Source organism: Ascaphus truei, chromosome 5 (genome assembly GCF_040206685.1).
Source record: "Ascaphus truei isolate aAscTru1 chromosome 5, aAscTru1.hap1, whole genome shotgun sequence".
NCBI lineage: Eukaryota > Metazoa > Chordata > Amphibia > Anura > Ascaphidae > Ascaphus > Ascaphus truei.
Window position 1 is genome coordinate 185,521,097 of NC_134487.1, and position 72,089 is coordinate 185,593,185.

Consider the following 72,089-nt stretch of genomic DNA (forward strand, 5'->3'; position numbering starts at 1 on the left):
CTCGGCAGGCAGATCTCGGTAGTTACATTTGGCCCCACAAGTCAGTTGGGAGCAGGACAGAGAGGAAGAAGGTAGTGTCCGCTGGACGTTGCCAGATTCCTCCCCAAGTCCAAGCTAGGCCCCGACTCATTATAGCTTGTGGTTCTACAGGGAAGGCCCCAGATAGGGACTCTTACCCTGAGATCACCCCAGATAGTGCGAGTACGCTGGTGACAGACGCTACTTGGTTTACACGGCCTGCGGTCTGGGACCAGACCACCGGCACTTTACTAAAGACACATTATAGGGACACACTCCTTGCGGGAGATCCCTCCAGTGGCGGATGAAAAGGATACTGTAGATGCGGCATGGGATCATTTTGCGGTCCGACGGATCAACATCTTCAGGTTGTCCTGGACTAAGACCAGGAAAGGTACCACGTGCACCAATGGCCATACACACTGTGGGTAGCGCTACTCCCCACACTTTGGGGTGGGCTTGCCACTGTGGACACCGGGTGGTTAGGTGCCCATGGCACGTCAGTACTTTGGGGACCTCACCAGGTAATTACCTATTGTGTGGGTATTGCATGTGGGGCCTTGTGTGATTATTGTGTTATGTTATCTCTGTCAGTAAATATAGTTGTTATACCAGTGTGTGCCTTATTTACTGCCGGTATTGTTCCTGCGAGGAGTTATCCTACAATGCTAGGATCCCTCCCAGGTGGAAGCGCTGCACCAAAGAGAACGAGAGCTCACCCCAGGCTGCCAGCTGTGGAGGCTGAGGCCTTCTGTGAGCCACAGGTAACGGCAGCACACGTGGTTCCCTTAGTCATGGGAAAAGGGGGCTACATATATATGTCCTCTGGGTATATTTTTAGGAGGTTGTTTAAAGGCTTGAACAGATAGAGGTGACCAGCGCTTCAAAAACAGATAGAATCCTTTTCATAAGATATAAATCTTCGCTTGGACCATTCACTATATAGGATATACATCTTGATAAAGGGCACACGGCCCAAAACGCGTAGATGTGTGTTTTTTGAGCTCTTTAGGGGTTATGTTGTATCCAGATCAAGATTAAAGGATTAATTTTACTGTGAGCCTCCTCCTGTCTTTTTGGCAGTGCAAACATTTCTCCTGTTTAAAGGCTTGGCCTTACTGGAATACCAAGAACAGATACAGACCAGCGCCCAAAAGAAGTCTCATTCGTCTCATGCAGTTAATGGCTTTTTCACATGTACAAGATGCACAGCATGTAAGTATGGTAAATCAGGCACTATGTTCAAGTCCAATGTCACTGAAAATGTATCAAATAAAATCCTTTATTAATTGCCATACAGCTTATGTTATCTATTTGCTAACCTGTCCCTGTGGCTTACAGTATGTGGGACGCACAGGTAGGTCCTTCCAAAGAAGGATATACGAGCATGTGTACAACATTAAAAAGGGACTAATATCCCATAGTGTGTCGAACCATTTTTTGAATTGCCACAACAAGGACCCGACTGGTCTTTGCTGTCAAGCAATTGAAATTGCTGCTACCAATTGGGGGGGGGGGGAGGGGTGATAAACTCAACCAGATTAGCAGACGTGAAGCTTTCTGGATTTATGAGTTTAGAACCCTCTCTCCAAATGGATTAAATTTAGACTTTGATCTAGGGGTCTTTCTTATTAAATAATATAGGGTCTCTTAAAATAGTGTCTAGTGTTGCACTTTTTAATTATATTATATTCCCTTGTTCTTTATTCTTCTTTATGCTTATTATTATCATTTTTATATATAAATTGCTGGAATGATTATAATTATGAGTTGGTTTTCTTTAAAATAATTAGTTTTGGTTTTTATTTTTATTTATTTATATATTTATTATAAAATATAGATTATTATATTAGGATTACTGATTATTATTGTATTAATATTTTGTTACTGCCATCTATGCAGTCTTAGATGTGGAATCATCTTAATTTTTACCATGTTTTTATCCGTTTTTGTGTATGAGGCTGTTTCAGTCTGTGTTTGTGTTGTACTGTTTAGAGCTGAAGTTTTAAACTCAATTGGCATTAGATATTTTTATCCAATCAGTGATAAGTGAGGTGTACATAATGGGACTTCACCTTCACTGAATCATCCCGAGGAAGTGACGTCAGTCACGAAATGCGTAGGGTCAGAGGTCACGGTGCCTTGGAGAAGCACTGGTTGTGAGAAGTGTCAATCAAGTGAAGCAGGAAGCAGCGTCATCAAGATCTCGCGAGAGTTGCTCCTGTGCTTGCAGGCAGGAGAGTGTGGAGTTCCCCTATTCGGCATCCATTTTGGAGAGTGTTCCGAAGCTAGAGGGAAAGAAACTACACATTGGGGAGCCCGTGAGGACCCTCACTGCTGCCGGCAGTCTGCCCAACTTGGGTACACATGCTTGTCATTTCCAGTCCTGCTGTAAGTAGGGTTTTGGGTTTAACCCCTTGATGACCCGCTGCAGCAGGCTCCGTTTGTTTTATTAAATAGTTATTTTACTTTCAGCTTGCTTGTTTTATGTATGTCTCTTGTTAAGTGTTTCATGTTGTTTGTCCCATTTTAATATTACGTATTACACTATTATTTCTTTTTGTTTCTGTCCCTATGTCACGGACCCCCAGATTGGAGATCTTCCAGTGATTGGACCATTTGGATTTTCTTCTCTTCCATCTGTTTGGACTCTATTAGGGACTTTGGACTCTTTTTGGGCGCTGGTCTGTGTATGTTCTTTGTGTTTTCTCTGGTGTTGTTCTGCTAGTATTCCTGGCTGCCCTGTACATATTGTGTTATTATTGTTAGTATTTTATTTAATTGTTTATAGCGCCTAAGCACTTTCTTTTGTGTTTACTGGAATACCCCTCCACAAAGCAACGATAGTAGCCACAGAAGCCGCGGGAAGGAGCGTAACTCCATGACGTTCTCAGGTCGCGGCCAATTCACCACAGCTTCTACTTTGGCCGGATCAGTGGCGATTCCACCGGCAGACACAATGTGTCCCACGTAGGTCACCGAGGTGTGACAGAACCAGCACTTGTCCAGTGAAAGTTTCAGGCCCTCTCACCCCAGACGGTCCAGCACTTTAAGCAGCCGTTCTTCATGTTCTTCCAAGGTTTTACTGAAGACAATAATATCGTCCGGGTAGACCAACCATTCCCGAGGATTCATGTCTCCAATGGATTTCTCCATTAGGCGTTGAAATGTTGCTGGAGCCCCGCAGATGCCTTGGGGCATGCATTTAAATTGGTAGAAGCCCAGGGGACAGACGAAGGCAGTCTTCTCCTGGTCTTCTTCACTCATCGGTACCTGGTAGTACCCAGATCGCAAATCCGGAACACTGAACCACTGGCTCCCAGTTAGCACGTTGAGAATCTCTTCAATGCGGGGAAGAGTGTACAGATCGGGTACGGTACGGTTTGTCAGTGTCCGGTAGTCGACACACAATCTTACCGATCCATTCTTCTTTCTCACCACCACGATGGGCAAGACATAGGGACTCTGGGATTCGATCACAATTCCTGCCGTCTCCATCTCTTGCAAGACGTCCCTTACATCGTCCACATCCCAAAGGGCGATGCTACAAGAACGTTTTCGGAAAGGCGTAGTGTCACTCAGCCTGAAGTTGTGCTGGGCGCTGCGCCTGCAGCCCACGTCCATCTCACTCGTGGAGAATACAGCCTGGCGTTCTTCCAATTTGGCCGTTAGCCGGTCTTTCCATTCGGCTGGTAGGGTTGAGTCTCCGAAGTTGACAGTCAGCTTGGCGGGCTGTTCGGACACCGTAGCGGCATTTACCTGTGGCATTATCTCCCCTGGGGTGACGGGGTATATGCGGCCCAATTTCCGTCCTGGATCGAAAGCCATGGGGTACGGAGAGATATTTTGGACGAACACTTTAATTCAACTAGGAATCTTGGAAGTCCATTCCCGCACTTCTGGTATCAGCTTGTAGCCTCGCTGGGCATCTTCCTCCGGCATGCTTTCTAGGGAAAAGAGGTGATTGGCCGCGTCTCGGTCAGGGTAGCAGCACAATGCGCCCATGCGCTTTACTCCCCCAGGTGGAATCTCTGTAAGTCCTGCTCGCAGGTTGAAGAGATCTTCATGACGATCATGGGCAGATATCCTGCAACACTCCTCCAACAGGAGGGGATGGAGGTTTAAGCTATCCAGAGGCAGTTCACCCGCCTCTTGCAGATAGGCCCTGACTATTGCCCGCACTATATCAGTGTTAGTTCCCAGGATAAATCGGGTAACTGGGCTGCTCTCAGGGCTCGGGGCATAATAGTGCCTCCACATCCATAGGATGCGATTTGCCTGTGTTCAGCTGAACTATCTCCAGTCGCACCTGCACTATGCCGTCAATGGGGTAATCCTCATTACTTAGCCCCCCACTTTCATATGCTCCGCCGAATGCAAGGGGCGGTGTTCAAGGTGTTGGTTATAGAAACCTCTGTACACAATGGTCACTTGGGACCCAGTGTCCAACAAAGCTGATGAATATACACCGTCCATGACGACACATATGATAGTGACTGGTCCTACCCGACTGTAAGCGTCCAATGGTGGGGTTCCAACGTTGGGGCTTTGCTTAGGAGGGTCGTCGGAGGGCGGGGAAGTGATTTCATCTGATGGGGCAGGGATTTCGGCGGTGTGAACCCCGCAGATCATTACATTAGGGTGGAAATTTTTAATTGGGAATTTTTTTCCTTCTCTGGACCGTCCTTTGAAAAGTGGCCCTTCCGACCACAGTTGTAGCAGATGAAGCCACTTGAGACCGTGAGGGCCCTGTATGTAGGGGATCTTCTCTTGGGTGACCTGGACGTGGCGATAGGCACCTTGGGAGCAGGATTGTCCTCTTTGCTTCCGGTCTTCTTGACCTTTGGTGGCAGTGTCCCTTTGGGTTCGTCCTTGCGATACCCCTTGGTGCAGGTAGCAGGCCTTTCCCTTTTTGCGAAGTCCCCAGGCGGTATGGACAAATGCAGCCGTAGGGTACTCTCTTGGGCTTGCACTCATTCCATCAAGTCTTCGAAGCTTAGAGACTGGTCCATTGAGAGGGTGCAACTGACACGTATAGCAACGGGGTGCGTAGGCGATGCGCCCTGCAGGAGTTCCTGGATTCGCAGACCGTCGGCCTGGGACGCTGGGATTATCTTCTTCTTCACCAGAGGCCATAGGACCAACTGGATCCGACAAAGGAATTCCAACACATCTCCCTCGTCTTGCGTGAGGCCGTAAAACCGGGTCAGCAGAGAGATGGCGTCGTCCGGGACACCATAGGTCTTGGTTAACGCATGTATTATTGCTCGTGCCTCAACGTTGGGGTGGTTATCATTGTTGAACTTTACCATATGGGCGGCCGAAGGCCGCAGGCACACGATGATTCGCTGCCGCTTTACAGCGTCAGAGCAGGTCCACTCAGGGAGTACTTATCCCGCATGATCCTTCCACTCTTCAAACTCTGTCTCGCTAAGAGGCGTAGGCCGGGTCCCTGAGAAAGCCTTGAGCTTACGGTATTGGTGGGACTGGGACAACTGAGTAAAGGCGTCCACTAGTTGTGGTAATGTTACCCCCACTGCTGAGTCCCCTGGGGACAGGGGTGGATGAGATTCTGGCCTTGGGCTAGGGGTGAGTCCTAGACTGACCTGGTGCTCTCTGGGAGTGTAGGATGGTCGCAGAGCCTCGGTTCGGAGGAGTGCTTCCAGCGGGGTCCCGGGACTGAAGATCACTCTGGGTAAGAGAGGGTCGGAATAAAGTAGTGAGCACCTCGTGAGTAAAGCATTGTACTTCCCGGGGGTGTGGGAGGAACCACAGAGTTTCCGTTGGGTAGGGCACTGTGTAGGAGCGATTGGGACTGGAACTCGCCACTGGCAGGGACAGTTCAGAAAAGATGATCGGGCAGGGCTCCCGGAAAGTGTAAGGCCCTGGGACTATCGTCCTCACGCATCTTGTGGCGGGTTGCCAGGATGAGGATGTGTCAGCGGAAAGTGGAGTCCCACTTCCGACCTATCTGTTGGACATTGGCAAAACCTGGGAGGGGCCTAAGTCTGTTCATGACTTCTTGAGGGGTGGTGTCATGCGCAACAGCGCACAAGATGGCGGCGCCCTGCTCATGGAGCCACCGGAAACCTCCGATGTGGAGTCAGGCACCCGCAACGCTCAAAAACCTCCCCTGCTGTAGCCGAGGTAAGCGGGACCCTGATATTTATATATATATATATATATATCTATACATATACATACATATACATACTACACATACTGCAAGAGAGAGTAGAGACAGGTCAAATGGTGGTATCACTACCAGTACCAACAGGTAACTGGGTTAAAGAAGCCACAACCAGAACTGATAAGACACAATGTGAGAATAAACAACAGGAGTTACCATGTGAACACTCTACTGCAGGGTTTGGGCATTTAAAAAAAAAAAAAAAAAAACTTTGATCTGCTTTAAAGGGTATTTATTATCCATTTTTCATTTTCAAAACAGGTCATAGGCAGAACTGCAGAACTGCACCTTTAAGACAAAGAACTTGCCCCTGCCAGAAAGAGCGTATAATCTAAATTGGTAAATAAATGTATTTTTCCAACCTCAATAACTATGCTACTTCGTATGAGCTTTCCTCATTACTGACAATACATTGCACATCAGAGGGAATTTATAGGGTGTATTGAGATGTCTGCATTAAGAAACATACAGCTATCAAAGTGTTGTTCATCTGGGTATTAAAATCCCTGCAAACTCTAAAATGACTTCATCTGTGTCACTTCACATTTGCTTAAAGAATGCATGTGGCATAATAATTAGGATCTAAAGGGCCCTTCTCTCCTAGGACCACAGTGAAATAATTAGAGTGATTGATTATGATTATTGTAGTGATTAACGAGTTAAATGTAAGAGATTGACACATTATTATTTTTTTTAAATCAGACAACCGTTTTTAAATGTTCCATGGTAACCACATGCTTTGCAGGTTTGTTTCTACAATCCTCGTCTAATCTATTTTATAAAAAAAAGTTGTACCTTCTTTGTGTTTTGTCAAAGAAATTGTATTTGCGATGGAGATGTTTTTCATTCAATGCAAGAGATTTGAGAGTATAATTTATTTTATTTACTTGAAATACATGATACCGTATAATTGATTTATGATAACTAAAGAAAGATCGATATATTTTGGATTGTAAAGTATCTAAACGCCGTTACTCTCAAAACTCTTTAATTCAATGGAAATCATAACAATCAAAACACAATTTCAGTGACAAAACGCAAAGAAGTTTGACTTAGAACACGCGTGCTTGGCACACACCTCAAGTTTTATTTGTATAATCATTACAGTTCCTATATTATATTAATGTATATACAATTCATTTTTTTATGATAAATGATAGATTTCTAAGATTTTTGCACTTCTATATTTATACTCAATGGGAATTCAATGGGAATGAGAGAGAGAGAGAGAGAGAGAGAGAGAGAGAGAGAGAGAGAGAGAGAGAGGGAGAGGGAGAGGGAGAGGGAGAGGGAGAGGGAGAGGGAGAGGGAGAGGGAGAGGGAGAGGGAGAGGGAGAGGGAGAGGGAGAGAGAGAGAGAGAGAGAGAGAGAGAGAGAGAGAGAGAGAGAGAACTCTTTTCATGCGCCGGCGGTGTTGTCCGCCTCTGCGCATGCGCACACAACGGTTGCCTCTGCGCATGTCCACTCGGCAACGGCTGCTTCTGCGCATGCGCGACCTTCACCAGCTCCCCCCGGGATTAAAACCAGGCTCCTCTGCTTCAAATCATGCATTTGTGATTTTAATCCTTGACGTACAGGGGCATTATCAGTAATGAAAGTGCAATGGTACGAGGGTCTACTAACTACTAGTATCACTACTTTTTCCTTTGCAGTCCCAGATTGCACCACTACTTTTTCAAATTGGATTTATTTGAAGAAGTTTTCTAACCTATTGCCCGCAAATAAAAATACCATGTGTGAGCATGGGCGTCCGCAGGAGGGGGCAAGGGGGGGCGCTTGCCCCCCCCTGGATCCAGGGCTGCAAACAGGGGGGGCACAGGAGGGACAAAGGGTACTGCTTCCCAGGCCCCGTGGGTCAGGCCGGGCCCCCTGCGCGGCCGGGCACCAGTTAATTAAATAAATTTAAAAAAAAAAGTTTAAAAAAATGGCGCCGATTCCCCGCGGTCCCAAAGTGGGACGGAGGGGGAAGTACAAGCCAAGCTCCTCTGCGGCCCGCTCCCCCTCCCACTCCCAACGTGGGATGGAGTGGGAAGTACCAGCTCCTCTGCGGCCTGCTCCCAACGTGGGACGGAGATGGAAGTACCAGCTCCTCCTGCGGCCCGCTTCCCCCCCTTGGCCAGCTTCCCGCGCACCCACCTCCCACGTGCCCCCCGGCCCACCTCCCGTGGCCTTGCCCCCCCCCCCCCCGAGCCCACCTCCCGTGCCCCCCCCCGAGCCCTCCTCCCGCGCCCCCTCCCCAAGCCCACCTCCCGTCCCTGGCAGCTGCCGCGGGGATATCGGGGGCAGAAGGGGATATCGGGGGCAGGAGGGGGAAGCGTCCGGCGACAAGCTGCACCCAACCGGTCAAGGTAAGTCACCCCACCCAGTCACTGTCACCCACTGTCACTGTCACCCACTGTCACCGTCACCCACTGTCACTGTCACCCACCCAGTCACTGACTGTCACTCACCAAGTCACTGTCACCCACCCAGTCACTGTCAAGTCACTGTCCCACCCAGTCACTGTCACTCACTCAGTCACCCAGTCACTGTCTCCCACCCACCCACTGTCTCCCACCCACCCAGTCACTGTCTCCCACCCAGTCACTGTCACCCACCCAGTCACTGTCACCCAGTCACTCTCTCCCACCGTCATTCACCCACCCACATTCAACATTCACCCACTGTCATTCACCCATCCACCCACTCACTCACTGTCATTCACCCACCCACCCACCATCATTCATCCACCCACCTACCGTCATTATCCCACCCACCCACCGTCATTCAACCGTCATTCACCCACCGTCATTCACCCACCCACCCACTGTCATTCACCCACCGACCCACCGTCATTCACCCACCCACTGTCATTCACCCACTCACCCACTGTCATTCTACTGTCATTCACCCACTCACCCACCCAGGCAGGCAGACACATGTCTTTTGTTGAAAATATAAAAATAAACAGGTTGCATTGTAATGTTTTATTCTGTATCACAATAAGAAAACAGTTAAGTAAAAGTTGCGCGCTAAAAGATATTTTTTCATGGTAGGCGCTATGGGTTCGGGGGGGGCGCTATGGGTTCGGGGGGGGCCTGCTCCTTTCATTTGTCCTGGGCCCCATGATTTCTGTTGGCGGCTCTGCCTGGATCACTCGCAGTCCTGGGCTGTTTTTGGCATTTATGGCGCCGTACAGTACGTTAACGGCGCTATAAATGCCAAAAACAGACTCTGGGTGGACCGGGACGGAGGTGGGTGGACCGGGACGGAGGTGGGTGGGTGCCCCTGGCTCCGCGGCAGGCAGCTAGTGGTAGGCTAGCCTATGCTGCTACGCAGGAGGAAGCGCAGCGCACTGTCATTGGTAGCACTCGGGAGTGATGCGGCTCTCATTGGTAACACTACCTACCAATGAAAGCCGTCTCACTTCCAAGTCGGGACCAATCTGTGCCGCAGCCGGGACTGCCATTGCGCTGTGGTTATAAATTATGCCCCCCACTGAAAAAATTTCTGCGGACGCCCATGCGTGTGAGCACATTCACACATCTCAGACAGGTTTGCAACCCTGATTTTCACCATTGTCTCTTAGCATACAATGCACTGCAGCCTGGGATTCTGGGAAATGAGCACGGTCCAAACAGCTTTCCCCCAATATTAATCAAATGTACAAGTTTCTTTTACGACAAGCACAGTGCCCAACTTTTCCTACTCTGCTTCAAGCAGCGTTGTTGATGGATATACAGAGAAAATTGCAAACAGTGATCATTAAAGTGAACAACACAACAGAAAATTCTAAGAAGATAAACAGAATGTATGATACCTTTTATCAGGCAAATCATTTCTAGGTTTCAAATTTTATAGCGAACTAAAATTATATATATTTTCAGGCTGGTACAATATGCAAATAGTGGATATATTGAAAATCATCAATGTTTTGTTGATTCAAAACTTTGTTCCTTTTATTCATGCACAAAATAAACAAGAGCAGTAATAATAATAATAATAATAATAACACATTTAATCTCTTTACTGCAAAGGAGGATTGAAACGCTTTGGATCTCCATACATCATATCCCTCTCTGATGTTGGAGATTGTTTAACCGTGTAAACCGTGAACTTGTAATGATATAAAAGATTAACAGCACCTACCAGGAATATAGAAATGACTCGCAAGTGTCCACCCAGGAAATGTATTTGCGACGTCGACAATTATGCTCAATTTTAAGCACTAGTATTGGGTTATAACAGCAGCCTGAAATAACCAGAATACATTATTATTAGTAGTCATCAGCATTAATATTTATATTATTCCCATCATCATTATTAGTTATCATTATCGTCATTATTATTATGGAGCATTATCACTGTTATTCTCCTTATTATTTATTGATTTGATTATTATTATTATTATTATTATTATTATTATTATTATTATTATTATAGCAATGTATTATGCACATTTTGAATTACCTTGAAGTCAATGTAGCATGTGGCTTTTATTTTTATTTTATTCGTCTACATTTCTAAACAGGAATCTGGCACCACCTGCTGATCACTGATGACATTACACCTCCACTTGTGATTTGTGCTACCGTGCCCTCAACAAAGATGTCTGCTGCCGTGGCTCCATGAGGCTTGCGCATGCAAGTGACGTTGCGGTGGGCGACCCCAGGAAGTAGCTCCTGCAGGTGGGAAAGAAGAGACTGGGATCAAGATCAGGAAAGTCCAAGTGGTTGCTGGGGTTAAGGTGAGACCGCGTCATGCTCACAAGGGCCTAATTAGCCTGGGATCCTAGAATCGGGAGGGCTGCGATAGTCTCTATTCCCAAGTGTGTGTCCGTCCCATATGGTTGGAAACAGTCCTGGTTTTACTGATCCTATTCCATTAGGAAGATCCTATTAGGATTTCTGTTCCCTTATTGGTGGCAGATATTAAAGCATGGATGGGCTCAGCCTAAACCTTTTAATCCTGCAACCAAGTGATACCCTATAGGTTGAAATGATAAAGCAATAAGGGCACTCGGAATGGCGTTAATGTCTAATGAATCTGTACGGTGGTTAGTGAGGATATTGTTTTGGTGAAGGGGTTTGCAGGCCTGTCTGGCACATAATGGGTTATTCTCTGCCTTATATGATGCAGACAGTGAGTGTTGTATGTCAACGTATCAATTTGCCCCAATTATGCAGCTGGGAGACTTGTAGCTCAGGGTAACATTATTTATTCGACAAGTCCTTCATTTAATATCTTATTAATTAGGATGTTAAAGACAGCTGGGGATCAGCCTGTGGTGTGATCATTTCTGCATATCATCACAAATAATAGACCATGGTTTAGAAAGCGCTAAAGGGTTACATGCTGGTAACCGAGATCTGAAGTGCCTTAGTGCTGTTAAAGGTGCTGATTGCTCAGCGCATGGTTTCCGCATCAGCAAGAGAAATGGGTTTGGAAGTAGTTCTATCTATATCAAAACAGACTTTTAATCCTAATATCCCAGTTGTAGTGTATGGGAGTTTTCGTCCACAATTAGTGGCGGATTATATAGAATGACCCCCTAAATTGCTGCATGTCGTGGCAAACGTCAGATGCCATTTGAACCCTTGCTTTGCAATGTGTTGTGGCTTCTCTAGCAGGGACAGGGTTATGCAAGTTAACCACATAAGCTTCAACTAAAAAGAAAAAGAAGCGCTAATTCTAAAGTGATATGTGCACTATTGTGTGTATAATACCTATTACCCTAACAATCAGTAAGAATATAGGGGCAGCCTATGATATGACTCTGACCACCTAGTCAGAGATGTGTGAACAGGTGAAAGAAATGTATATCACTAGCGCCTATGAATGCATAAAAGAATAATAAATAATAAAAAAGTAGTATACAACCCGGACTGTTGGAGATAACTGGAACCTGGATGATGTAATCATACACATGGAAAATAAAAAGAAATACAAAACATAGCGCAATACTGCAAAATACAACAAAATAACATAACATGTAGACACTAGACTATTAGCTGGGAGCTGAGACGCACAACAGGTGTACTGACCTGACGAAGAAAGCGTTGCCTTTCGAAAACGCGTAGGGTGGTCCCGCAGTTTCCACTGTCTGTGCCTAGTATTGCCGGCCCCTCTTCGAGGCGAATCTGCTGTTGCAGTTCTACCATTTCGGCTCCAACTCTGGCGTACACATGGTAGCAGGAGCTTACACGTTTCCCCTGGCTATAGGAGAGAGAGCGAGCTCCGTAATCCCTGGTATCCTGAGTGCCCTACGCGGGGACCTGCACGGTGCAGCCTGCGTCTGCAAAGACATAGCATCACAGCTAAGCTGACCTGATTTGAATACCAGTGCCACAGAAGAGAGGGGACACTCTCAGATCTGTCCACTGCCTGTGACCCACTGCCATCTGGTAAGTGGTCAATTCAGCCGTTCAGTGGAATCATCTGTGGGACATTTCTATAGGGAGAACATTGCATTCTTTTATAATATTAGTGTTGTTGTTTTAATAAATGTGTTTTTACTTTTGAAGTACACCTGTTGTGTGTCTCAGCTCCCAGCTAATAGTCTAGTGTCTACATGTTATGTTATTTTGTTGTATTTTGCAGTGTTACACTATGTTTTGTATTTCTTTCTATTTTCCATGTGTATGATTACATCATCCCAGGTTCACATAAGCTTCAAGTCTGAATGACAGATTTAGCCAGTCTTTGCTTTTAATCCTCTTTTCACAATAGCAGGACTACCCATCCCACAATGCTTTGCAACTAGTTTTGCAGTAATCGAAAACGTCCCTGACACATCTGAAGCCTCTTTATTATGTTCTGTGTGTGGATGGAGGTTTTAACTGGCTAGTGGAAATCTGAGTGGACAGGTAATTCTGGGATTTGTAGTCTTCCTGTCTTTAGTAGAAATAGAAGATGGTACCGTCAGTAGAATAGACCAGGTGTGCGCAAAGTGGGGGAGGGGGGTCTGTTTTAGAGGCCCCACGCTCTTCCCTGAGACATTGAAATTAAATTAAATAGTGGTGGACCACGCAAGGCCTCTGTAACGCACTTACCAGGATTCAGAAGAGTTGCTGTGACGCGTCGCCATGGCAATGCGGGGTCATGTCGCGAGACCCCGCTGCGTCATTTGACGCCGGCAAACAAGGTACGTGGGGAGCGGGCAGGGGGGCGCAGCTCCAAAAGTTTGCGCTCCCCAGGAATAGACAAAGAAAAGTAAGGTAGAAGTGGTCCCTGTAATGGCTAACTCATGATTAAAAGTGTAATACACAGTGGCATTGAAATGCTAAATGGTCAGGGTGTGAGGGCAGATGGTGTCACACTGACATGTATTTTATTTTATTTATTTATAAAATGTTTTACCAGGAAGTAATAAATTGAGAGTTACCTCTCGTTTTCAAGTATGTCCATGTACAAAAGGAAATGGAGATGGGAGGTGTAGAAAGCAGGATGTCTGTAAGTTGGGTTACCTACTGTAAATTACAAAAGTATACTGTATTTATATTTCATAATGAGACATGAATCCTTATCCCCAGTTGAGGTCTGTGTTAAATGTATCAAACGTTTGCATGAGTTTATATCCCCATGTTTTTCTTTCTCTCTGAGTTCTGAATGTCAGTTTTTTTTTTTTTTTTTTAATGGTGAGGTGAAGCATGTCCATTTTCTTATTGTTTGTCCGGTTTCACCTTTATAAAATCCCCCATTAGGACATGGTGTGCATGTTATCAGGTATACTACGTTGAATGAGGCACAGGTGAAGGGTTCCAGAATGTTATACTCCTGATGTGTGCGCAGGTATCCTGTCTGTGGTTACAATGTGTGTGCAGTTCTCACATCTATTGCGGTAATTTGTATCTATACCTCTATATCGTATTTCCTCGATCCTAAGGCGCCATCAATTGTAAGACACAGCATTGATTTAATTACAAGTTTCGGGAGGGGGAGAAAATGCTACAATATTATTAATACACTGGAATACAATGGTGATACTAAAAAATAGCGCTTGATCAAATGAAACAGTGCAGTGCACAAAGGTGAAATGTGAAAATATGTGAATAATATGGATCACTAACCAAAAATAAGCTGCCTGAATACCTAATGTGGAGACTATCTAAAATAATCTCCAAAAAAACAACTGGAATACAAATAAAGGATGTACCTGGTGCATAAAGTGTAAAATATATCAATATCAGTGATTAATTAAGTTCTCAAAGGATGTAACCAATGGTGAAAGAGTCTTAGTGGGTGAATTGGAGATAGTCCTTTCCTCTCAAGAAAGAATTGGGTCCCCAATGAGGTATTAGTTCTTCTTTACTGCAGTAGTTTATCCTATTCAGTGAGACAAAATATGGGGACAAACCCTTGAGCAGCATATACAGCCAGAGTAGCCGTCCTTGTCCAAGTTCCCAAACAATGCCTACTTCCTAGAAATAGGACGGATACGTGCAGGGGATAGAATCTGTATGCTGAGCCCTCTAGATCAACCCTTCTCCCAGGTGGGACGAACCCCACGTAGCGTCCCTGGTTCAGGTGGATTTGGAAATGCTCCGTTGGACAGACTGTACTTTCCGGTTCTGCTCCAAAATTCCTCTCTCCGTCTCACAGGAAACAAGGGAGGCAGAGGGGATTGCGCAATATCGCCTAAACTTTATTTACACAAACTCCACATAGACAGAAACTTACTCACAATGTTTCTGTTTGCTAAACGCAATGAATACAAGGAAGTGCCGCAAGCGGAAGCCTCCGCTCAGTCTCTGACAGTAACTGGCGTATCGTGTGTTCTGCGTGCGTGCCCACGCTACTCCGGCTCACAGCGATGAGCACGCAGAACACACGATACGCCAGTTACTGTCAGAGACTGAGCGGAGGCTTCCGCTTGCGGCACTTCCTTGTATTCATTGCTTTTAGCAAACAGAAACATTGTGAGTACGTTTCTGTCTATGTGGAGTTTGTGTAAATAACGTTTAGGCGATATTGCGCAATCCCCTCTGCCTCCCTTATTTCCTGTGAGACGGAGAGAGGAATTTTGGAGCAGAACCGGAAAGTACAGTCTGTCCAACGGAGCATTTCCAAATCCACCTGAACCAGGGACGCTACGTGGGGTTCGTCCCACCTGGGAGAAGGGTTGATCTAGAGGGCTCAGCATACAGATTCTATCCCCTGCACGTATCCGTCCTATTTCTAGGAAGTAGGCATTGTTTGGGAACTTACACAAGGACGGCTACTCTGGCTGTATATGCTGCGCAATGGTCCCCATATTTTGTCTCACTGAATAGGATAAACTACTGCAGTAAAGAAGAACTAATACATCATTGGGGACCCAATCCTTTCTTGAGAGGAAAGGACTATCTCCAATTCACCCACTAAGACTTTTTCACCATTGGTTATATCCTTTGAGAACTTTATTAATCACTGATATTGATATATTTAACACTTTATGCGCCAGGTACATCCTTTATTTGTATTCCAATGATTAATACACTGATTAAGCACCAGATGTGCTCCTGCAGGGATATCTTTAAAAAATAAATTGATTTTGAAGCGCGCTCATCAGCAGTCAATGCACACACACACACACACACACACACACACACACACACACACACACACACACACACACACTACACACACTACACACACTACACACACTACACACACTACACACACTACACACAGAAATAGCCCCGATTCCTGCCCCCCCTCCCCCCTCGTCCTCCCGCTCGCGCTTGCAAAATTCTGCAGGACAGCCTGCGCTCATGCCTGGAGAGTTGGTGACGTCACCGCTCTCAAGCATGAGCGCGCTCAGCGGCAGCGTGGCCGCAGACCAAGACACATTCCGATTTCAGATATGTTAAAATGTGGGGAAAAAATATATGCATATATACACTCTCCTGGTGACCTTGGACAAGTCCCAGTGCCGTGGGCATTAACATTGGATTGTAAGCTCTTCAGGGCAGGGACTCGGTCTGCCACATTCTATGTGCAGTGCTGCATAAGAAAATATATCCGTGTTCAGAGAGGACGGGGTTAAATAAGTCTTCCGCCACTAAGCCCAGTCTCTTCTCTCCCTCGCATGACCTCTAGGATGTCTCAGGTCGGAGCTCTCGCTGCCCTGGGGTTCGCTTTGGTTGGTGCTGCTCTCTTCTCAGCCGTCCACAAGATAGAAGAGGGGCACATGGGGGTGTATTACAGGTGAGACGCGGGGCATGTCGCAGGCGATCCTACGGACGACTTCCTCTTTACTTTGCAAGGTGTTTAAAGGCCCCCTCCGGCAGGAAAGGGGTTAACACTTTGCGTGCCATTGCCTAACAGGTTTCCCAGCCTCGTTACGTGCACAGGGGTTTCTTTTATTGCAGCACGGATGCAGATCCGGAAACATTTTGGCACCGAGTTCTATCAGTTTTCAGCGGGTGGCTTCTTCAGTGGAAATAAATGGGAACAAGCTGAATAACGGCAAAGTTATTGCTGATAATGGTATCTGTCATATTACCGGAGCGTGGTCGGAATGTGCGTGAGCTCTTGTGTATTTGTTTATTAAAATCTATTTTATATGCAATAAACTGGGACTAAAATCTTCAGCCCGGAGAACGGGGCTTCTTAACTTATTAAAAGTGCTGGCCCTATATACAATATTCTGTAACGAATGTATCACTCCTTAAAGAAATGTAACCGGTTTGAAGCAAAGATTTAGCAGCTTTTGCTTCTTTGGAGATCCTTTGGGGAAGTGTTTGTTTGGGTGTTTTCGTTACCCTTATTCCACCCCTATTCTTATTGGGGAGCTGTCATTGGTACACTTTGGTCCTAGGAGTGACTGATTCCTTATGCCGTCTGTCCCTCTTCCTCCCACAGGGGAGGAGCATTGCTGACCTCCACCAGTGGCCCTGGTTTCCATTTAATGCTTCCGTTCATAACCTCCTTTAAATCTGTGCAGGTAAGAGTATTAATAGCCATCACTGTTCAGAAACGCTGTATCCGTATTGGCGTGCGAGTGCACGCTGTCTCCGTATCGGGGCGACTGTATGTCCGCGCTGTATACATATCGGGGCGTGTCAGTGTTTGTGCGTGCTGTTTTTCATGCGCTGTATCCATATTGGTGTATGCGTGCTGTCTTTGTCTCGGGGCGTCAGTGTGTGCATGCACGCTGTGTCCGTATTGGGGGGGGCGGAGGGGGTGTGCGCGCGCTGTATCTGGCTGTCAGTGTGTGTACGCTGTATCCGTATCACGGCGTGTGTGCGCGCATGCTCTGTATCCCTATCTGCGTGTCAGCATGTGTGGGAAGTATCGGCGTGTGCACTTGCCCTCTAAACCGTATTGGCACGTGCGCGCACATGCACTGTGTCTCCATCGGCGTGCGCCGTGTCCGGCTCGGCGTCCGTCCCGTGGCAGGCGCGCCGCGTCCACCCTATGGTTTCTAGCACTGTATCCCTTTATTCCTATGTGGGATTTTTGCAATAAATGCAGACAGATTTTCTGGGTCCTTAATCAAATGCTATAATGTAGAATAGACCATGTGACTGCGTAATGCTAAAGACCCCAACAGTAGGATGAATGAATGAATGAATAACCAGATACTTGTAGGGGGGACCCCTAAACATAAACTTGATAGAAGACAGGTACTGGGTTGCAGTCCCGGATGGTAAGCTCACTAATAAGTGACGCTGTAGTTAACAATAACACCAGGAAGATTGAGCATAATAACACCCTATAACGTACCAATTGTCTAAATAAAGTCCTGAACAGGAAAACATGTAGCAAGCGATTGACTCACTCTGAGTGCTGCACAGTCCATGCGATCCAATGGTGAGGGGTCCCCAGGTGTGCTTCCGTCCAAGGGGTGGCTAGTAGAGAAGGAGAAAAACTGGAAGAGCACTACTTTAGGTATCAAAAAAGTAGAAAGGAGGGTGCGTATCCCATAAAAAGTTATTTATTGGTCATGGAAAAACAGGGCAATGGAAAGCCCTACCAACGTTTCACGCTTCACAGAGCGCTTTCTCAAGGTTTACATATCACAACTTTATTAACATATATAGACACAAACTGACATAACCAGCCAAAACTCATAGCTCACATGCGATCCACCCACTTTGATTGCTAATGGTCTTCTGATGTGTATACACCTAATCAGTATATTCAGACACAGAGATGACAGTGACTAACTCCGCCCCCAACTACCAATCCGGAGACATGCGTGGTCTAGCAACCCCCAGTAGTACGCATTTCCGCAGTAACCAACTGACGGAGAGTCCTCAATGTCAATGGAGGGCGGGGGGAGAGCGCGTCATCAAATGGCCCTGACTGTATACCTCACTGGGGCTCTAAGTGCGCGCGCAACTGCGCTCTGCAAGACACTAGTCCCTCCCCGCAGTGGGAGCAGACACAGTGAGCTCCGGACCATCGGCGGAGTGCGCTTGCGCAATACCAACCGGCGCGTCAGAGGCTCACAGAATACCCCAAGTGCAGGGTGGGAGAATAAAAAGCCAGAGCGCAGAATTATGCGCAGCACAGAGGGTGAACACATAGTGTGCTGTGAAATACAAACAAATAACATTATTAAAATCAATAAACTTAAAATATATATTAACAAAGAAAACATATTTGTAGAACCCCCCTGTCTTAATCTCTTTTAAATGATGTTAATCGACCAGAAGGGGCACTCAATTTCATGTTCTTTGCTTGCCATTCTATATCCACTCTATTTACTCACCATCATCAGCTCCCTAAACAAATCAGGATGTTGGTTTGACTATACATATGTCAAGTGATAGTTTTTATTTACCCCTTCTGGTCGATTAACATCATTTAGAAGAGATTAAGACAGGGGGGTTCTACAAATATGTTTTCTTTGTTAATATATATTTTAAGTTTATTGATTTTAATAATGTTATGTGTTTGTATTTCACAGCACACTATGTGTTCACCCTCTGTGCTGCGCATAATTCTGCGCTCTGACTTTTCATTCTCCCACCCCGCACTTGGGGTATTCTGTGAGCCTCTGACGCGCCGGTTGGTATTGCGCAAGCACACTCCGCCGATGGTCCGGAGCTCACTGTGTCTGCTCCCACTGTGGGGAGGGACTAGTGTCTTGCAGAGCGCAGTTGCGCGCGCACTTAGAGTCCCAGTGAGGTATACAGTCAGGGCATTTGATGACACGTTCTCCTCACGGCCTCCATTGACATTGAGGACTCTCCCTCAGTTGGTTACTGCGCAAGCGCGTACTACTGGGGGTTGCTAGACCACGCATGTCTCCGGATTGGTAGTTGGGGGCGGAGTTAGTCACTGTCGTCTCTGTGTCTGAATATACTGATTAGGTGTATACACATCAGAAGACCATTAGCAATCAAAGTGGATGGATCGCATGTGAGCTGTGAGTATTGGCTGGTTATGTCAGTTTGTGTCTATGTATGTATGTATGTATGTATATGTATGTATATGTGTGTGTATATATATATATATGTTAATAAAGTTGTGATATGTATACCTTGAGAAAGCGCTCTGTGAAACGTTGGTAGGCCTCTCCATTGCCCTGTTTTTCCATGACCAATAAATAATCTCTTTATGGGATACGCACCCTCCTTTCTACTTTTTTGATACCTTCTGTAGTGCTCTTCCAGTTTTTCTCCTTCTATAATGTAGAATAAGCTTTTAATGTAAGGACGAAGTATGTCAACGGCAAGTGGGTAAACCCGCCACCGGGCTGGAAGCTTAATTCATCTTATCTTTATTACCCTTCACTGACGAATCAGAAACAAGAGTGGACACACTGTTTCTCAGGGCCAAGCCTCCGTCTGGTGCAATTATAAAAGGGAATCGAAGTCCCTTGTATACATGTCATGTGGGCCCCAAATCATAACCTGCAAATCAAATGTAGTTCTGACCCAATAACGTACCGCCTGCAATTAGCATATGCTGCCATATTTTCTATGTCAATTTCGGTATTTTAAATCCTGTACAAAAAAGTAGTAGTGCCACCAGTCGTGTCATTGTGTTATCATGAGGCCATAATATGGAACAAATGACAAGGGGAAAAACATACATCAATCAATGAAAACGGAAAACAGGGACATCATCTTTATAAACAATTTCATTCAATTTGTGCAACTCTCTCTGGAGGTTGAGTTTAACTCGATCTCCTCCCCTCTGAGAGAGCAACATGCAATACCGGACACTTGAGTTGGGCTACATTAGTTTTAGCGTAATAACAATGTTTTGTCACTAGTGTTTCAGTATCTTTTTATCATTAGGATCATCATTGCGAATGCTACTTTTATGTGCAAAAACTCGCTGTTTAATGGCTCTTTTTAGTTTGTCCAACATAAACGAGACCACAGGGGCATCTCAACTATATACCAGATTTCGTATCGCATGACGTGCCTCAATGGGATCGTAAAGCCTTTCATAGGATGGATGACTGTATCACCTTTTAATGATCCCATTGCAGTTGCCACATTGCGTACATGTCAGTTTCAGCGATCTTATAAAGAGACCTGCAGTAAATGTATCTGCTCACAATAAGATCACCCACATTTCTGTCTCTCTTAAACGAGAATAGTGGAATCCCATAGAGTTATTTGCCATATGCAGAGTCGGCCAGATAACATTATCTTCCTTCTGCAGATCTGCTATCAAAGGTATCTACTATAAAGGGGGTCTTTTTAGCATCGTCTTGGGCCTCTTGATTTTAATAAGAATTTACAGGGAATCTCCATCTCCTCTTTCAATTTTACCAAGACCTTTCGGTCATACCCTCTGACGGCAAATTTGTTGATAGTCTTCTCAGCCCTCTGATCAAACTGTCTTTTGAGACACTTCTCGCTCATCGGGTGCCTTTCTCGGTAGGCTTTTTATAGTTGCTGACAGGGGGAAAAGCTGGAGAACAGCAGCATGTTTTTCCAGTCAGTCTTTTATATAAATCCGTCTGCAGTTCATCACGTTTTTTTTTTAATCTTTTATTAACGGTGACATCCAGAATATGGATATGCTTAAAGCTGTAATCAATAGTGTATTTAATCGCATTATGTGGTTTATTGGCTATAGCGATTGATTCTAAGAGCTCTTCCTCGCTCCCAGTCTGTAGCATAAATATGTCATCCACATATCTGAACCAGCTCACGTAATTCCCGGATTTGACAGGAAAGTTTGTTTCTCAATTGCTGCCATAAAAATATATTGGCATATGTGGGGGCTGTATTGGCCCCTTTGTCTTAGAAGATAAAAATGTTGATCAAATCGAAAGTAATTTCTTTATAACAACATTAATATAGCTGATTATTTGGGGCCTGAGGCACGGGGGATAAAGTGACTTACCCAAGGTCACAAGGAGCTGACACCAGGATATAAAACACAGACTGACAGGAACAATATGATGCTGTAATCTAGGTTTGTTAACCACTCATACGTTCGCCAATGACTATTCTCGCTGGTCAAAGATATACCCCAGGGTTGGCCAACTCCAGTCCTCAAGGGCCACCAACAGGTTGTTTTTTTAAGGATATCTCTGCTTCAGCACAGGTGGCTCTGTCAAAATGAAAAAGCCACCTGTGCTGAACCAGGGATAGCTTTAAAACCCAACCTGTTGGTGACCATTGAGGACTGGAGTTGGCCACCCCTGTTCTACGCCATCGAAACGTTGTCCACTTTAGTATCTGATCCCTCAGTGAAGGGTAATAAAGATAAGATCAATTAAGCTTCCAGCCCGATGGCGGGTTTATCCACTTGCCGTTGCCATACCTCATCCTTGCATGTATTCTCCAGAGGTGCGGAGACGGCAGACTAGCATGGATTACCTTATAAGAGTGCCACGTAAACGCCTATATACCTGCGAGTTTGCAATGCGTAACTATTCTGTGACCTGAATAATCTTTTAATGTCCATCTCTTCTACAGAGCACACTACAGACAGATGAGGTGAAGAATGTCCCGTGCGGCACAAGGTTAGCTGGTGGTAGAGGGGTAAACATCCATACAGTTCCACTTGTGTACCTCCAGTGACCATTAAGAACTATTAGTCTAAAACGTTGAAACATTCGTCAGTCTTTCTTATTGGTTGAAAGTCTGGGCGTTAAAGGCCTAGGATTGGTAAGAAAGTCAAACCAGTTACCGCTGCTGACTTGAAACAAAAAAGGGGTTAACCTCCACTCCAATAATAATTCCTACCAAAGAACATAGACTGAATCGACAAAATATTAGTGATCAGATATTGCCGTTATTCAGTGTTTTTTTTTTTTTAATGAGGGAAGATGTCCTCCCTCCAATAAAGAAACTCTGTAATATAAATCCTATCGTGTTTGGTAATTGTTTTAACATAGAGGGAAAAGATTAGAGTACTGTAGCAATAAAATATTCTGGCTAAGCCGTGCGGTGGTTTTCCTCTGTGCTGCTATGATTAGTGTTCTGCATCCCTGTGCTATCTGTTACCTCCTGTGATTTCTGCTTTTGCCTGTAAGCAGGAACCCAGCAGGAGCGAGTGTTTGAGAAGAGTGGGATTTTAATATGACATGTTCATTTGACACTGCTTTTCTTTAGCAGTCCTTTATCACCAGAGTTGTGGGCATGTTTAACTAGATGATGTAGCCCCCCATTGTATCTTCTTGTTATCTAGAGACAGCAAATAGTTCTGTGAAATGACTCTGATCTACGGTTGGAGTATTTACAATTTCCCTTCATACCATCACACTCCAACTACCCATAAAGCTCCTCGTTCTACAACCTGAGGCTTTATAACATGAACGTATTGACAACTACAACTCCCAGCATCCCAAGCTGCTTTGTAAGGGGATTAGTCCAACATTGTTCTGTGCATATCGATTCTGATCAGGGGGATAAGAAATTGTACACTACAATGTTTAGGGACATTTACTTATCAGTGCTAATCCGAAAGATCCCTTTTGATGCCATGCCTTACGGAGTCTCATGGTCTTTATGGTGTAGCATCGTTTTTTTGGGGGGTGGTGTGGGAGATTTAATGGCAAATGCATCACTCGCCTTCTCTCTCATAGTGGTGGCGTCATGATATATTTTGACCGAATCGAAGTCGTGAATTTCCTCATCTCCAGTGCTGGTGAGTAGAGTTGCACCACTGCTTGTCTCTCTGGAAAAGAAGTAAATGCTCTGTATACACAGCACGATGGGCTACTAACCTCCTTTATGCCTCCTCTCCCTTCTAGTGTACGATATAGTAAAGAACTACACTGCAGACTATGATAAAGCCTTGATCTTCAACAAGGTCCACCATGAGCTGAACCAGTTCTGCAGTGTCCATAACCTACAGGAGGTGTATATAGAGCTGTTTGGTAGGTACCTGGGCACTGATTGTGTTGGTGTCCAATCTGAGCTTAATAAGTGGTCATAGATTTTTGTATATGGCGCAAACCTATTCCTTAAAGCTGCAGTTCAGTCTTTTTTTTTTTTTTTTTAATTTATTTTTTTACTTCAATAGTTTCATGTGAGCAATCTCTAATTACCTAAAGAACCGCATAGCTGCTGGTCAATGCGTTCTCCGTCTATTGATCGGCAAAGTTTGGCGACATCTTTAAATATGGGGAATGTAAATCGTTGCTATAGGAACAAGCATGCTTATTAAAATAGAATACAAGAAAATTGGTCTTTCAAAGTTGTTTTTTTTAAAACAGAAAATGCTAAAAGTATTTTTTCTGACTACAGAACTGATTTATTAAAAAAAAACACACATGCAGGATATTGACTGAACTGCAGCTTTAATATGTTGGCACCATACAAATAAAATATAATAACAAAATGTAGGCAGAGGACTGTACATAGTGGGAAATAGTCACACACTTTGGCTTGTCAATTAGGTGAGCAGAGGCGTCTTTACACTCTGCTACCTATAAATCCTCCTCCCTTTAAGCCTTCCTTGCCTACCCAGGGCATATCTAACCCCCTCCCTCTCCTTCTCTGGTACCTATTCCTGGGCTGGGCATTCAGATTAATCCTATTCCAATACAAATCCCACGCAAAGCCAAAGTTATGCACACGCCACTCCTGCTTCAATAGAGCTCTCTATCTGAGCTGTGAGGCTATACGCTATTAAATGTATCCAAGCACATGGGTAGGGAAGGAGGTCCCTGGCCATAGGAGCTCACAATATAATAGGTCTATAGAGTATAAAGGGATTTTTTCTATCGCTTAAAAAAAAATAGTAATCGGCTTAATGTCATTTTCTACCTCCATAGTGCATTGGTACCTAAAGCAAACATTTTCTTTTCCTTGGAATTTTTATGGTTCACTCTGTTTAGAGGGTGCTTGTCAATCAAATGTTTTCTCCCCCCGTAGCTCATGCTATATTTGTCAGAAGACCAGCGGTGGTGGCAAAGAGCAGGGCACTTTACCTGTGACAAGTATTGCTTATATTGACAATCCCTACAAGGACAAAATTGACCTATTTACAGTGGCATGTTTAAGGCGACGTGCGCGCGCGCACGTTCGTCGCTGAGTCTAGTGCATGACAGTTGTCACACTAGAAACTGCTTGTGGCGGCAAACTACAGTGTTGACGCTGCAACATTTTGCTGCCACAATCCAAATTGAAATTTGGGGCTGCTGTCGCGTCCTGTTAGCTGGTCCAGCCAATAAAGGCGAACCGGCTCCGTGACGTGTTCGTTACACCCCCCACTCCCCCAAATACAGCGACCCAACTCCTGCAGTTTGAGCACAGATCGCTGGGCTGCAGGAACGCTCTGCGGAGGCGCGCACGCAAGCGCGTGATCGAGGCAGCCAGTCTGAGCTCGGCCTAAGGGATCACATCTGGATAATTCATTCTTTTTTTTTTTTTTTTTAACTTGTATTTTATTGTAAGGGCTGGTATAGGTGCCGGGAAAATACACTCCTACATTCAAAGGGAGATATACACGTTGATACCTTTTTTTTTTTTTTATGGGACATTTTACATATCAATTATCAAAGTTTATCTAATTAGCAGGGAGGTCCCCGGGGTGGCTGGGTAAGACAGCATGTGCCATCCGTGGCTCACAGATATTTAGAAATCTAGTGTGTTTATCCTCTAGTAGACTAGTGAGTTTTTCCATAATCACTATATTGTTTATTTTATTTTTGACTATATTGCTGACAGGAGGTTTTTCTGGTTTCCAGTGACTAGCTATCGCCGCTTTAGTAGCCGAAAGGATGTGTTTGAGCAGGGAAACTGTTTCTGTCTGTGGTCTATAGGTTTATTAGTATTTTTAATTGGGTCTTTAAAGTTGGATTTGGAGGGGTTTCCTGTGGCGTTTCCCTTTAGTGTGATGTTACTGTGTGTTCAGCAACTCTCTTTTACAGACCTGCTTCCCCCCTCTCCTTAACTTTATTGATTCTCAGATCAGGATCGAGTGGCATAAGGAAAACAAACAAAAAAACTAGCTTGGTTGACAAACTCTTCTCCATTCAGAGACCACCAAGGACGTCAACTATGTGCGGTTGCCCCTTTAGCACGCAGGGTCCCATTAATCTTGTGTACTGTTTATACACCTCGACTTTCTTTGGTAGTATCAAGTGTAAAAAATTGTCTTACACAGACATCTTAAAGGAGCAATCCAAGCAGGCAATTAAAAAAACAGAAAAAAGCAATTAGCACAGGCTCTACGAAGCTGGGCCCCATTCATTTCTGCTCAGGGGGACACCCTGCTTCCCCAGATACCTGCTTCTGCAGGGGGTGTTGGTATCTCTCTGCAAGTTTTAAAGCTCCCGCGTCATGTGGGCAAGTAAGAAGCTGAGCCTGATGTCACGGCTTCCTATTGGCCCGCAGGATGCAGGAGATTTGAAAAGCAACCATTACGTGATCCCTGCTTGCCGAGCGAAGCGGCTACCAGTATCCCTTATGGAGGTGTGTATCTCCGGAAGCAGGGGGGCCCCGGAGCTGAAATTTATGGGGTTCAGCTTTGGAGAACCCCTGCTTTCAAATTGTTTTTTTAAAATAAAGCAAGAAAAAAGTCTGCTTGGATTGCCAATGCTTTAAAGTGATAGATATCGGGGGGACTTCCGGTGACATCATCGGGAATGGCTGGTTAGCGAGGGAGCTCACTGGACCCTCATACTATAACGAGATAAAAAGATGATTTCCCCTCCCAGACCCTCATTTTTCGTACTGAACTACTGCCTAAAACAACCTGCCATGGCCAGTAGGCTCAAAAAGCCACCTGCTCGAGGGGTATCTCGTTTTTTTTTTTTTATTCGGAGACCAAGATGGCACTGCAGCACGTGCGCCCCTCTACAAAGACAAGGACCAAGACCGGATGGTCTTAGGGTCCATAGAAGACGCTGAAATAACCCGATCATACCTGGAGGAACTTTTTGCCAAAATACACGAGAAGATGCACCGAACGCTCCAGCACGATCTGAAAGCTGCAGTTACTGAATTAAAAGCTGAAATAAACGGCCTGTCTCCGAGAACTGCCGACCTTGAATCCAAGATGGACGAAGCCCTGCAGTTGCAAACGGCGGCTGACAATGGAATACCGCGAATGGTACAAGAAATGAACTCCCTTAAAGATGGGCACGAGGATCAAGAGAATAGGGACAGGAGACAAAACCTTAGAGTTAGGAACATCCCAGAATCTATCGTCTCTGAGCATCTTCGTCCCTATTTAATCAAACTTTTTAAAACAATATGTGACGACCTTCAAGAAAAGGATCTTGATATCGATCGCGGGCGCTGGGCTCCAGGCCAGACGATTCAAAGTGCAGAAGGGATGTTATAATAAGACTGCAGAGCTATAGTGCAAAAGAAAAGATCATATCAACTTTCAGAGATAGGAACAACATCCCTTTCGAGAACTAGCAATTACAAATATTTAATGATTTATCCAAGGTGACTATCGCACAACGCCACGAGTTCAGGCTCCTTACCCCCCTCCTAAAAGATAACGGTATCCATTATAGATGGCTTTGGCACCAGGCTATTTTTATGGTTTTAACCTCCGATTTGTGCCTTCGGGATCATATTTCATGGGAATGACTATGAATGGGCCCGCGACCCTAGCACGACCATAACCAACATCGAACGACCTGCTGATCCACCAGCTGCAGAACACCCCTCGGGATGCGAAGAAGCGACCGACTTCACAACGACGGGCTCCGCTGAGTCTACGGTATTGTCGTCCGACCTCGGGCTCTGGCCCGGGGAGTCCTGGTCACAGTTGTGGCACAGATCCGGGCAGCCGGTTCGTTTGGGCGCCCGGTTCTTTTCTTGGGCTCCCCCCTCGGGCCACCAGCGAGGGATACCACCATGGTTGATGGGGTTTTGGTCTGTGGGGTGTCGGGTTGGGGGGGGGTTATTGATGTGGGGCGGGGATCCATTCATGGCTGACTTCCGTCCTACTCACCCTGGCCCAGGGTTTGGCTCGGACTGATTGACCGATCTCCTGGAGTGGCCCGACAAGCCGTTGGCTCCCACGGGTCTGAACTAAGACCGGGGATGAGCCGATGTGCTACCTTTCTGAACCCTGGTCGTCCCGATCCTGGACTCAACCACACTGGTTTGACTCTTTCTTTTTACTGAGAGCTGATCGTGACCTATCAAGATGGATGGCTGGGAGCCGGGGTCTAGGCGGATAAGAGCCCCTCCATGGGGGATAAAAGTTATGTTTCATTCATGGTTTGTCTGTTTTTCCCCTACAAATATCTGTAGGAGTTAATTGGTCTTTTATTAAGGCGACCTGTGAGTCCAATCCACAAGAGTTGGATGACGACCCACCATGAACTAGTGAGATTGCTGCTCCCTATTTAGAACAAAAGCCCCCTTATGGGACCATAGAGTTATAACATTGCCCCCCCTTGCCTCCTTCCCTCCCACTTCCCCCCTCCTCCCCTAATATGTTGCAAATATGCCATCATGTGTTTTAAATATAATGGTTACCTGTTGAAATCCTAACCCTATGCGCACACTTTCATTGTGACAAACATAAGCCACTGACGGTGCCATCACCCAATATGGCCCTTGGGGCTGAGGTGACGAAAGCCAAAAATGAGAACTCGTATCCCACTCCCCAGTTCTACCCCCCTATCCCACCACTTGTCTCTGGCAATAGAGTTGGAAACTATTAGGTGAATGTGATGTTCCTTCACTAACTACAGACCCCCGAGACCACAGATGTCTCCAAAGTGCTATATACCCACCATTCCAGTTACTAGGTTAACTGGTTCCCTTAACTTAGTGCTCTTTTCTTGCCCTCTCTGTATTCTTCTGTTGTCCTTTCCCCTATGGCCCCCTCCAGCACCCCCCCCCTCCCCCTCTGTCGCTCCGTCCGCTAGAGTCAACTCAGAAGCTACAAGGGTGACCCTATTCTTCTTTCTACCTGAAAGATTAGGGCCGTGTAAGGTCCCCCATAGTGGGAAAATGGGAAACCTAGAGTTATTTTAAATTGCTTGGAACTATGGCTAGTAATACCTATATAAAGATTATATCACTGAATGTTAAAGGGAGTCAAACCAATAGGAAGAAGAGACTGGCCTCCAGGAGCTCAAGAGGGCTAAGGGAGATATTGTCTTCCTTCAGGAGACCCACTTCAATGTCCATGACCCCCCCCCAACACATTCAGACATATTTTTCCTTTGGGATTGTACCCTTCATTTAACAGAGGCTAGGAGTGGCGATTTTGATTAAACAAGGTACGCCTTTTTGCACCTAAAAAGTCATCACTGACCCTGAGGGCAGATTCTTGATAATACACGTGCACTATCAAGGTCAGCGGTAACCCTAATCAATCTTTACTCACCAAATGAGAACCAAATGGAATTTTTAAGGGCAGTCCTACAATCTATTGAACCTCAATATATATCTTCCCTTTTGGTGGGGGGAGACATGAATATGGTTATCAACCCCAAAGTAGGCAGATTCACTATCCCGGGACAAACCCATACAATCAATATCCAAAAAAGGCTAAGAAATTTAGAGATCTAACAAAAGAATTTTCCCTAACATCTGGAGGGCTCAACACCAGAACCAATGTCACTATACTTTCTACTCTACCCCACATCAGACCTACTCACGAATAGACTACCTATTCGCCACGAAAAATATTTTTCATGCCTCTTCCAACTCGGATATTGGCATTTGGCCCAATTACCTGGTCAGATCACACGCCAATTCACCTGCCCTCATCCTCCCCTTTGTTAAACCGCACTCCTTCCACTGGAGACTAAATGGCTCCCTTTTGAATTACCCTGAAATAGAAAAACAAATTAAACTATCCCTGATTTGAGTACTTTAATATAAAGGATCGGTCGCATCCCCAGCGACTCTCTGGGAGGCCCACAAGGTAAAGATTAGAGGTTACTTAATCTCTATCGCTTCCCACAGGAAGAAAAAGAAATTGAAACTTTATAAAGAACTAACTGAGAAAATTACAAAGAGAATTTATAAGTCTCTCGGTGGCTAGAGTTGATGTTGAGAGAGCCCTGAAATGGACCAACGAACAGTATTATGATAAAGGAAACAAGGCTGGCAGACTCTTGGCGAATAGACTCGGGGATGCGGGTCAGGTCACAAATTGCTGCGATTTTAAAAGTAAAAATGGTGCTGTTAAAACAAAGAAATCGCTCAGGAATTAACGAAATTCTAGACAAAACTATACAATTTAAACCCCCCGAAGGTTAAGTCCCAGCTTTTAAACTGTGAGGCAATCTTGAAATATTTAGAAGACTGTAATCTACCCCAACTAACTAAGTCCGACTCTGACGCTTTAAATAGCAATATCACCCAGACTGAACAAACTGACGCAGTGAAATCACTAAAAGCAAACAAAGCCCCAGGACCGGACAGGTTCACCAACGCCTATTATAAAAAATGTCTTACTAACTTATCTCCATACTTGTTGGAGATGTTCAACTCCTTTTTAGACGGAAAACCAACCCCGCCCACCATGTCCTCTACAAGTCTAGCTCTCATACTATGCAGTGTGCCAGCTATCCACCAATATCCCTGCTCAATACTGACCAAGATATATAGCAACATTTTGGCAAATAGGCTAAATCCCATCGTGCCAAGTTTGATCCATATTGATCAGGGGAGATTTGTCTCTGGAAGACAAGCCTCGGACAACACCTGAAAAATAATCAATATTGTGGACCATGTCGACATCCCGGCAACCAAGGCAGCCCTACTAAGCCTTGATGCAGAGAAGGCGTTCTTTAGAATTGACTGGAAATTCTTGGACAGCACAATGCAGAAATTTGGTTTTACAGGCCCCTTTTTAGAAGGCGTCCGAGACCTATACCAAAATCCAATGGTTATGCTCAAACTCCCAGGAAACGATCTGGGCTCGATTTTAAAAATAAGAAATGGAACCAGACAGGGTTGCCCTCTGTCTCCTCTCCTCTTCGCATTATCAATACAACCCCTGGCCTCAACTATTAGAGCAAATTTAAACATCCAGGATATTATAATTGTGAAAATAAAATACAAAATCTCTATTTGCAAACACTAATATTACTATAATATAATATATAACACTAACCAACCCACAAGCGCCACTACTCAATCTCCAAAAGGTGTTAACTGAATTCGGAAAAATCTCGGGCTACAAAACTAAACACGACAAATCCGAGGCCCTTAATATGAACCTCACGGCGCCCGAAATTAAACTTCTTCAACTAAATTTTAGCTATGGATGGAGTTCCTCTCTCATTAAATATCTGGGAGTAAATATGACTAGGCACTATAAATCCCTCTACCAATGTAATTACCCACCCCTATTTGCCAAGATCAAAAAAGATTTAATGGAATGGGGGAGATTCCGGATATCATGGATCGGGAGAATATCAGTCAAAATGAATATACTCCCCAGGTTATTATATTTTTCCCAGACCCTCCCGGTCCTTATTCCCGGGGGGGGGGGAGAGGGGGGAGCCATTCCTCCTCCCTCCCTCCCCCCCCCAGTCTCTTCTTTTCTCTTTCTTCACCCTCTGTCCATACCATAGGATATTGCCTTGACAGTGCTAGTTGGCCCACTCTCGCCAACTGAACCTGAAACCTACGCACCCACTTCTAAGCCTACAGATAGTTACAATACGGTCCAGATTACCTAATGTTATGTCCACTGTTTTCCCACACTACCATTTTCATTGAAAGTGTAATTGTATGTTTCTTCTTCAATATCCCTGGTTGTTGTTTATTCTCTGATTATTCAATAAAAAATATTTTAAGTAACATTTAAAAAAAAAAAGAACGATATCAGTTGATCTGTGAGGTTTCTAACACCAGTCAGTGCGTTCTGCAGTTCCAAAAGAGAATGATGTGAAAATTATGGTTCATCTGATGAGATTTTGTGCTGGATTAGTCCTCCCTAACTCCCACCGTTCCTAGTAGTTCAATTGATGCAACGTACTTGATACATTGGTGCTGTGAAATGTACCCACCCATTACCAGTCTTGGTGCCGATTAAATGACAGCCATATTTACTAACCGGCACCAAGTTACTATTCACTTACATAGGCAGTAGAGTTGCCTTACAGTTCTTTATTTTATTTATTTTATAAAATATTTTACCAGGAAGTAATACATTGAGAGTTACCTCTCGTTTTCAAGTATGTCCTGGGCACAGAGTAAAACAAATAATACATGGTTACAAGTACAGTTACATAAATGAACAGGGTATAGATTATATACAAGACATTGCATGCACAGTTAAAGAAAATATATATTATGGGCGAATGAAACAGTTACAGACCAGATTAAAATGTGAGAGAGCCTTAGATTTGAAAGAACTTAAACTGGTGGTGGATGTGAGAGTCTCTGGTAGGTTGTTCCAGTTTTGGGGTGCACGGTAAGAGGAGGAGCGGCCGGATACTTTGTTGAGCCGTGGGACCATGAACAGTCTTTTGGAGTCTGATCTCAGATTATAAGTGCTGCATGTGGTAGGGGTGAGGAGCTTGTTCAGATAGCTGGGTAGCTTGCCCATAAAGAATTTAAAGGCAAGACAGGAAAGGTGAACTTTGCGCCTAGACTCGAGTGATGACCAATCTAGTTCTTTGAGCATTTCGCAGTGATGTGTGTTGTAGTTGCATTGGAGAACAAAACGACAAATTGAATTGTAGAGGGTGTCAAGTTTGCTAAGGTGGGTTTGAGGTGCCGTGCCATATACTATGTCTCCATAGTCAATAATTGGCATTAGCATCTGCTGTGCGATACGCTTTCTGACCAGGAGACTTAGGGAGGATTTGTTCCTGTAAAGTACCCCTAGTTTGGCATAGGTCTTGGTTGTCGGGGTATCAATGTGCATTCCGAATGTTAAGTGGGAGTCAAACCATAAGCCCAGGTATTTAAAACTAGTGACAGGGGTTAGGGTGGTGTTAGTGTTGGTTCTAATTTGGAGCTTATTCGCTGGAAGCTTCAAAAATGTAGTCTTGGTCCCAAATACCATTGTTACTGTCTTGTCAGTGTTTAAAAACAGTTTGTTTTGGGAAATCCAGTTTTCGAGTCTCAAAAAGTCAGACTGAAGTATGTGTTGAAGGTCAGAGAGGCTAAGGCTGTGTGCATATAGGATTGTGTCATCTGCATACATGTGTATTGAGGCTTCCTTAAAAGCTGTGGGAAGATCATTAATGAACACTGAGAAGAGTAGGGGCCCCAGAGCAGAGCCTTGCGGGACACCACAGGTGATATCCAGGGGGTTGGAGTTAGAGCCTGAGATGGACACATGTTGGGATCTTCCTGATAGGTAGGACTGAAACCAGTTTAAAGCATGCTTCCCTATTCCAGAGCTCTGGAGTTTGTTAAGCAGGATAGCATGATCAACTGTATCAAAAGCCTTTGCAAAATCTAGGAATACTGCACCAGTGAGTTGTCCCCGTTCCATTCCACACTGGATTTCATTGCAAACTTTTAGCAGGGTAGTTACGGTGGAGTGTTTGGGACGAAAGCCAGATTGGAATTGGCTCGGGAAATTTGTCTTGGTATAGTAATCGCTTAATTGGGAGTGGACACATTTTTCCATGACTTTGGATAGAATTGGGAGAAGTGAGATTGGTCTGTAGTTTGAGACAGTGTTTTTGTCCCCACTTTTGAAGATTGGGACAACTCTGCAGCTTTCCAGGTCTTAGGAATATGGCCTGCAGACATGATAGAGTTGACTATGGAAGCAATTGGTTTGGCAATGGCTGGGGCACCAAGTCGTAGGAACCTAGATTGTAGTAAGTCAGGTCCACATTGGCTGCTTAGTTTTAGTTTGAGGAGCGCTTGTGTAATCTCCTGTTCAGATACTGGGCCAAATTGAAAATTGTGGGCAGTGTTGGGAGGGGGTGGGGCTATGTGGACACTCCCAGGATGAGATTCAGGTTTGTGGTTTGGGCTGCGTTTTGCTAATAAGTTAGTGGCACACCCCACAAAGTAATCATTGAATGCATTTGCAATGTCAGTGGGGTTTGTCAGAGTAATATCCCCCCTTAGTGATATTACTTGGTTGTTGATGGTTAGGAGGCTGGAATATATTGTTGATAACCTTCCAGAAGTTAGCTGGTTTTGATGTATTTTGGTGGAGATTGTCAGAGTAATATTGTGCTTTTGCGTGCCTTGTTTGCCTTGTGCACATGTTCCGCAGGCATCTGTAGTGATTGAGATCCTTGGTAGTGCCAGTTACTTTGTAGCTTTTCCACAAGGTATCCCTGAGCTGGTAGAGTGCAATCAGGTCAGATGTAACCCATGGAAGATGGGCCCCCCTTACCCTTATTTTGCGTAGTGGAGCATGGGTATCACAGAGTTTTAAGAACTCGGACTGGAAATAGTCGAGCGCAGAATCAGGGTCGGGAATTAAATCGATTCTGTGCCATGGGCAGTTGGTAAGGTCATCCAGAAACTGTTGTGGGTTAAAGTTTTTACATGTTCTAGTGAGGAGAACTTTAGGGCTTGAATGGGGCGTTTTAATTTTCCTTACACAGTACACTATTGCATGGTCACTGAAAAATGTCAGGAAGGATGCCAGAGGATTGGATTCTGCTGGGGTTTGAGGAGAGAATCCAGTCTAGCAAGGAATGGTTATGCGATTTCAGGTTTGTCCGTGTGGGTTGGGAAATGAGTTGTGATAGCTTAAGTGACTTGAGTTGTATCTGGATTTTATGGTTTTTAGGGTCAAGCCAGTTGAAGTTGAAATCCCCAAGAACTAGCAGCTCACTCTTCTCGTTCAGAGAGGAAATGGAGCCAAGAAACTGGGTGATATCAGCCAGGCATTGTAGAGGGGCTTTAGGGGGGCGGTAGATGCCAGCGAGCAAGATGAGCTTAGAAAAGGGGAGGCAGATTTTGCCAACTAGAGTTTTTCAAAAGAGGGTGGACTTGGTGGGCAATTTAACAGTGTAAATTGTAAGGTGACTGCAATATAAAATAACACCCCTCCTCCTCTCTTTTACCTATCTCTCCTAAAAATGGAGTATCCCTGAATGGCGATATTTGCATCAGGGGTTTTAGGGGTTAGCCATGATTCTGTAAGAACGATGGCTTTGGGTTTATGCATAAGGCACCATGCCCTTAGTTCGTCCAGTTTGGGCAGCAGGCTCCGGATATTTATATGGGCGACAGATAGCCCTTTTTGGAATTTAAAGGTGGAATTCTCAGGGGCATGGGACAGATTTGAAATGGGAGGAGCTGGGTTAGGCTCAATATCACCTGCTAAAGAGAGTAATAGTATGAGCAGAAATTTGGGTAGTTGTTTGCAACTTGTAAATTTGTGGTGTTTGCCATTAGAGTGAGCAGTGGTTGGTGTGCTGGTTTTTAGAGTTGTCCACCAACATTCCGTAGATAGTGCAAGGCTTTTGAGTTGTCCAGGGTGTATGGTGATGTTGGGTGTGGGCCAGGATGGAGGAGTTTGTAGTGGATAGAGGGAGTAACATCTCCATGAGGCCAGGAGAAAGAAAAAAGTTAAGATACATAGCAGGTTCATGATGCCAGAGGTAGGCAGCTCTGCATGGAGCTGTTGTGAGCAAAGTGAGTGTGTGCAGACTAAACAGCAGGGGTGTGCCTGTTCCTTGTCAAATGTTTTGCTGCATTGCAATGCTAGAGTCAGTTCTGGGTTTCAGTGGGCTGAGTGGGCGTGGGAGTTATTTTTGTGCAGTCAGTTTTGGGAGAGGCTGCAGTGAAATAAGTTGTAAAGGGGTGTGGGGTTAAAATATGCAGGTTAACAAGCATGGGATCAAAGTGTGGTCATATAAGCTCACCGTTTGTTGCCTTGAGTAAGATAGTTTGCAGAAAGGATGCAGTCCTCAGTCACCTCTAGTCAAACTGTAGTCTAACTATTATTGTCACTTTAAATGCATCACTCTTAAGATGCCAATGCTATCCTGCCAATGCAGGGGGATATGTGTTTTATACATCTAAAGCAGTCACATGACCCTCCCCCAGCCACCATAAATCAGCTTGTTCCAGTTGGTCAATTAACAGCAAACAGTTAAGAGGGGGAAGAAGAAAAAAATTCCACCTTTTGATATACAAACATACCAAGAGAGCAATAGTACAAGCCAGGAGAGTAATTCTTTCAAAACAGGACTTGCATATCAGGGACATACCAAGAGAGCAATAGTACAAGCCAGGAGAGTAATTCTTTCAAAACAGGACTTGCATATCAGGGACATACCAAGAGAGCAATAGTACAAGCCAGGAGAGTAATTCTTTCAAAACAGGACTTGCATATCAGGGACATACCAAGAGAGCAATAGTACAAGCCAGGAGAGTAATTCTTTCAAAACAGGACTTGCATATCAGGGACATACCAAGAGAGCAATAGTACAAGCCAGGAGAGTAATTCTTTCAAAACAGGACTTGCATATCAGGGACATACCTGTGAAGAGAATGCAATTAGATCCATGTCATATCTGCTGAGGTTTGGCAAGTACGGCTTCAAATGTGTTAATTTTTTTGATCCTTGATAAAATAGACCCTGCAGTGCCATCATACAAATGGGTGAAGCTGAAGGAAATTAAATCCTATCCATGTCTCGGCTTCCTGCGTCTGCAAACTAACATTCAAACATTATTTCTTTTTTAAAGGTAACAGGAATCATTCAGATGAAGATATTTTATACAGTTTAATTTTGGGTTTGCCCTTTTTTGGGGGAGAAGGAGGGAAGGAAGGAAACAGGCTCATATGCTGTGTAACCTCTTCCCAGTGCCGGGTGAGAATTCCGCTCTGTTCTAACTAATGGGGAGTAAAATCTTTCCATTGCATGGAGGCGGCATTGCAACTTAGTGAGTAAGGGCACTGTCCCTTTATAGGAGGCAGCAAGTACAGGGACCGACCCCCTGATCTTACTGCTTCCCATTTCTAGATCAGATAGATGAGAATCTGAAGCTGGCGTTGCAGCAGGACCTCACCTCCATGGCTCCCGGACTCATCATTCAGGTGACTATACCCACTGTCCTGTCTCACAATACCCCCCCTATAACTTTATTTCGTATAGAACTTTTCTCCCAATGGCTTCTTCACAATTACAGTATAGTACCCAGTACGCAGCACCTCGGAATTGTTAGAGACACAGTCCCTGCCCTGATGAGCTTACAATGTTTTTGGTGCCTGAGGCACGGGGAGGTAGTGACTTGCCCAAGGTCACAAGCGGCTGACACTGGGATTGAACCAGGTTCCCCTGATTCACACTCAGTGTCATTGTTTAGTCAGTATCTTTACTCACTGAGCCACTCCTGTACCTTCAGTTTTTGAAGTGAAACTTCTTTGGGCACACATACCACATGAGCGAAATTGCCTGGCAGTGAATGGATTTGATGGAGACGGAAGTCACTGGTGACGTCACTGCTGGCAGAAGAGGCCGTCAGTGCTGCCAGCATCCACCAGGGGGAGTCAGGAGAGAGGGGGGGCAGGACACGGAGAATAACACACACCACACAGGGAGACACACACACACAGAGATAGACTTACACACACACACACACACTGACACGCACACATACACACTGACTGACACACAAGTAATTCAGTTACTATAAATATAGAAGTGCAAATAGCTAAAACACGTGTTCTAAGTCAAACTTCTTTGCGTTTTGGCACTGACATTGTGTTTTGATTTTTAATTGAAAACATCACCATCACAAATACAATTACTGTGACAAAAGACAAGAAGTTTCACTTAAAATGCACGGGATTGGCACACACACACTTTTTTTTTTCCATTGCTTTTCACGGCACAATACACTAGCAGATTTCTATAGACACCAAAGGGTAAATTCTGTATACCCAGGAGCAGCATTTTGGGGTATTTTTCCATCTAAAAATCCCAAAACTTCCCCTTTTGGAGTATCAAGAATTTACCCCTGCAAATCAAAGAATGTTTCCGGACATTCATAAATATGGCCGCCTTGATGCCTCTTCCCAAAGCGTTAAGCCACGTTTTAATGTTACGCAATAAAGCATAAGAATGAAACCTGTGGCTATAACCCCTTCGCTGCCAGAGACGCTAGCCATGCATCTGGCACTCTGTGTTACATGTCGACCTTCTCTAATGACCCTCTTCCTCCCTGTTACCTCGCAGGCTGTGAGAGTCACCAAACCCAACATTCCTGAATCTATCCGGAGGAACTACGAGCTCATGTAAGAGGGCAAGACGCTGCCGCGATCTCCAGCAGCGCCAGAGAGACTTTACTGTGGTGAAACAAAACTACTTCCAGCCATCTTGGGGCTGGATTCACTAAGCTCTGTTGAATCGGAGGGTTGGGATTAGGGAAAGAACGTGATGTTGCCTAATGTCTGTTGTTTTTGCCTGAGCTCACACCTTATTCTCTAAAGTAATCGTATGCAAAGACAATATTGGCTGTGATGGAGTTCATTAGAATAGGGTTAACGTCGTGGTTATAGTCCGGTTATTCCAATAATGTGACATCGTGGAAGTGTTACTGTTACTCCCATCCAAACACTGAAACCGGGCTTTTGCAAAGGAGTGAGGGGAAGGCGGAGGGGGATTGAGGGAGAATTGGAGTGTACATCCGTGAATGTGGAGGGATGTAAATCAATGGAAAACAAATACACAAACCCTGAGCTGGACCCAAACGGCTTGCAATTTCTTAGTGACATTCTACATTTCGATCCCCCGTTTGACAAGAAAGGAGTCATTTAGTTGCATCTTTTGATAAAATGATTCTGGCCTGCTAACCCCGTCAAGGTAAACACCATGTCACCAGGCACCTACGCTCAATGTATATTATTTCTTGTTGTCTTGTGGACCAAACTTGGTGAAATATGTGCAAGTGCCTAAAGGGTTAAATGAATGAAGCAGAATGCTATCTGTGATTCCGTGCAATTAAAGCTGTCAGAACAGAAACCGGGCTCCCTTGGCATTTTGAAGGAAAAATGTGAGTGCACATGTTCCTTAGTGATGGGTAATAATATGCACACACAGTAATTCAATGGGCCCTGTCCTAAATTGGTGTCACACCCCTCCCCCTTTCACAATTGCCCTCTTTCAGTGTCAGGGTGGGAGTAACGCCAGAATTGGGTATAACTTTAAATTAATGTACAGTATTTTCCGGCGTTAACCTCAACGGAGCTTAGTGAATATGTGGTAATAGCTGTATAAGCTGATGTGCTGCTAACTACAGGTTATGCTGTTCCTGCCATTATCAACTGCTCTGGGAGGCGCCCTGCAGCTCTGGGAGGCGCCCTGCAGTTCTGGGAGACACCTTGCAGCTCTGGGAGGCGCCCTGCAGTTCTGGGAGACACCTTGCAGCTCTGGGAGGCGCCTTGCAGCTCTGGGAGGCGCCCTGCAGTTCTGGGAGACACCTTGCAGCTCTGGGAGGCGCCTTGCAGCTCTGGGAGGCGCCTTGCAGTTCTGGGAGACACCTTGCAGCTCTGGGAGGCGCCTTGCAGCTCTGGGAGACGCCTTGCAGTTCTGGGAGACACCTTGCAGCTCTGGGAGACACCTTGCAGCTCTGGGAGACGCCTTGCAGCTCTGGGAGACGCCTTGCAGCTCTGGGAGACACCTTGCAGCTCTGGGAGGCGCCTTGCAGCTCTGGGAGGCGCCTTGCAGCCCTTTGACTTGAACAGGATGTAAGGTGTGTTATGGTAGGCGGCTTTGTAAATATGAGCCAAGGAGAGCTCACCAAGATCACCCACTTCAATGTCCACATGCCTACCACTAAGCAGTGACTAGCAGCCAACCATGATTAGTGATGGATAAGTGGTAGCAGTGGCTTGTAGTGGTTCTAGGCCTGATTGAGATCTAAACATTTATGAAAAGTCCTTTCCGGGCCATGTTTTAGAAAGATTTGTGATTTATTTATTTTTTGCTTGCAAAACAGAAATGGATGTAGGCCCTTATTTACCGAGCCGTTTTACCACAAGCACACGTTCGCTGTGCCGGAAGATCAAGGGTCTGGAAGGTGTCTTACAGCAGAGTACTACTTAGTTAATATGGACCGATGTCTCTTCCCTTTCTTTGTAGGGAGAGTGAAAAGACTAAACTTCTGATCGCAGCTCAGAAGCAGAAAGTGGTGGAAAAGGAGGCAGAGACGGAGAGGAAAAAAGCTGTGATCGGTGTGTATTAAAATATATACAGCAGACCATCAAAGGTGTGACCGGACATAGCGTTCCTATAACAAACCGGCTGCCACTGAATGGACTTGTTAGATCGGACTGTTCAGTAGTACTGCTGAATCGGAGATTTAAAGGTTCAGCCCCTTCTAGGGTGAAAGGGAACAAAGGACAGGGATATGTTGGTTTATTTTTTAAAAGGTGTGTAAGTATATTTAAACATTTACAGCAGGGCCCCGGGTATACGGCGGGTTCCGTTCCAGAGGCCTGCCGTATAGTGAAAATCGCCGGAAAACGGATCCGGCGATTTTCAGTGCTGCGCATGCACAAACCGGCATTTTCGCCGTTCTGCGCATGTGCGACCTGCGGTCCCTTCTCGGTGCCGCCGTATCAGCGGATCGCCGAAAAGCGGGGCCCTGCTGTATTTCATCTTTTGCCATTGTGAACGAACAAGCATTGGAGGTTTTTTTTTTTTTTTTAAAGAATCTTTATTTCAACTTTTGGTAATAAGACCGTTGGCAAATTTTCAAACTGTATTCTAATTTGCAAAAATATTGGCACACTTTGTTTTGTTATCTGGGATTCCAGAAGGGTTTAGCTATTTTTTGAAGTGAAACTTCTTTAGTGGCACCTCATTCCTAATGGGATAAAAATGGATTGTAGGGACAGAAAATGAAACGGATGTGACGTCAAAGTGCTGACGTCACAGTGCTGGCAAATGATCGCCGCCGCTCCTAACAGGCGCCGCTCCCCCCACATGGCCGATGACATATGCGGCTTCAGCCATTCCAACCATTCCCCCCACACGTCCGCCACCGTTCCCCGCCCACTACATCTAACTGCCGCCGCTCCCCCCACACAGCCGCTGACATGTGCCGCCGGCGCCGCTCCCCCCCCCCCCACCCGCTCAACATTTACCTTAATGCTCCTCCACACCGGCAGCCGTCCCCCTCAACACATGCGCAGAGGCTCTGTCCATAGCCATGTTGTGGATGGCAGGTTTCGTGGGGGTGTGATTGGCAGAGGGCGCTGCTGCGAGGCAACGGTGATTGGCTGTCGCTTCTCGCCGCTGACGATTGGTTGAGGGGCTGTCAGTCGGTTAAGGGGTCCCTTCATCCCTATCAGCCGGCACGGGCTCTGCGGTGCTGCCCGCTGTTACATGGTGGGGTAGCTATCTGAGGCCGAGGCTCCACCCCCTGCCCTTTCGCTCCTGCTTCGGTAACAGGAGGAGGGGGGGGGGACCACCGTGTCGCCGGGGGGCTGGCTGCAGCAGGACACACAGCCGTGTCCGCAGCTCCCCCGGGGGTAGTGGGAGTCGGGAGGAGGGGGGTGTGTGGGGGAGCGCACAACACAGAGACATTCACACAACACAGAGAGAGAGAGACATACACTGACTGACTCGCACTCTCACACTGACTGACTCGCACTCTCACACTGACTGACTCGCACTCTCACACTGACTGACTCGCACTCTCACACTGACTGACTCGCACTCTCACACTGACTGACTCGCACTCTCACACTGACTGACTCGCACTCTCACACTGACTGACTCGCACTCTCACACTGACTGACTCGCACTCTCACACTGACTGACTTGCACTCTCACACTGACTGACTCGCACTCTCACACTGACTGACTCGCACTCTCACACTGACTGACTCGCACTCTCACACTGACTGACTCGCACTCTCACACTGACTGACTCGCACTCTCACACTGACTGACTCGCACTCTCACACTGACTGACTCGCACTCTCACACTGACTGACTCGCACTCTCACACTGACTGACTCGCACTCTCACACTGACTGACTCGCACTCTCACACACTGACTGACTCGCACTCTCACACACTGACTGACACGCACGCGCACACACTGACTGGCACGCACGCGCACACACTGACTGACACGCACGCGCACACACTGACTGACACGCACGCGCACACACTGACTGACACGCACGCGCACACACTGACTGACACGCACGCGCACACACTGACTGACACGCACGCGCACACACTGACTGACACGCACGCGCACACACTGACTGACACGCACGCGCACACACTGACTGACACGCACGCGCACACACTGACTGACACGCACGCGCACACACTGACTGACACGCACGCGCACACACTGACTGACACGCACGCGCACACATTGACTGACACACACATACTCTGACACACTGACTGACACGTGTGCCGAGCACGCGCGTTATAAGTCAATTTCTGTGACAAAAGGCGAAGTTTCACTTACTATGCGCGTGCACAGCACACACAGCTTTTTTTTACTCAGCCCGAACACTGTACGGTTGTGAGCTTTTCTGCGGTATGATTCCCAAATGAACACTTACAAAAAATTGTGTGTGTGTGTGCGCGTTATAAGCTTTATAACTTGTCTCCTTTTTATGTACTTTTCTACTGTTCGATTTTTATGGCTAAACTGACAAAAATATTGAACTTATACATTTTATTTAAAGTATTTGGGTAGACCGTGGTGCACATGTTTTACTGGCCTATTCTTTAGGTATCGTATTATTTATATAGTGCCAGTTCAGCTTTACAGAATTGCATAATACATACAAGCGCACACTGGGGGATAGGAGTCCCTACACTGCAGAGCTTACATTCATAGTGGTGTCGGGAGACATACAGAGAGAGAAGTACATTGAAGGGCAAGTTCCAGGGTTCATGTGGAGAGGTTACAGCTCTATGGAAATGCTTTGTTTTGGAGACTTTTCAGTTCTTGAGGATGGAGCGATGATGAGATCCAGAGTTCTGGGCAGATAATTGATGGAGATTTCAGGTGTAACTGTAGTAGACCCACATAGGACCAAGAAGACCGCCTTGAGCGTAGCACAGGAGACAAGCAGGTACCTTGTGAGGTATGAGAGAGCACAGGTGTATACGTAAGGGGCAGAGAAGTGAGGAGCCTGGAAGGAGAGGCAGAGAATGTAGAGCCAACGGTCTTTCCCAAATGACACAAAGTTTCAGATCATTCTCATTTCTTTTTCGAACACAGAGGCGGAAAAAATGGCCCAAGTTGCAGAGATTAAATTTGGCCAAAAAGTGATGGAAAAGGAAACGGAGAAGAAGATTTCTGAGATTGAAGGTGAGTTTTAGAAGCTTCTGGTCTCTCATTGTCTGGCATATGAGCTCCATCTATATTGGGGGACCGTTGAAAAGGTGGAATTCCATCCAAGGACCAATGTGAACTGAAGGCAGCACCACGTTTAATAGGTTAAGTGTAGTTGATTTGCACATTTAAAAATAAACAAATATTTGGCAGGATTTACTTTCTTTATGGAATATCTTTGTCATGAGAATGTTCAGATCTACAGAAAAAATATATATGTTTGTAAATTGGGAAAACTATTAGGCTATGGTTTAAAAAAAGGTAACAAACTCTGCATCTTAAAGTACATCACGGATAAAATACCCGTGTGTGTGTATGTAGGTCTTCCACAGCACAACAAACCTGCTTTATTCACATCAATGTCACATGACATGCAACATTTCCTTGTACATATGTAAGTATATCTTCAGAGCAGTTTACAGAACATACAATATAGGGAATGATAATACTATATGGGCAACACACAATCGGACAATAGGAAAGGAAATACCAGAGATTATGTGTGTGTATGTATGTATGTATATATATATATATATATATATAGATAGATAGATAGATAGATATATAGAGATATATATATATATATATATACACACACACACATATAATATATATATATATATATATATATATATTCCTTACCAGGCAGGCCAGGAGTCCAAGACCACGCAGCAAGAACCGAGACAGCACTCAGATTGATATCAAATATAAATGTATTGAAAAAAAGGCACATACAACCGACATTTCAGTCATGAAACAGGACCTTTCTCAAGGGAGTGCTTACCCTTATGTGACAAAAACCACCATTATATACCCACATGCAAACAGTGATAGGTTAACAACCTGCCCCTCCTCTCAGAATCAGCTGAAAGCAATTATACACAAAACGGAAAGCAATTATACACAAAACGATCTAAATGACATCATTGCTATGCAATCTATAAGACCAGGAGTGTCTGAACTGAAAACATTAATGAGCATGAGATAATGCATCCTGAGGGGGCACAATACAGTGTGAACACCAAAGTGCTGAATAAAGATAAAAAGCAAGATATAAAAACCATGAGTGTGTAGGCAAGGAAGGGAAAGGGGGGGGGTTTAGACAGGGGGGGGACAAAAACAAAGGAAACTACAAGAGGATAATGGGAAAGGGGAAGGTAGGAAATGAGGGAAAGAAACCAGACAAATTAGAAAAAAATTAGAAAAAAAGGGGGAATCATAATAAACAATAAAGACCAATGGGTATACTGAGGGCCATGTCAAGGACAATGGCAGAAGTGTATAGGGGAGGCAAAAAAGGAGCGTATGTAAGATAAACTGATAAGGTTGAAATAATTAAATAAAGCAACTAAGTCTCAAGTCCTCGTTCAAGCCATAAGGTGACAATGTCCTCAGATCGTGAATGGCTTTGGCCTCCAACTGGAGCAGCAGTCTGTCACGATCCCCACCACGTGTTGATAGGTTCGCTTGTATAATCGGCATACATTTCAGCGACGAAAGGCCATGACGGTGTTGTTTGAAATGTCTCGCCACTGGGAGGAGTTTAAGGTCATCATCAGCATTTTGGTCCAGGAGTGCCTTACGGATAGTTGACCTGTGCACAGCCATGCGTTCTTTCAGCATGCGGCTTGTTTTGCCTATATAGTAAAGGCCACAAGGACATTTAATAAAATAGACCACAAACTTCGACTCACAGGTCATAGCAGTCTTAATGCCGATGGATTTCCCACTATGTGGATGTGCAAAGGACTGGCCGGTCTGTAGAAGACCACAGTTGATGCATCCATGGCATTTGTATACACCAGGTTTTCGCTGAAGCCATGTTGTAGCATTGGCATATTTGGTAGTCGGATCAGCCTGCACAAACATATCCCTTAAGTTCCTTCCACGGCGATAGCACATTCTTGGTGGTGTCTGACAGATGCTCCCAATTTTAGGATCATTGGCTAGAATGTTCCAATTTCTTTTAATACTGCGTTTAATAAGATTGGACGAGGTAGTGTAAGTGCTGCTAATGTTAATTGATTTGTTATCAATTATTTCTGTAGAAGATAAAAGCAGGGAAACCCTGTCAATAGCCCGTACCTTAGTTAGGGCCACATTAACTTCCGATCTTGAGTATCCCCTATCCAAAAACCTCTTAGCCATTTTCCATAATGCATCTTCGACCAGCATAGGGTCACTAGTAATGCGTTTGACCCTTAGCATCTGAGAGAATGGGAGTCCTCGTTTCAGTGGTTCCGGATGGTGACTCAAAGCACACAGAAGAGTGTTTCTGTCTGTAGGTTTGTGAAAAATCTCAGTCGCTGGTCTACCATCTTTTTTATAGACCACTGTGTCTAGAAAGGGAATACGGTCCAGGCTGTAATTAACAGTAAACCGAATCGTTGACGGTATCGAATTCAAGTAACAGATAAATTGTGTCAGTTACTTCTCCTTTCCACGCCAAATTAGGAAGATGTCATCAATGTAGCGGGTGTAATGAACAATATTGTTGGAAAAAGGGGCATCGTTAAGCAAATGCAGTTGTTCATAGCTATCCATAAATAAGTTGGCGTATGCCGGGGCCATATTAGAACCCATCGCAGTCCCTGTTTGTTGAAGGAAGAAATCCCGTTCGAACCGGAAAAAGTTCTTATGCAGTATAACATCAATCAAGAGGAGAACAAATTCACTTGGAGGCCCATCATATCCCCCAAGATGGGAAAAGTGATCCCGAATGGCCTCCAGACCCTCAACATGTGGGATATTGGTGTAAAGGCTGGAGACATCCATGGTTACCAGAAACATGTCTGAGATGTCATATGCTATCGTGCCTAATTTGGTGATTAAGGCCGTGGTGTCCTTCACAAATGATGACATCTTCGCAACCATAGGTTGCAACAGATGGTCCACAAATTGAGAGAGTGTGTGACAAAGTGATCCCATTGCTGCAATGATTGGTCTGCCTGGCGGGTTGACGATGGACTTGTGCACCTTCGGAAGTACATAGATTACAGGGACTATGGGGTGGTCTTGGGACAAAAAAGTAGCGGTTGCCTCCGATATCCATGAGTTGTTAACTCCTAAGCGGATAATGGAGTCTATTTCTTTTTTTATAGACAGAAGTAGGATCGCATTTTAATTTTTTGTAGTGATTGGTGTCCATTAATTGTCGCACAATTTCAGCTCGATAGTCAGTATAGTCCATCAGGACAATACCCCCGCCTTTATCAGCCGGTTTGATGATAATCTTGTCATTAGACTTCAGGGATGCGAAAGCCTGTTTCTCTTCGACAGAGAGGTTGGAGAAACTCCTTTTGTGTTGCTTGATGTTATTACGAGTGTCTTTACCCAGGAGTCCCATAAAAGTGGTAATGCTGGGATTACTCACAACTGGATCAAAGGTGCTCTTAACCTTAAGTTTTCTATCAACATAGGTCATCTGATCAGCAATAGTAGGTACTACCTCAGTTCTAGAGAAAAAATCCTTAAGACGTAACTGGCGATCTATTTTGAACATGTCAATTTCCCAGCGGAAAGGGTCCTGTGAGGTGGTCGGGACAAACGACAGTCCCTTCTGGAGAACACTGATCTCTGCGGTTGTGAGGAGGTGTGACGACAGGTTGTAAATCACTTCCTCCTGGGATGTTCTCGCTGCTTCTTTGCCTTTCTTTCCAAGGGACCTCTTCTTCCCGGTACCTCTCCTGACCGCTCTCCTACGTTGGAATCCGGAATGGGTGGCTTGTGCCGCCACCTAAAAAAGGATCGGAGTGTGTCCCTTCTGGGGCATCCGAGAAATCTGTGTCACTCGTGTTGTTACCAGTGCCTGTTCCAGTACCTGGAGTCTTCTTAAAGCGTGAATAGGTTATTTTTCCCATCTTGGGGGATATGATGGGCCTCCAAGTGAATTTGTTCTCCTCTTGATAGATGTTATACTGCATAAGAACTTTTTCCGGTTCGAACGGGATTTCTTCCTTCAACAAACAGGGACTGCGATGGGTTCTAATATGGCCCCGGCATACGCCAACTTATTTATGGATAGCTATGAACAACTGCATTTGCTTAACGATGCCCCTTTTTCTAACAATATTGTTCATTACACCCGCTACATTGATGACATCTTCCTAATTTGGCGTGGAAAGGAGGAGGAACTGACACAATTTATCTGTTACTTGAATTCGATACCATCAACGATTCGGTTTACTGTTAATTACAGCCTGGACCGTATTCCCTTTCTAGACACAGTGGTCTATAAAAAAGATGGTAGACCAGCGACTGAGATTTTTCACAAACCTACAGACAGAAACACTCTTCTGTGTGCTTTGAGTCACCATCCGGAACCACTGAAACGAGGACTCCCATTCTCTCAGATGCTAAGGGTCAAACGCATTACTAGTGACCCTATGCTGGTCGAAGATGCATTATGGAAAATGGCTAAGAGGTTTTTGGATAGGGGATACTCAAGATCGGAAGTTAATGTGGCCCTAACTAAGGTACGGGCTATTGACAGGGTTTCCCTGCTTTTATCTTCTACAGAAATAATTGATAACAAATCAATTAACATTAGCAGCACTTACACTACCTCGTCCAATCTTATTAAACGCAGTATTAAAAGAAATTGGAACATTCTAGCCAATGATCCTAAAATTGGGAGCATCTGTCAGACACCACCAAGAATGTGCTATCGCCGTGGAAGGAACTTAAGGGATATGTTTGTGCAGGCTGATCCGACTACCAAATATGCCAATGCTACAACATGGCTTCAGCGAAAACCTGGTGTATACAAATGCCATGGATGCATCAACTGTGGTTTTCTACAGACCGGCCAGTCCTTTGCACATCCACATAGTGGGAAATCCATCGGCATTAAGACTGCTATGACCTGTGAGTCGAAGTTTGTGGTCTATTTTATTAAATGTCCTTGTGGCCTTTACTATATAGGCAAAACAAGCCGCATGCTGAAAGAACGCATGGCTGTGCACAGGTCAACTATCCGTAAGGCACTCCTGGACCAAAATGCTGATGATGACCTTAAACTCCTCCCAGTGGCGAGACATTTCAAACAACACCGTCATGGCCTTTCGTCGCTGAAATGTATGCCGATTATACAAGCGAACCTATCAACACGTGGTGGGGATCGTGACAGACTGCTGCTCCAGTTGGAGGCCAAAGCCATTCACGATCTGAGGACATTGTCACCTTATGGCTTGAACGAGGACTTGAGACTTAGTTGCTTTATTTAATTATTTCAACCTTATCAGTTTATCTTACATACGCTCCTTTTTTGCCTCCCCTATACACTTCTGCCATTGTCCTTGACATGGCCCTCAGTATACCCATTGGTCTTTATTGTTTATTATGATTCCCCCTTTTTTTCTAATTTTTTTCTAATTTGTCTGGTTTCTTTCCCTCATTTCCTACCTTCCCCTTTCCCATTATCCTCTTGTAGTTTCCTTTGTTTTTGTCCCCCCCCCCTGTCTAAACCCCCCCCCCTTTCCTTTCCCTTCCTTGCCTACACACTCATGGTTTTTATATCTTGCTTTTTATCTTTATTCAGCACTTTGGTGTTCACACTGTATTGTGCCCCCTCAGGATGCATTATCTCATGCTCATTAATGTTTTCAGTTCAGATACTCCTGGTCTTATAGATTGCATAGCAATGATGTCATTTAGATCGTTTTGGGTATAGTTGCTTTCAGCTGATCCTGAGAGGAGGGGCAGGTTGTTAACCTATCACTGTTTGCATGTGGGTATATAATGGTGGTTTTTTGTCACATAAGGGTGAGCACTCCCTTGAGAAAGGTCCTGTTTCAGGACCGAAACGTTGGTTGTATGTGCCTTTTTTTCAATACATTTATATTTGATATCAATCTGAGTGCTGTCTCGGTTCTTGCTGCGTGGTCTTGGACTCCTGGTCTGCCTGGTAAGGAATCTACATTTTATTCAATATTATATAGGACAAGCACCGGCTTTCTACCTTTATTGCGAGTGACATCTGCCTTTGTACATATATATATACATATACATATATATATATATATATATATATACACATATGTACATATATATATATATGTACATATATATATATATATATGTACATATATATATATATATATATGTACATATATATATATACATATATATATATATGTGTATATCTGTGTGTATATATATGTGTGTGTGTGTATATATATATATATATATATATATATATATGACACACACACACTAGGTGGCGAGTAGATTTTTTTTGTTCGGCGAGTAGATTTTTTGGTGATTTATCGACCACTGTGTGAATTCATTTAAAAAATTGCCTAAACTCTCATTGCTGTAAAAGAAAACTGTCTAATATTATGCAATGGCTATAATAAAATGAATCAATAAATGAAAATAAAAAATATATATTCTAACAATAATACATGACCCTACAATAAATTGAACTGTAAAATCTAATGACTAATAAAAGGCAATCATGTCATGATAGAGATAAAGTCACAAGTCCGTGTATTGGATCAAATTGAGTCCATATAATATCAAAAAAACCTTTTTAAACCACTCTTGGATACTGGCAGCCTCTCTTCTGGGGTCAACAACCTCCCGAAGTGTATCTAACAGGAAAAAGAGAAAAGCGCCCGATACTTGTGTGTTACAAAAGTAAACAGGTTTAATAAAAACGAACTCTGACAAATGCAAACTCACAATTTTGCCAATGCATAAAAGCGTGGTATGAGTAAAATCTCATGCGCCAACGTAGGAGGGGATGCTGCCGTCCTCCTACGTGGCGCATGAGATTTTACTCATACCACGCTTTTATGCTTTGGCAAAATTGTGAGTTTGCATTTGTCTGTGTTCGTTTTTATTAAACCTGTGGTAACACACGAGGATCGGGCGCTTTTCGTGTGTGTGTGTGTGTGTGTGTGTGTGTGTGTGTGTGTGTGTGTGTGTGTGTGTGTGTGTTATTTGAAATAAGGTGTTCCATGGAGCTGAACTGGTTCCGGATATATTTCCTTTTTGAAATTCCCTTACAAGAATTCTTCTCCTGGAGATGCAATGTGGCCTCAAACTGTCAGCCAATCAGCGACGCCTTCAGATGACCCTGCAGCCATCTTTGTTTTTAATATCTGGCCAATCCGGAGTTTATAGTGTCACAGTTTAGCTGGTTCATATTGGGTAAAACAACAATACTTTATTTGTTTTTGGTGAGCAGGAGATCACTGCTTTATAAGGATACGCTTTAGTTATTTGCCACTGTGTGACTGTCCCCTTTGGGAGAATCAGGATGATGCCGAATAGAGCAAATCAGGGAGTAGGTATGTTGAAGAGTCGGCGTAAGGAGACCATCCTGCCCCTATGCTGCAGGAAACTTGATGGCTTTGACTACTTATTTATCTGGATATGTTTTTGTTTGCTCTATAATTTTTCCTCCAGATTCTGCGTTTCTCGCGCGGGAGAAGGCAAGAGCCGACGCAGAGTTTTACACTGCACAGAATGCAGCAGAGTCCAATAAGGTACAAATACTCCCAGTCTCTCAGATCTCTTACCTTCCTCTGTACACATAGTTTGGTGATATAATGGAGCTCAGAAGTGCTTTGGTCCGTATACATGGAATGGAAGGGAGCACATACTGGGTATTAATACATTCAAGTTGTGACAGTACTCAGCCTATAAAAGGGGCACTAAGGTTACCCTGAAGGTTGGGGTAGGTTGCCCAGAGACACCCTCCCCTACCTCATTTGGTTGGCCCTAGGTAGTGTACTCACGATACTCAGATCCTCCAGAGTCTCCCTTCCAGAGCGTGCTGCTGTATTGGGATGAGAAGTCCAAAGAGTAGAGTGTGTGCAGCGCACAGCAATCAAGGAAAGAGTAGGTCTTGCAAAAAAATCCTTTATTGAGAAGCCATAAAATAGAGGGCTGCAACCCTTCTACGTGTTTCGTGCTAGCGCACTTTATCAAGAAGTGCCATACACGGTATACAAAACATTTAAATACAGCTGACTGCCGTTTTTCGCGCCAAACCAATGACGTCACCAATCGCCATTAGCCAATGAAAGTCGCGCCTCTCGCGCATGCGCCACACGGCTAAGTGCAGGAGAATTCCCCGCCGCATACCAGTCATCTCACAGTCTCGGGGAGACACGCCCAGCTTGGGAGCTCACCCGAACACCATGATAAGCCCTGACAGCGGCTGTAGAGACTCCCCCGTCCCGCCGGTACGCGCACGCGCAGAGGAGCTAATAACATACACAGATTAATAGTCTGCAGCCGCTGACACGCTTACAATCAGGTTGTATTTCACCTAACCGAGGAGTGTTTGATACTCCATTATCCACTGCAGCATACCATTGCTTTATTTAACTTCGGTCACGCAACCACACATACCTACTGTGTGGACCTGTGCAGTATTGTGTCAGCCTATCCTTAGGCTCTGGACATTGAGAGTCCTTTGCCTGCTTCTGTGCCCACACACATTTGGGGATTTTAATATGCATTGTGTATGCATTTTTATGGTGTCTCGTCGTTTTTAAACATTATGGATTAAAAGTTTTTTATTTTCATTTGAGTGTGACCTTTGCGGCTTACCCTAATAAGGGAATAGGCCATTCAGTGGCCCCTTGACAGATGACGTTGTACTATCAATGTCACCTATTCAGAGTGCAATTATAGGGAGCTTTATGTAATCATCTGATTATTTATGTGTTGTTGCCTTGACGTTCTCCCTTGCACCAGGTAGTTTACCTTCAATATATCTTTTGTGTTTGTATGGTGATGCGACGTGCCCCCTGTGTAAATTACAGATTAATAGTCCCCTGTTTGGGCTAATGCACGTAAAAAACACATGTAATAAAGTACAATTACAGCTCCGTAAATGACGCGATCACACGCACAACCACGTGATGGCATAGCAAATCGTGGAGGCAGTGCTCATACATAGAAGCATACAAAAACAAATAAATGCATACCATAAACAGAGAATTCACATTCGGCAGTCAGTAGCAAAATGTTTAAAACTGCAGATATTGAACAATTTATTGACTAAAATAACAAAAGAAACAGTTAAAAAAAGTACTAAGTATATTTCTATACCCGTATAAAAACAAATGTGCACCCTCTTGAGGAAATAGAGGTCATATCAATAATTAGAAGCATCTGTTCCTCAAGTTCATTTACGGAGCTGTAATTGTACTTTATTACATGTGTTTTTTACGTGCATTAGCCCAAACAGGGTGTTCGGGTGAGCTCCCAAGCTGGGCGTGTCTCCCCGAGACTGAGATGACTGGTATGCGGCGGGGAATTCTCCTGCACTTAGCCGTGCGGCTCATGCGCGAGAGGCGCGACTTTCATTGGCTAATGGCGATTGGTGACGTCATTGGTTTGGCGCGAAAAACGGCAGTCAGCTGTATTTAAATGCTGTGTACACCGTGTATGGCACTTCTTGATAAAGTGCGCTAGCACGAAACGCGTAGAAGGGTTGCAGCCCTCTATTTTATGGCTTCTCAATAAAGGATTTTTTTGCAAGACCTGCTCTTTCCTTGATTGCTGTGCGCTGCACACTCTCTACTCTTTGGATTTCCTCTGTACACAGGCTCATCTATCTGCCTTTCACTTTTTTTTTTTTTAGAGAGAGATTGTCTTCAGATTTGCATTTGTTTCTACAAGCGGCGATCTGTGCTGATCGCCGTTTTTAGTTACTAACAGAGAAATCTCCTCTTACCTTTTCCAGCGCTATTTTTATTGTTCACATCTGATGCTCCGTTCAGGAGATATAAGCATTTGAAATGCTAAGGGTCCGGGAGATTAAAATGGAGCTCTCCCGAGGACTTGGTGCAGCTATTGAAACGAGCAGGACATGCTAAGAGGGCAAGATATTAACATTGTACGAGTCAAACTTTTATATAGATTTCATGTGGGGATTTGCTGTTTTCAATAACGTGTTTTTGCAAAATTTCATATTGCTCATCTCTTTGCCTGAGTTCGCTAAAATAGCACTATATAAAGCGCCATGGGACTGCACTTTGATTTTTAATCCTTGGCAGATTGTTTTTGTAAAGATTTATTTTTATTTTTCCACTAGAGAAATAGGCGCGTTTTTCCCTCTCCTCAAACTTTAGTGAAAGTTTCACCCATCTCTTTCCCCTTCCTCCCCCCCCCTGTCTTTCCCCTTCCTCCCCCCCCTGTCTTTCCCCTTCCTCCTCCCTCCCGTCTCACGTCCTATCTCCTTTTTCTCCGCACGCAGCTGAAGTTAACCCCCGAGTACCTGCAGCTGATGAAGTACCAAGCCATCGCCGCCAACAGCAAGATCTATTTCGGTAAAGATATCCCGGACATGTTTATGGACCACTCCGCGGCGCGCTTCCGGTCAGCAGAGCCCGCCACTGAGGATCCATTCCAATTTAAGGACACCAGTTCTGTAGAAGACGATCAACAATACTGAGGCATAGATGTCGTCAATAAATCAATCTGCAACCACGAAGCAACAATAATAATACGGAGAACAACCTTTTTTTTTATAAAACAACTTTGTATATCGCAGTCAACATTTGTATAACCCGAACAAAGGGTTTAATTTTTTTGTAAGAAAAAAAAAAAAGTATTTGATTACTTTATCGTCGCCAGGGAGATGATGTTCGATGCTTTGGCTGACGTCTTTCTAATGAACATGGTGAATTGTGTAGTGGTGCTGAACATCTGTATACAGTCCCAGTCTCGCCAAGCTTCCTCTGCATTACTAAGCACTACATAATCTCTCTTACTAGGCCCGTCCCTCTAATGTTCAGAGATTACCATCTGGGGAGTAGATTTACATTAATGTGGGCAGTGAAAAGTCAAAACCTGTTAGATGGTCTCAAAATGTCTTTTAAGCTCCGTGCCCCCTCGGTAAAAGCGGTTGTTATGTTGACCGTATATGGAGGGGTTTGGTGATCTATACTGCAATATGTTTATATTCTGAGGGGCTCTCTGACATGGGCTGCCAATATAGCATTTGCCTCAAGGACAGACATTTTGGGCTGTATTGTATGGAAAATGACTTTGCGTCCGAGCATACACAGCTACTCAAACAGTGTTCTGCATATGCATAATGATCGTTCACCTGAGTTGAATGTTGCAGGTTGCTGAGTAACCCACTCTCTCCTACCGTATGTGTTTACCTGCTTTGATAAACCATGTATTCCAGGAAATTAAAATATGGTTGAGCATATACATTATAGTCCTTATTCAATATGCTGTCAAGCGGTCTTATCCCTTGCGCTGCTAGAGCAAGCCAATATTACTTAAAGTGGATATTCCATAAGACACCACCTGATGCTGGAAGACCCTTATTACCCATCGACTTTAGGCTCTTACGGCGATAGAAGGCGGTTTATGGAATGGTACCAAACTTGGGCCACCATTTCCTCTCATTTTTAAATGAAGCCGAGATCTTCCCAAGCAAGGAAAAGGGTGCTTCACAGAATATTGAATAGGGGGTCAGCACTTGAAATCCCACCTCCTGGCATCTCAACATTGACATTATTTTCATGTTCATATATCGGTATACAATTTTCATACCAAAGATAATGGTCCATATTTACCAAGTGTTGCTATTTCAAAAGACCGATTCTGGCACAGGAAGATGCCTTTATGGCCCATTCAAGCAAATTGGGAACACAGGCTCTTCTAGTGCCAGAAGGTGATTTATGGAATAGCAGTGCCGGGTAAATATTGTCCAATATGTCTTTTAAGATTCCAACTTAACTGGAGACAGCAGCTACAATTGCAAAAGAACAAAGCACACCCCTATTTTTTTAGTTATGGGATACTTGGGATCTGACTTTTTCTTCTCCTATTAGGTGTTTTTCCACAAAAATCCCATTACAAACACCAATTATGATTCCCTTTTACAGATGGCATATAAACCAATGAGCGTCTGGTTCTTAACACTATTGATAATGTAGCTATTTCCTGATGAGCAGAGACAGCATTACGGCGTTGCACTAAAATCCATCTTGCGTTCAATTAAGTTAATTGTTAATATACCTATAACAATAGGTATGGGAATGTTAAAGCAAAAAATACTTGCGTGAAATCAAATGTTAATTGGGAATATTTAAGAAGTGAAGATTGTATTTTACAACTCAAACATCAAATGAGTCTGATCATGATTTGTTATATAAGCTTTTAAGTATGAATATTTTTTGATTTAAAAAAACACTAGAAAGTCTGTGAAGTATTAATAAAACAATTGTTTAATTTTTCTCTACAAATTTAGTATTTGTTCTGCATTTAAATGTCTTGAAGGTTGAATATCATTAAGCATGGTCCCATTTCTAAAGCAGCCTGGTCTACCATACAGAAAACAAATAATGTCCCAATGTCTACAACCCTCACTTTGCTCCTTCTCTCTGCATGGAGAGATGTAGTGGGTGGGAGAGTTTATAGCTTTGACTTCTCCATTACCTCTCAATCCCAGTACAGGGAACTACAGACGTAAAGTTTGTGGACATTGCTGTCTTTAGTTTATTACTTTGCCACACATCCCTATTATCTTCCACTCCCTGTATGGGAAGTGTTGTCGGAGTTCTCTGTGGAACGCCTGTAATGTTTGTATGGGGGTCAGTATATTTGGCTGAGCGAAGCTTATTCCAACTTTTTGTTTTTCGGGTATACACAAAGCAAAGTGCAGTCCTCAGGTTTGACGGTACTGCGCTTGTGTTGGTGTCTACAGGAGTGAATATGGTCACCGAACTATTCCAACTCTACCATTCTGCATTGCTAGGATATTCTATTATAGAAGCATACATGCAGCCACCTCTGGTGTGGTATCATGGCTGCAAATGTCTAGCTTTCAAAGTGGGAAAATAAACAATAAGGGGATGTTTTTTGCAGAAAAATCCCATTGAAATCTCTAGGGATTTTTGGCCAACCGCAACCAAAACCGCCACTTACGGGGGTTCGTTCTATATCTGCCTACGTGATGCAACAGTGATTGTGCTAGGTAGTACTCGGCATAAGCACTTTTTAAATTAAAAAATATAAACATGCTAAGGTGAGTGGTGCTCAAGGGGTTAAAAAAATGCTCTTAAAGCAAGAATCGAAAAGTGCATTTTGCCAATGGGTGCTAGTCTTTCTAAGGGACTGGCCAGATCCCACAAGGTGCATATAAGAATAGGTAAATAACAACATTAATGTATTGCCTATATTTTCAGTGCTGCTGCATTTTTTTTTAACCTATTGTATCCATATAAAAACATACAAAACTGAGGTATATTTAAAAAAGGGATTCTTTTATTGCATAGATATAGCATATACACGTTTAAATGTCGTGCTTTGCCCTATTACTGTAATGGATTGTATTATTGCCAGTCAAGCACAGCACCACTACGTTTGAATGCCATTTTGACCATTATTTATTTATTTATAAAATATTTTACCAGGAAGTAATACATTGAGAGTTACCTCTCGTTTTCAAGTATGTCCTGGGCACAGAGTAAAACAAATAATACATGGTTACAAGTACAGTTACATAAATGAACAGGGTATACATTATATACAAGACATTGCATGCACAGTTAAAGAAAATATATATTATGGGCGTATGAAACAGTTACAGACCAGGTTAAAATGTGAGACAGCCTTAGATTTGAAAGAACTTAAACTGGTGGTGGATGTGAGAGTCTCTGGTAGGTTGTTCCAGTTTTGGGGTGCACGGAAGGAGAAGGAGGAACGTCCGGATACTTTGTTGAGCCTTGGGACCATGAATAGTCTTTTGGAGTTTGATCTCAGGTGATAAGTGCTGCAAGTAGTAGGGGTGAGGAGCTTGTTCAGGTAGCTGGGTAGCTTGCCCATGAAGAATTTAAAGGCAAGACAGGAAAGGTGAACTTTGCGCCTAGACTCTAGTGTTGACCATACTAGTTATTTGAGCATTTCGCAGTGATGTGTGTTGTAGTTGCATTGGAGAACAAAACGACAAATTGAATTGTAGAGGGTGTCAAGTTTGCTAAGGTGGGTTTGAGGAGCCGAGCCATATACTATGTCTCCATAGTCAATAATTGGCATTAGCATCTGCTGTGCGATACGCTTTCTGACCAGGAGACTTAGGGAGGATTTGTTCCTGTAAAGTACCCCTAGTTTGGCATAGGTCTTGGTTGTCAGGGTATCAATGTGCATTCCGAATGTTAAGTGGGAGTCAAACCATAAGCCCAGGTATTTAAAACTAGTGACAGGTGTTAGGGTGGTGTTAGTGTTGGTTCTAATCAGGAGCTCAGTCACTGGAACCTTTACAAATTTAGTCTTGGTCCCAAATACCATTGTTAGTCTTGTCAGTGTTTAAAAACAGTTTGTTTTGGGAAATCCAGTTTTCAAGTCTCAAAAAGTCAGACTGAAGTATGTGTTGAAGGTCAGAGAGGCTATGGCTGTGTGCATATAGGATTGTGTCCTCTGCATACATGTGTATTGAGGCTTCCTTACAAGCTGTGGGAAGATCATTAATGAACACTGAGAAGAGTTGGGGCCCCAGAACAGAGCCTTGCGGGACACCACAGGTGATATCCAGGGGGTTGGAGTTAGAGCCTGAGATGGACACATGTTGGGATCTTCCTGATAGGTAGGACTGAAACCAGTTTAAAGCATGTTTCCCTATTCCAGAGCTCTGGAGTTTGTTAAGCAGGATAGCATGATCAACAGTATCAAAAGCCTTTGCAAAATCTAGGAATACTGCACCAGTCAGTTGTCCCCGTTCCATTCCACACTGGATTTCATTGCAAACTTTTAGCAGGGTAGTTATGGTGGAGTGTTTGGGACGAAACCCAGATTGGAATTGGCTAGGGAAATTTGTCTTGGTATAGAAATCGCTTAATTGGGAGTGGACACATTTTTCCATGACTTTGGATAGAATTGGGAGAAGTGAGATTGGCCTGTAGTTTGAGACAGTGTTTTTGTCCCCACTTTTGAAGATTGGGACAACTCTGGTAGTTTTATGGAACATCCTTACCATTGAAAGCAATAGCATCTACAGCAAGCATGTCAAACTCAAAGGCTTAACACGGGCCAAATAAACAAGGTTTAAGTTTATGTGGGCCGCAAAAAGAAGAAAAAACTCCAGGTACCTCATTCTCGCAATGTTATACATTGGAGGGGAGATGTTCCCTACCTGTCTTCTGGGTTAGAGGGGATTCCTATGTCTCCCGTGTGAAGCTTGAGTCAGATCTGGAAGAAAGCAGTATAGGTTATTTTGGTGTAGGTATGGGGCAGTTAAGATATACAGGGTAAATAAAATATCCAGAGTGTGAGACAGTGTGGGAGAGAGACGGGGACAGAGTGAGGGTGAGAGAGGGGGTGACAGAGGGTGACGGGGTTAGGGGGGGACTGGGGGAGGGGGAGGCAGGGTGGGTGACAGGGTGAGGCCGGGTGGGTGACAGGGGGCCCGCTGGAGCCATGGGGAGTGCAGGAGGCGGCATGGTGAGGCAGATGGGGTGCCGGGGGGGGGGGGGGCGCTGGACCCATGGGGAGTGCGGGAGGCAGAGGGAGCACTTCTTCACTGAAGATCACCAGGGAAAATGGCCGATCGTGATGCGCGTGGTGCTCATATGGAGCCTGGCTGAGCGCACACAAAAAATCCTGTGAGCGCGCGCCAATCACAAAGCAGGTAAGGGGACTTTTTTTTTTAGCGCTAGCAGGAAAAAAACAAAGAACAGCGTGCGCTGCTTGGGGCGGCCAAATCCAGTTGCCCCGGAGCCAAATCGGGCAACTGGATTTGTCGAACACTGGTTATATTGGCTGGGCCGCAAAGATATTCGTTGTGGGCCGCAAGCGACCCGCGGGCCACGAGTTTGGCATGCTTGATCTACAGTGTTGTCTGTTGGCGAGAGGAGCACTTTGACAATTACACTGTTATCTTTGGATCTGCTGATTTCATGCTTATCATTTACTTATGTCTCTGAGTATTGGAGCCATCATAATTACTTCTAAGAACAGAAAGGGGAAAAAATGACCTATATAATTGCGGGATTGATCTAGCCTGATCACCAAAAGAGATGAGATAAAGAGTGCAAACCCTCAAAAGAATTTGCTTACCATGTGGGAAGTCAAAGAAATGATTTACAAGTATTCATAGTTGTTGGATTTTTTCTAAATACGATCATTACTTAAAATGAACCTGTTAACAGTGTCACTGCCATTACTTTGGTCACTGAATCATTGTCATCCAATGAATGATCGTTTGAGAAGTGTGTTATGTCAGATAAACAAAAGTGTTTGTAGACTTTTCTTTACCCTAATAGTGCTTTTCTAGTGTAATCCAGCATTGAGTCTCGATCATTGGGAGTCAATTTTCATTCATTCTCAGGCACAAAGTGGTATGGTTACTACACATGGCCAGCCATAAGACTCCTTACAGTCTGTGCTGGTTGCCATATGTTTTGCATTTTATTTTCACTATAAAAGATATCGCCTTGCCCTTTCCAACAGGATCAATGTCAAAATATGATAACGTGTTCAGGAGATATAAGCGTTTAAAATATGAAGTGTCCAGGAGCTTAAAATGGAGCTCTCTGCAGAGCCCAGTGTGGTTTAAAGGCTCCAATGGTAACTTCATACGCTTAAAGGAGTTAGATCTGGCATCATGAGCCTCATACCATATGTAATGGTGCTTCACTTATAGAAATTGGTACTTTTCCATTAAAACACCATTTTTTTTGTGTCCCAGAATGCCCACAGCTCCCTGATTTGGGTCTTTGGATGCTGGCATCTCAGCATTAACTGGATTGCAGTCCACCCAGTGCCATAACCTTTATATTCCCGGTATTTTCAATTAACATTCATTTTCTGGCGTCAGACCGCCACATTTTCACTTTTCGGGGGTATTTGGTTATTGACAGAGGTTAGAAGGAAGCATGGGAGACTCCTGCGCTGTCAATTTATCATTTATTTTCTATTGTCACATTTTATATTCATGTTTTGGTATTTTTTTTAGAGTGGAGATAAAGGGATTTATTTCAGTAACGATTACCACAGGCGTTTTGTGATAGGTTCTCTGTATGACCAATACAAGTTTCCACGTCTGACCTTCTCAACATGGCCGCCTGCCACCTCCTCTGTCATCTTTCTCCCCGCCTCCATTCGCTCAGCTCCGAGGCTGCGATTGGCTAAGGATTGCACACACTCTAACGCTATTGGTTGGAGATCTAGAATCGGTCTTTCCAAAGCTGTGTAAGCGGAAGTTGCAGAGTAGAATGTGGAAGGTAGGCATGTCAGAAGATATAGGGAGAGCTCTGCAGTCTGTGCTGGAGAAGGTGCATCATGCTGCAGCCAGGAGACCCCAGGTAAGGTAATCAGATAGGTCTGTCTAATACTTATATATTATATGTGCGTCTATATCAAAATAATGTATTGCATATTCCTATAGTAGTTGGGAATACGGGTGTGTACACACACACACACACACACACACACACACACACACACAGATATATGCATATTGCACACACTCATGCAAGTTTTAAATATACTGTGTGTGTGTGTGTGTGTGTGTGTGTGTGTGTGTGTGTGTGTGTGTGTGTGTATGTGTGTGTGTGTGTGTGTATATATATATATATATACATATATACATATACATACATACATACATACATATCTTGATAAATTAGGGAAAAAAGCCACTTGCCTCGAAAAAACCTCCCCCCTCCCCCCCCCCTCACTTTACCTGCTGTTGAATGTTACTGGTGAATCTGTGTCCAACTTCAGTGTCTCCCCCTGCATCTCCCGTGAAAATGGTTGCGTGGCGTAGTTGCCATGGCAACAGGATGCTACACGACGGCATGTAACGTCTCGTTGTCATGGCAACGTGGCGTCATTGGATGCCACAAGGCCATTTTCCCGGGAGATGCAGGGGGGAGACATTGAAGTTTGACAGAGAGATGCCGAGAGCCACAGCCCCACGCCGCATCACCCCGCCACGGGTAACACTCGACAGCGGGCAAACTGTATAATATATAGTGTATGTATGTAGCCAGGTATCCCCTGGGCTACTAATCCTCTGCCTAACACGTAAGTCCTGGTACCAGCGCAGGCAGTGTTAGGGTTAAATCTGCCCATGCGCCTGCAGTAAACAACGCCCTTCGTGACAGGGGGGGTGGGCCTAAGGCCTGAGTACTGCCCTATCAGGGGCTCAGATCTAGGACCCTTCCCTGGGTACAAAAAGTGCTGCAGAGCCTACATTTAGTCAGTAGTTGGAAGTGTGGAGCCAGGGCTCTGGTTCACCTTCCGTCCCCTCCCTCAGGGGAGTGGGATCAACTACCTCATACTCCATATTCCACCAGGGGATATGGGAGTCAGGGATAGACCTCGGGGGCCTCAAGCCCTGGGGGTTGAGTCCAAGGATCAGAGAGTGAAGAGTGTGCTGTAATGTATGCTGTGTACAGCTGTACAAGAATAAAGAACCGTTCCTGTTTTAGGCTGGGTCCCCTGTGCCGCTGACCGCGCTCATGCTTGGAGAGCGGTGACATCGCCAACTCTCCAAGCATGAGCGATGGGTGTCCGCGCTATTTCGCAAGTGCGCGCGTGGGGGCGTTGCAGGCAAGCTGAGCGTGGTTCAAAGTCAGATTTTTGTGTTTACGCAAGCGCCAAGCGTGGGTGAGCGTCCGTGCCCGCGTGAGCGGCGACATAAAAATTGAAATAGCCAGAAGCAACCTCTCCAAGCACTGCGCGCTCAGCGGCACAGGGGACTCGGCCTTATACTCCTGCCATAGGCTGCAGTTTTTCAGGAAGGGAGGGAGTGTTTTCCACAGGGGACTGCAGCTATCTTCGATAGAACCTGTGGAAACGGAGGCGCTGCACCCACAGGGGAAGGTAGAAAAGTATGAAAAGCCTGCCCTGATTATCCCCACTACCACCGGCGGATGCTCAGACCCTCCTGTGAGGATATATGTATTTATTTATTTAAAATATCATTCCAGTCAGTTGAATATATCTGTAGTGTCATTATGATACTGGCGTAAAAAGACGAATGTGTCCCTGATGCCCTGCGTATTAGCAGGGGGGCGAGACGTGCCTGTCCTCAATGTCTGCGTATTAGCAGGGGGGCGAGAGGCGCATGTTCCCGATATTTCCATAGGAGTACAGGCCGTGGCTATACTCTTCCATTATAAAACTAACTCCTGCTTTCTTTGCAGAACCTCCTTTCGGTTCAGCCGAGACTGGTGGCCGTCAGTAAGACGAAGCCGGCAGACATGGTGATCGAGGCCTACAGACATGGGCAGAGATTTTTCGGAGAAAATTATGTAAGTGTGTCTACGTACAGTATATGCACCTGTGACCTATATCTCTGCACGGTAACAGGGTTTATCAACTAGTACCTAACACTGCCTTCTGTTATATTTGCCTAAATAAATATATATTCATTCTGTTATGACATCTAAACGTGAACATGATCCGTCTGATGTAGACCTTTGTGATAGGCACATATAGTATGGGATCTTTGACAAGTGAGGTCACTGAGATAAAGTTCTCCTCTCTTAATGGTGGCTCTGTGTAATATGATGCCATCATTAGTCAAACAAATAAACGAATAGCTGACGTGGTTGAAGTCAAAGGACGCGGAGAAAAGAGAAACATATTCCTTTTTTTTTTTTTTCACAAGATACAAATAAGTGAGTTTATCTGCCATACCGGCCCATATTTGCTAAACAGTGCTATACCATAAGACACTTTCTGACACCAGAAGACACACAATCCCAGCAAGCTCAAGAAACCCTAAAAAGAAGACACCTTGCAACCTTTTCAAGTGAATTTCCAGTGTCTTCTGGTACGTGTCTTATGGATTAGCACTGTTTGGTAAACATGGGCCATTATTTCTTACGTAATTATTTAGTTGGCGATTAGTTATTTGCAACGTATGTGATTTATAAGGAAAAATATATTAAAAACAGAGCACTAATGCTTTAGGTAGTGTTTAAACCTCCCATGTTCACTTTCCTCTGTTGCACCTTTCTAATTTAATAACGTCATTAACTCTGCCCTTAGGTTCAAGAACTGTTGGAAAAGGCCTCGGATACTAATGTAAGTTATGTACAATTCCCATGTCCCCTATAAGGGTTATATTTCCAGTCTCACAAACATGTTTAAGAATTGTATCTGTAGACCCACTTGGCAAAATGTATTTTAAAGTTGCTGTAAATTGAACACACAGCCATATAATAGTCTGTACCACTGTAACATTTTTACTTTAGTATCTTAAGAAATTCATTCCCATATTTACTAAGCAGCCTTCTGCCATAAGACCCCTTCCAATTGTAGAAGGCACTTTACAGCCTATTGACTTGCGTGGGCAGTAACTGGTCACCCAGTGCTGGAAGATGTCTTGTGGCAGAAGACTGCTTGGCAAATATGGTCCTTATTTTCCAAGTTGGAGCAGTATAGATTCATCATGGTTCTGATGCCCTTTTCCGTGAACCAACAAGACATTTCTTCATAGATGTAATAGTACGTAAAGAGCTTTTGAAACCTGGTCTGTCCTTCCTATCTACCGACGGTAAGGCTTTGCAAGCTTTGCACAAAATATATCTTGGACTTCTACCACAACCTATAAGGACATACTACAGTGTTGAGAATTTAGCAGAAATGCCACATTTGCGGTGATGAGGGGCGAGCTATAACCCATTGGTTCCATATCCGTGTTCCTGAAAAAACAGACACTTATTGCAACCACAACTATATTCACAATACAGAATTGGTGACCAAGCTAAAACTTAGCTGTATAAGCATTATAATATAGTAGGCAAAAGCTTTAAGAACCCCATGTAAAAAAAGGGGTTAAAAGTGATGCACCTAGTGTGCTCATTTGCATGTCACTACCCAGAATCCTTTTCTGCATCTTAACCATTGTATGGTATGTGACAATGGGCTGAATAAGGCAGGTTTGGGGACCTGTGGAAGACATGCAGACACACTCATGGGTGTTTAGCTCTATAAATAGTATACTGCTTATGGGTTTCACAGTGAGGTGTGGGATCGCTACGAATGATGGAATGTGCAAATACAGTAACGGGGGGGGGGGGGGGGTGGGGAGGGGATCTCCACGTGACTAATTTTTAAAGGGGGTTGGGAGAGAAGGGTATAGCTTCTTTTTTTCCTTTCTTCCCAGCTTGTGTCTTCCTGTCCGGAGATCAAATGGCACTTTATTGGACATCTGCAGAAAAACCATATCAATAAGTTAGCTGGTAAGGCTCTTTATCCCTGTGTGAGCGGGAAGTGACATGAACAGTTAGATGGAAATAATGGGAGAATATATACACAAATCCCTGGATTCGCTGAAAGGGGCAGTCTCTTCCACCCCCGCACCCTCCCTCCTCAGATCAAAAGGTACCAATGTCAGCGACCACGTTTACGGAGTTAAATCTGGATGAGTTTACGAAGAGCCTACAAAACACTGCTGCTCAGTCCTCAAGGGCTATAACAAAATCCACATTTGGGGCAATACATACATAAACAAGTTGTCTTAGTAATATATTATGGGTTGGGTTATGTATGTATTTATTTAGAGAAGTCCTAACCTAAAACATGGTCAGGTGGTAGCCCTTGAGAAATGAACATTACTGTGAGCCTGTAAACATGATGAGCTGAGAATTTTTGAGGGGGGGGGGGTATTTTCCTGGATACTCCCTTTTGTGTGATGTCACTGTGCTGAGCAAGAGTTTGCATAGGCAGAGCCCCCTCTCTATAAATTCTCCATACAGAGAGGTGTGTGTGTGTACAATGTACACTTCTCTACATAGAACTTTGCAGCCACAATGAGTCTTCCCCAAAGAGCTTACTTTCTAATTTTGACACCCGAAGCACTGTGAGATAAAAAATTTTGCTCAAGGTCACAAGGAGAGCTGGCACTGAGCTCCAAATAGAGTTCACCCACTTCAAAGGCAATGACATTACAACTAAGTTACTACTTCAGCCCTATTATTTATTATGACTCTCCAGGTCTGATCCGTCATCTACAACTCTTCTTTCCTTCCACAGCTGTGCCAAACCTTCACATGTTGGAAACCATAGACTCCTCGAAACTGGCTGACAAGGTCAACAGCTCCTGGCAGAAGAAAGGATTGGCTGAGAAGCTAAAGGTCATGGTGCAGGTTAACACAAGTAGGGAATGCAGTAAGTGAACTTGGCATTGACTTCACTTTGGGGCTATGATGGATCTTTCGTTTGTGGGTAGTTTCCTTGCAGATGCAAAAGGGTTAACTGATTGAAGCACCAAGAATGTTTAGAGGCACAGAGGTGGAGCCATCACATAAACCCATTCTCCTTTAAGGTAAACATGGCCTTCCTCCTGGGGATACTGTGGGTCTGGTGAAGCATATCATGGAGAATTGTCCCAGTCTGCAGTTTGTGGGATTAATGACCATCGGGAGCTTTGGTTATGATGTCACAGAAGGAATTAACCCAGACTTCCAGGTACGCACGATCTGTGAGAGGTGGTCTAGGACATTTGGTTGTGGCGGTTTTTTCCGCAACCAAATCTCCCCCGGTATTTAGCTGCTACTCGCCTCCCCACCGGCTACTTCGCCGCCAAGGTAAATCCCTAACCTTACCCTAAAACCCCCTAATCTTAACCCCTAATACCAACGCTACCCTAAAAACCCTAACCTCTTACCTTAAAATCCTTATCCTTAACCCCCTACCCATACTTCTAAATGAACCCCTAAATTAACTTACCTTGTTGACGCGTCTAGCTGCAGAGGGTCCCTCGGCGGCCAAATGCTGGCAGAGACTTGGTTGTGGCGAGACGGCCGCTGCCAAATGTCCCATTCCTTTGAGTGGTGTTCAGCAGACTGTGGGTTGCACCCGACTGGATTGAATAGAGCCTGTGGGGAGGCAGAACCAAACTTTCTTATTGGGTGGGGAGGCAGTTGTGTCAAACTGAATTGTCGGTTAGTTGGGTGCACATTTTGCAGGCTATAGCTGGGATTAAACTGGATTGTCGGAAGAGGAGGACCAGTATTCCAAGGCCTCGCTAAGATATACAAAACATGATTTATATATTCAAAACATGCTTATCATGCATTTTAGGAGACCATTTTATTCCAGCTTAGTGGAAGTTTTTAAAAAATTTATTTTGGTGCTTAAAACCCCCAAGAAATATGATGTTAAAGGTCATAGACATACTAATATTATATTCCTCTCAAGTAACTCTAACTTAACACCTACTACTGCTCCAAAAAGTATGCTTAGTGATGCTAGGGGAGTAAAGTTGGAGTGAAGTACTCCAGCACATTAACGGCAAAACATATGTCAATGTAACATCTTGGTACAAGCATCTGGAATATTGGCTTATGATCTAACTGAACCTCCATTGATTTTCACTCACTTAAGGCTTTTTGTTTGCTGAAAGGGTAGTAGATATAGGAAATAGCCTTCCAGCAGAGGGTGCGTCATGGTGAGTTGCAAGCCCATTTCTGCTGGTTAAAAGAATAAGTAGGCTGGTGCCTCTAGGAGTGGGCTGTAGTGTTAATCCTTCCACCCCATGTTTAGGTGTTGCTGGCTCAGCGGCAGGAGGTGTGTGAGAAGCTGGGGCTGCAGGTGGAAGCAATGGAGCTCAGTATGGGGATGTCCGCAGACTTTGAGCATGCGGTGAGTTCATTATGACTTTCCTGGGCTTCTGGTAGACAGGAGCCCTTAGTTACCTTCAGGGTCAATGTACTATGCAAAGACATTTCAAGTGATGGAAGTGATCAGGCCCTATATAGGGTCGTCCAACAATTGGGGAGCGCTCGCGAATTTGAGGGCAGGTATATGTGAAAGATAGAAACCAAAAATAATGTAGCCAGTTCATATAAAATATATAGAGTGATAAAAAAAATGTGTTAATCCCACTCACAATGGTAATGAAAAAGGTAGGCAGATCAGAGATACTTCTCTCTCTGACATGAGCTCTTTGGTCGGTGCACCTCTGTGGAATCTGTTCTGTGTATCGTGTTACTCCAGTCACATTGAGTGGATACGAGAGAGAAAGAATGCACTAATAGGGTAGTACGTCCAAATAAATATGTTGCACAAACAATAGTAATAGTCGCAATTCCAACTCACATTTTAACAATGTATCATAGACATTCGAGAGGACCCGCTGATCAGTAATCCAATACTGGTTCCTGCACGGCTCCGTCTCTCCGCACTCATTGTAGTCAGTGACGTCGGAGGTCCTGGCGGAAGGAGTGTCTGTAATCAGTCCGGCTGACAGCACTTGGATACAAAGGCACAATTCAACGCGTTTCACCGTGGCGTTCTCAAGAATTATACCCATAATCACTAAGCCAGCATATATATAGAGCAGAACTTCTGGTATCAATTGATTAAATCATTGATTAATCCATCAATTGTTTAATGTTCTCGTAAATGTCACTCCTTAAGTTATTTAAATTATTAAGCCATCTCAAACATAATGGGTAGATTCAGAAATGTAAATCGTCAAAATGCTATAAGAGTATCAAACCGTATAAATTAAATTATTCAGCCATCCCAAACATGATGGACTTATCCAAAAAGGTGTGGATGGTCAAAATACTAGCCCTAGTAATTAGCATAGCAATATAATAGTATACAATAATTAATTAAATGCAATATACATATATAGCAACTATAATTTTAATCTAAAACAGTAATTGGCATATTACTATAATAAAGTGCAATATAAATATGTATATAACACAATAACAAAAATAATTTAATCACAATATTTTAAAAAACAACAGTTCTTAACTAAACTACGCAAATCAGTAAAATTGTAGAGTTATCTAAAAAAGGGAAACAGCATAATTAATATCAATAAGTTAAATTCACACATCGTAGTAATCATTATAGTATTGTTCAAAGACATCTAGAATATTTTTTTTTTAAATAATGGACAATGTCTAAAAAGGAGAGGGCAAAAACCTTAAAAGAAGCCACTAAGAACCTATTAAAAAAGCACCAATATCGATGTCCACATTGAGACCCCCTGGATTTAAAGTCTTCATTTTATATATCCAGAAAGTTTCTCTTGTCGCTAGTGCATTCACCCTGTCACCTCCTCTCCAATTTTTACATATATGTTCAATACCTTTTTTTTTTTTAATTTTTAAAAAGTTCGGGTCTGAATTATGGAAAAGTGAAAAAAAAAAATTGAAACGTTGTGAAAATACTTTTTCTAATATTGCCGAGATGTTCTAAAATACGCACTCTCGATGGTCTTGAGGTGCGGCCAATGTACTGAAGGCTGCAGGGGCACTCCAGCAAATAAATGATGAAATCCATTTGAAAATGAATATATCTTTCAATAGTAAACGATTCCCCTGCCACCTTGGATGAAAATCTTAATTTATCAATGTCTCTATGTGTCCAGGCTTTACAAATAGTACAACCATAAAACCCTTCGGTTTCTCAAGCCATGATGGATTATTGTCTCTCAAACCATGATGGATTCTTGTCTATCTTCCCTCCCCTCTTCAGTATGCTGTAAAGCTGCTTCTGTATATCATGGGAGCCTCCAGCTCTGTTTAAATGAATGAGTTTCAGAGGTGTTTTTTTTTGTTTCAATCAACTGTGATTGTGCCGATAGGGGCACTGTCTGTCTCCCAGTCTGTCTCTCAATCCCTCCCGCTTTCTCTCTTTCCAGATTGAGGTTGGTTCTACCAATGTCCGTATTGGTAGCACCATTTTCGGCGAGCGGATTTACTCCAAGGATACGAAGGGAGATCAAACTGTAACTGATGCACAAGATAAATTGGGGACCCTGTCTGTACAGGGACAATGATCTGCAGAGGGTGTGAGGGGACCTGCAAGATAAGCCATAGTAGTGAAGAGGAGGCTACACTAATCATATTTGTGTTTTGTCAATGCCTTTGGGATATAAAAATGGCTGCACTTTCCTTGTAGGAAAGAATGGTTTTGCCATCTAATAACTGTACTGAGAACAACCCAGTGGGGGAAAAAAAAAAAGAATTGGGGACATCGACGAATATATAAAATGTACTATTCTTTTTATCCCAGAATCTTATTACATATCTTCAAGTAAACATTTAACCCATTGACTACTTGCAATGCACTAAATAAGTAGTGAAGGGGTTTAATCATACCTCCCAGTATTTATTTTGTTTTGCATTAGTTAAGACTACGTTTAACTCCTTCCATACTTAAGGGACGAGCAATGTGTTTCTGGTGCCTCCGGCAGTGAATGTGTTAAGCCTTGGTGATGGAACCCTTTCAGAGTGTCCTATGTGCTCTGAACCATCAAATAAAGGGGTAAAGCCATTATTGCAAAAGCGACACTTACAGTATAAAGGCTCCTTGACTAAGGGAAGCCTCCATTAATAAAAATGGATGTAGCCCATAAAAGTAAATGGTAGTACCGGTGGGGACTCAGATTACTTGTAATAAACTCTTCTGCTGCCTTAGGCCAGTGGTTTCCAGCCTTCTTTTTTGGTTAAGGAACCCTAAGTGAATTTTTGAGGAACCCCCAACCATCTCTAACAGTAACTCTGTGATCAGATGCAAAGTCAATTCTTCTCTATTGAATACAATTTTCAAATGACCAGAAAATTGCAGGGAACCCTTTAGGGATGCCTGGGGAACCCTGGTTGAAAAACACTGCCTTCGGCCATAGAACACATCCCGGCAGTGACGGGGATAACTAATGTAATGTTTTTATTTGAGCAGACTAATGAATGTAACCAAACAGTAATGCACTGGCTGTGCTCTGTGTTGAAATAAAAATGCATTCTGGGTCCATACAGTGTTTTTTTTTTTTTATTCCTATTTCAGTAACATGTCTATAAAATGTTATTACAGGAATGCAATTAGGGGAAAAATAAAGTGCATTCAAATATGCATACCCGATGAAGGACCCTGAGAGGTTTGAAAGCTTGTAACATTAATTACTTGTTGGTCCAATAAAAGGTATCATACTACCTCCTCCCTCCTTTGTTTCCACATAAAAGAATAAAAGCTGTATTACACTAGTTTTGATCAAACGTTCTCCCATTTGGTGATGGTCGTTCCGTGCAGAACAGGATTGCGTATCTCAGTGGTTTTCAACCTTCTTTTCTTGTAAAAGGAACCCCAAGTAAAATTCTGAGGAACCCCCCAACCCTCTCTAAAAGCGCATCTGTGTTCAGATGCATTGTAAATTCTTCTGTATTTGATACAATTTTCAAATGACCAGAAGATTGCAGGGAACCCTATAGGGCAGCGGTGCACAAACTGGGGGCGTGGAGGTTACAGAGGCACCGCGCTCTTCCCCACGGCATTTACAGTTAATGCCGGGGGGAGGCGTGAGGCCTCTATAACTCACTTACCTGCTGCCAGCCGGGTTTTCGGCGACGGGTCATGTGACACGATGGGGGTCACATGACCCGTGACGTCATTTGACGCCGAGCCATTGGGAGAGGGGTGCGAACGCTGTGGCTCCCAGGAAGGGGGCTTCAGCTCAAGAAGTTTGCGCGCCGCTGCTTTAGGGGATGCTTTGGGAACCCATGGGTTCCTAGGAACCCTGATTGAAAAACATTGGCATATCTGCGTGAAGAAAGACCTTCCATAAAGCGATGCACAAGAAAAGAACATGTGAGTGCATCTCTCACATCTGAAAACATTTGTTCTTGGAATCCTTGCAATATTACAGTATTTTTCCTTTCTTCCCTTCTTTTTTCCCCTCAACGCGCCCGGGGCCTTTTTCTTGTTTTTTAACTTTTCAGGCTTGGGAAAGCCTTTTTTCGGCTCTGGCAGCAGGATTGAAATTCCTCATCTTTGTTCGATGACCAATGCTGAAATTGTATTATATTTAAACTGTCTTGTTATATTATCAAGCACGGGTCACCATTTGTACCTTTTTGGGGGTGTCCTTGGGGCGATTTTTTTATTTTTAAGGCAAAAACAATTTCTTTTTGGTTCTTTTTTGTGTCGAGAGGGGTCCATTTGGACGAGGGAAGCGCCCAAAGGGGGGGGGGTGGTGTGTGTGTGTGTGTGTGTGTGTGTGTGTGTGTGTGTGTGTGTGTGTGTGTGTGTGTGTGTGTGTGTGCTCACGCTATATTTTTCATATTGGATTCATGCTGATTATCACACAAGATTTGATAGTGCCATCTTTTATTCACATTTAATATTGCCATGAAGCTCAAGCCCTTGTTAAATCTACTTGACATACTGTATTACTGGCAAACATTTATGAAAGTCTCCCGGCTCTAAGGCCTGGGACCCGCTGCGCCCGGCGGCGCGGGCGGCCACACGAGCGTTCCCCACCAGCATGGGAATCCTCCCGAGCCGGTCCCGGTCCCACCTGGCTGCACAGCTCACTACACGCTGTGATGCGTCAGCCGCTAGGGGATTCAAGAGAATTGTAATCCCAAGCGTCGACGCGTCACGTGGTGTCTGTGAGCGAATGAGATGGGGAGGCTTCGGGGAGCGGGGAGGAGTGTGGAGGGAAAGCAGCGTGTGTGTGTGTGTGTGTGTGTGTGTGTGTGTGTGTGCGCCTATCTGTGTGTGTGTATGTGTGTGTGTGTGTGTGCGTGAGTGTGTGTGTGTGCATGAGTGCCTGTGTGTATGTGTGTGCCTGAGTGTCAGCATGTGAGTAGGGCAGCCTGCAGCCCGAGCCTCAGCCCCCCGAGTCTCAGCCCCCTGTATTCCATGCACTGGCTCTTAGTGGATTTTAAAAAACCCAATGAAAACGGCCATTTTTTTGGGTGTGCGGGGGGTTAATTCTCTCCTTAAAAGCGCAGGGGCTGATCTGGCAATGTAATACGGGGCTCTGTTTAGTGCACGATGAGAGAGGCAGCCGTGGTGAGTCATTGTCTGCGCTGAATACCGATAATAAACACGCCGCTCTCACCCTGCCAAGCGCACCTAACCCTTTCTCTGCTCAGGTGGCACGGAGTTAAGGGGGGCCGCCTCTCCCAAGGCCAAAGGGGTCCGAGGAAATCGGAATGTTTAATATGTCATTATTATTATTTAGTCCTCCACGCCACACACTTTTATCCCCCTAACAAGCAGGGGTGCTAATGATAAAACCAAATGGCTGAAAGAGAGGCGGGGTGGGGGTCCCTCCGCTTAAACCACGCCCCCTCTGCTTAAACCACGCCCCTCCCACTCCAGCCCCGGCTCCCGCTCCCTACAGACCGCATATCGCGGTCTGTGTCTGTCAGCGCCCTGCCTGTCTGCAGTGCGGGCGCGCTGACTGAGGGAGCGGGGCCTTATAGGCTAAGGCCCCGGTAACGCCGCTGTAACGCGCGCCCGCGAGATTGGCGGCGCGTTCAGCCGATCCCCCGGTCTGCAGCTCACTGCAGGCAGAGAGACCGGGGGGGGGGGGCGTGGCGGGGGAGTGACGGG

At 44.5% G+C, this 72,089-nt stretch overlaps 2 protein-coding genes and 1 long non-coding RNA gene across 5 annotated transcripts; 2 read left to right on the plus strand and 1 right to left on the minus strand.

The window, feature by feature from the left end:
• Nucleotides 1-9,271: 9,271 nt before the first annotated feature.
• Nucleotides 9,272-12,441, minus strand: LOC142495649 (uncharacterized). Its single transcript, XR_012801785.1, has 3 exons — nucleotides 12,232-12,441; nucleotides 10,658-10,869; nucleotides 9,272-10,439 (listed from the first exon to the last, which is right to left on the minus strand). It is a non-coding gene; the product is annotated as an uncharacterized LOC142495649 (long non-coding RNA).
• ERLIN2 (ER lipid raft associated 2) lies at nucleotides 10,782-55,018 on the plus strand. 3 transcript variants are annotated; one of them, XM_075601402.1, is made up of 13 exons: nucleotides 10,800-10,934; nucleotides 12,410-12,591; nucleotides 16,268-16,375; nucleotides 17,033-17,114; nucleotides 22,066-22,112; nucleotides 23,178-23,239; nucleotides 23,346-23,471; nucleotides 36,437-36,510; nucleotides 37,652-37,710; nucleotides 39,557-39,648; nucleotides 42,678-42,767; nucleotides 50,205-50,284; nucleotides 53,011-55,018. In XM_075601402.1, the coding sequence occupies exons 3-13, from the start codon at nucleotides 16,269-16,271 to the stop codon at nucleotides 53,206-53,208; spliced, it is 1,017 nt and encodes a 338-aa protein (XP_075457517.1). In that variant the 5' UTR covers nucleotides 10,800-10,934; nucleotides 12,410-12,591; nucleotide 16,268; the 3' UTR covers nucleotides 53,209-55,018. The 3 variants fall into 3 exon arrangements, with proteins under 3 accessions (XP_075457516.1, XP_075457517.1, XP_075457518.1); XM_075601401.1 differs by lacking the exon at nucleotides 12,410-12,591 and having other exon boundaries at nucleotides 10,782-10,934; XM_075601403.1 differs by lacking the exons at nucleotides 10,800-10,934; nucleotides 12,410-12,591 and adding an exon at nucleotides 12,980-13,053.
• A 4,913-nt stretch (nucleotides 55,019-59,931) lies between these two features.
• PLPBP (pyridoxal phosphate binding protein) lies at nucleotides 59,932-69,503 on the plus strand. Its single transcript, XM_075601404.1, has 8 exons — nucleotides 59,932-60,073; nucleotides 61,922-62,029; nucleotides 62,772-62,807; nucleotides 63,892-63,967; nucleotides 64,761-64,895; nucleotides 65,053-65,195; nucleotides 66,273-66,371; nucleotides 68,392-69,503. Exons 1-8 carry the CDS (start codon nucleotides 59,984-59,986, stop codon nucleotides 68,527-68,529), a joined length of 825 nt encoding a protein of 274 aa, XP_075457519.1. The 5' UTR covers nucleotides 59,932-59,983; the 3' UTR covers nucleotides 68,530-69,503.
• Nucleotides 69,504-72,089: the final 2,586 nt, after the last annotated feature.

Coding starts and splice junctions, on each gene's coding strand:
- ERLIN2 (XM_075601401.1), top strand. CDS start 16,269: ATGTCTCAGGTCGGAGCTCTCGCTGCCCTGGGGTTCGCTTTGGTTGGT. Junction 23,472..36,436: donor GGTGTATATAGAGCTGTTTG/GTAGGTACCTGG, acceptor TCCCATTTCTAG/ATCAGATAGATGAGAATCTG. Junction 39,649..42,677: donor GAGGAAAAAAGCTGTGATCG/GTGTGTATTAAA, acceptor TTTCGAACACAG/AGGCGGAAAAAATGGCCCAA.
- PLPBP (XM_075601404.1), top strand. CDS start 59,984: ATGTGGAAGGTAGGCATGTCAGAAGATATAGGGAGAGCTCTGCAGTCT. Junction 62,808..63,891: donor AAAAGGCCTCGGATACTAAT/GTAAGTTATGTA, acceptor CTTTCTTCCCAG/CTTGTGTCTTCCTGTCCGGA. Junction 66,372..68,391: donor CCGCAGACTTTGAGCATGCG/GTGAGTTCATTA, acceptor CTCTCTTTCCAG/ATTGAGGTTGGTTCTACCAA.